Raw genomic sequence first — 72,089 nt, forward strand, 5'->3', positions numbered from 1 at the left:
ATAACCAATTCATGTACACTTCTGAAAGGAATCTTGTGAACAATGGGACACATCAGAAGAAAGGAGTTCTTGAGATTGATACTCTGAATGCCATATTGGCTCAGAACAAGATGTTGACTCAGCAAGTCAATTTGATTTCCCAAAGTCTGTCTGGAATGCAAGCTGCACCAGGCAGTACTAAGGGCGCTTCATCTGAAGAAGAAGCGTATGATCCTGAGAACCCTTCAATGGAAGAGGTGAATTACATGGGAGAACCCTATGGAAACACCCATAATTCTTCATGGAGAAATCACCCAAATTTCTCATGGAAGGATCAACAGAGACCTCAACAAGGTTTCAACAACAATAATGGTGGAAGAAACAGGTTTAGCAATAGCAAACCTTTTCCATCATCTTCTCAGCAACAGACAGAGAATTCTAAGCAGAGCCACTCTGACTTAGCAACCATGGTCTCTGATCTAATCAAAACCACTCAAAGTTTCATGACTGAAACAAGGTCCTCTATTAGAAACTTGGAGGCACAAGTGGGACAGCTGAGCAAGAAAATTACTAAACTCCCTCCTAGTACTCTTCCAAGCAATACAGAAGAAAATCCAAAAGGAGAGTGCAAAGCCATCAACATGGCCGAATTTGGAGAGGAGGGAGAGGCAGTGAACGCCACTAAGGAAGACCTCAATGGACGTCCACTAGCCTCCAATGAGTTCCCTAATGAGGAACCATGGGAATCTGAGGCTCACATTGAGTCCATAGAGATTCCAATGGATTTACTTCTGCCATTCATGAGCTCTGATGAGTATTCTTCCTCTGAAGAGGATGAGTATGTCACTGAAGAGCAAGTTGCTAAATACCTTGGAGCAGTCATGAAGCTAAATGACAAGTTATTTGGCAATGAGACTTGGGAGGATGAACCTCCTTTGCTCACCAAAGAACTGGATGACTTGTCTAGGCAGAAATTACCTCAAAAGAGACAAGATCCTGGGAAGTTTTCAATACCTTGCACCATAGGCACCATGACCTTCAAGAAGGCTCTGTGTGACTTAGGGTCAAGTGTAAACCTCATGCCTCTCTCTGTAATGGAGAAGCTAGGGATCTTTGAGGTACAAGCTGCAAGAATCTCACTGGAGATGGCAGACAATTCAAGAAAACAAGCTTATGGACTTGTAGAGGATGTTTTGGTGAAGATTGAAGACCATTACATCCCTGCTGATTTCATAGTCCTAGAGACTGGGAAGTGCATGGATGAATCCATCATCCTTGGCAGACCCTTCCTAGCCACAGCAAAGGCTGTGATTGATGTGGACAGAGGAGAATTGATCATTCAAGTGAATGAAGAATCCTTTGTGTTTAAGGCTCAAGGATATCCATCTGTCACCATGGAGAGGAAGCATGAAGAGCTTCTCTCAAAACAGAGTCAAACAGAGCCTCCACAGTCAAACTCTAAGTTTGGTGTTGGGAGGCCACAACCAAACTCTAAGTTTGGTGTTGAACCCCCACATTCAAACTCTAAGTTTGGTGTTGGGAGGTTCCAACATTGCTCTGAGTATCTGTGAGGCTCCATGAGAGCCCTCTGTCAAGCTACTGACATTAAAGAAGCGCTTGTTGGGAGGCAACCCAATGTTATATTTAATCCATTTTCCTTTGTTATTTTATGTTTTCTGTAGGTTGATGATCATGAGAAGTCACAAATTCAATTGAAAAAGTAAGAACAGAAAGAAAAATAGAAAGAAAAATAGCACACCCTGGAGGAAAACTTGCTGGCGTTTAAACGCCAGTGAGGCTAGCAGATGGGCGTTTAACGCCCAGTCTGGCACCATTCTGGGTGTTTAACGCCAGAAAGGGGCACCAGACTGGCGTTAAACGCCAGAAAAGGGCAAGAGGCTGGCGTTAAACGCCAGAAATGGGCACCAGCCCGGCGTTTAATGCCAGAAATGGCACATAGTGCATTTTTTTGCACGCCACTTGGTGCAGGGTTGAATTTTCCTTGACACCTCAGGATCTGTGGACCCCACAGGATCCCCACCTACCCCACCACCCTCCCTCTTCTTCACCCATTCACCAATCACCTCAACCACTCTTCCCCAAAAACCCTTCACCTATCAAATCCCTTCTTTCTCTTCACCACTCACATCCATCCTTCATAAAACCCCACCTACCTCCCCATTCAAATTCAAACCACTTTCCCTCCCAAACCCACCCATAATGGCCGAACCCTACCCCTCCCTTCACCCCTATATAAACCCATCTTCACTCCTTCATTTTCACACACACTAAACACTACTTCTCCCCCCTTTTGGCCGAACCACAAAGCCATCTCCTCTATTTCTTCTTCTTCTACTCTCTTCTTTCTTCTTTTGCTCGAGGACGAGCAAACCTTTTAAGTTTGGTGTGGTAAAAGCATTGCTTTTTGTTTTTCCATAACCATTTATGGCATCCAAGGCCGGAGAAACCTCTAGAAAGAGGAAAGGGAAGGCAAAAGCTTCCACCTCCGAGTCATGGGAGATGGAGAGATTCATCTCAAGGGTGCATCAAGACCACTTCTATGAAGTTGTGGTCTTGAAGAAAGTGATCCCCGAGGTCCCTTTCAAACTCAAAAAAGGGTCAACTTTGATCAAAGGTTGGACCAAGTCCTCATAGACATTTGTGAAGAGGGCGCTCAATGGAAGAGAGATTCAAGAGGGAAGCCAGTTCAACTAAGAAGGCATGACCACAAGCCCATCACTAAGAAAAGGATGGAGCAAACAAGAGACCCCACTCATCATGAAATCCCTGAGATGCCTCAAGGGATGCACTTTCCTCCACAAAACTATTGGGAGCAAATCAACACCTCCCTAGGAGAATTGAGTTCCAACATGGGACAACTAAGGGTGGAGCACCAAGAACATTCCATCCTCCTCCATGAAATTAGAGAAGATCAAAGAATCATGAGAGAGGAGCAACAAAGACAAGGAAGAGACATTGAGGAGCTCAAGCACTCCATAAGATCTTCAAGAGGAAGAACAAGCCGCCATCACTAAGGTGGACCCGTTCTTTAATCTCCTTGTTCTTTATTTTTCTGTTTTTTCGAAAAATCATGCTTATGTTTATCCATGTTTGTGTCTTGTGATCATTAGTGTCTTAGTATCTATGCCTTAAAGTTAAGAATGTCCTATGAATCCATCACCTTTCTTAAAAAAATGTTCTTAATTGAAAAAGAGAAGAATTTCATGAATTTCAGATTTTATAACAGATTAATTATTTTGATGTGGTGGCAATACTTTTGTTTTCTGAATGTATGTTTGAACAGTGCATATGTCTTTTGAATTTGTGGTTCATGAATGTTAAAGTTGTTGGCTCTTGAAAGAATGATGAAAAAGGAGACATGTTACTGAGGATCTGAAAAATCATAAAAATGATTCTTGAAGCAAGAAAAAGCAGTGAATACAAAAAAAAAAGAGAAAAGAAGAAGCGAAAAAAAAACGAAAAAAAAGGGAGAAAGAAAGAAAAAGAAAGAAATAAAGTTGTGATCTAAGGCAAAAAGAGTGTGCTTAAGAACCCTGGACACCTCTAATTGGGGACTCTAGCAAAGCTGAGTCACAATCTGAAAGGGTTCACCCAATTATGTGTCTGTGGCATGTATGTATCCGGTGGTAATACTGGAAGACAGAGTGCTTTGGGCCACGGCCAAGACTCATAAAGTAGTTGTGTTCAAGAATCATCATACTTAACTAGGAGAATCAATAACACTATCTGGATTCTGAGTTCCTAAAGAAGCCAATCATTCTGAATTTCAAAGGATAGAGTGAGATGCCAAAACTATTTAGAGGCAAAAAGCTAAAGCCCCGCTCGCTCATCTGATTGATACTGATCTTCATAGATGTTTTTGGAATTCATTGCATATTCTCTTCTTTTTATCTTATTTGATTTTCAGTTGCTTAGGGACAAGCAACAATTTAAGTTTGGTGTTGTGATGAGCGGATAATTTGTACGCTTTTTGGCATTATTTTTAGTATGTTTTTAGTAGATTTTAGTTAGTTTTTAGTATATTTTTATTAGTTTTTAGTTAAAATTCACTTTTCTGGACTTTACTATGAGTTTGTGTGTTTTTCTGTGATTTCAGGTATTTTCTGGCTGAAATTGAGGGACCTGAGCAAAAATCTGATTCAGAGACTGAAAAGGACTGCAGATGCTGTTGGATTCTGACCTCCCTGCACTCGAAGTGGATTTTCTGGAGCTACAAAAGCCCATTTGGCGCGCTCTCAACGGCGTTGGAAAGTAGACATCCTGGGCTTTCCAGCAATATATGATAGTCCATACTTTGCCCAAGATTTGATGGCTCAAACCGGCGTTCAAAGTCACCTTCAGAATTTCCAGCGTTAAACGCCGGAACTGGCACCAAAGTGGGAGTTAAACGCCCAAACTGGCACCAAAGCTGGCGTTTAACTCCAAGAAGAGTCTCTACACGAAAATGCTTCAATGCTCAGTCCAAGCACACACCAAGTGGGCCCGGAAGTGGATTTTTATGTCATTTACTCATCTGTGTAATTCTTAAGCTACTAGTTCCCTATAAATGGGACCTCTTACTATTGTATTTAAATCTTTTGATCTTTACATCTTTTGATCATGTTTTTATGATTGAACCCTCTTTGGGAGGCTGGCCTCACGGCCATGCCTAGACCTTGTTCTTATGTATTTTCAACGGTGGAGTTTCTACACACCATAGATTAAGGTGTGGAGCTCTGTTGTACCTCGAGTGTTAATGCAATTACTATTGTTCTTCTATTCAATTCAGTTTGTTCTTATTCCAAGATATCACTTGTTCTTCAACTTGATGAATGTGATGATCTGTGACACTCATCATCATTCTCACCTATGAACGTGTGACTGACAACCACCTCCGTTCTACCTTAGATTGGGTGAATATCTCTTGGATTCCTGATACACGATGCATGGTTGATCGCCTGACAACCGAGCGCTTGCCTGACAACCGAGCCAGCCATTCCGTGAGATCAGAGTCTTCGTGGTATAAGCTAGAATTGATGGCGGCATTCAAGAGAATTTGGAAGGTCTAAACCTTGTCTGCGGTATTCTGAGTAGGATTCAATGATTGAATGACTGTGACGTGCTTCAAACTCGCGATTGTGGGGCGTTAGTGACAGACACAAAAGAATCACTGGATTCTATTCCGACATGATCGAGAACCGACAGCTGGATAGCCGTGCCGTGACAGGGTGCGTTGAACATTTCCACTGAGAGGATGGGAGGTAGCCACTGACAACGGTGAAACCCTTGCATACAGCTTGCCATGGAAAGGAGTAAGAAGGATTGGATGAAGACAGTAGGAAAGCAGAGAGACAAAAGGGACAAAGCATCTCCATTCGCTTATCTGAAGTTCTTACCAATGAATTACATAAGTATCTCTATCTTTATCTTTATGTTTTATTCATATATCACCCATAACCATTTGAGTCTGCCTGACTGAGATTTACAAGGTGACCATAGCTTGCTTCATACCAACAATCTCCGTGGGATCGACCCTTACTCGCGTAAGGTTTATTACTTGGACGACCCAGTGCACTTGCTGGTTAGTTGTGCGAAGTTGTGTTTATGCCATGGTATTGAGCACCAAGTCTTTGGGGCCATTACTAGGGATTATTTGAGTTGTGAAAAGTAGTGATCACAATTTCGTGCACCAAGTTTTTGGCGCCGTTGCCGGGGATTGTTTCGAGTATGGACAACTGACGGTTCATCTTGTTGCTTAGATTAGGTATTTTTCAGAGTTCTTAAGAATGAATTCTAGTGTTTCAAGGTGATGTTCTTATCATCACCAAAGCTGATTGATTATCATCAATTTAGTTCTTGAATGCAATGTCCTACTGAAGCTTGGCTATTCATGTCTAATTCCTTTAGACTGAAGCTTTAGACTACATTGCATGATTCCTGGAATTCTCATTAAGAATTTTGATACCTTTATTTTCTTCTTCCACTTAATTTTCGAAAAAAAAATTACAAAATCATAAAAACCAAAAATATTTTATGTTTCTTGTTTGAGTCTAGTGTCTCATTTTAAGTTTGGTGTCTTGCATGCTTTGTTTATTTGATCTTGGTTCTAGTTTCAAGCCAATAATACAGGGAACTGAAGATTCAATACATGCAACAGAGGAATTATACAGAAAAAGCTGGGCGTTCAAAACGCCCAGTGAAAAAGGAAAAACTGGCGTTTAAACGCCAGCCAGGGTGCCTGGCTGGGCGTTTAACGCCCAAAAGGGTAGAGCATTGGGCGTTAAACGCCAGAATGTGCACCATTCTGGGCGTTTAACGCCAGGATGGCACAAGAGGGAAGATTTTGTTTTTAATGCAAATTTTTTTCAAGTTTTCAAAGTTTTTCAAAATCAAATCTTTTTCAAATCATATCTTTTCAATCAAATCTTTTTCAAAATCAATTTCTTTCTTTTTTTTACATACTTACTAACAATTAATGATTTGATTGAACATTTCAAGTATGTTACCTTTTCTGTTGAGAAAGGTTTAATGTTTGAATCATATCTTTTCTTGTTAGGCAAGTCATTAATTTTTAAAATCAAATCTTTTTAAATTGTTTTCAAATCAAATCTTTTCAATCATATCTTTTTAATCACATCTTTTTCAAAATAGTTTTCAATCATATCTTTTTGATTTCTAATTTCAAAATCTTTTTCAAAAATCACTTGATTTCTTTTCCACTCTTAGTTTTCGAAAATCAATTAAAGTTTTTCAAAATGTTTTTAAAATATTTTACCTAATTTTCGAAAAATCTCTTCCCCTCTTCTCACATCCTTCTATTTATGGAGTACCACTCCTCCTCAATGCACAATTCGAACTCAATCTCACTAAGTTCGAATTCTTCTACCTCTTCCTTCTATTTTTCTGTCCCTCTGACACCTCAAGGAATCTCTATACTGTGACATAGAGGATTCCATACTTTCTTGTTCTCTTCTCTTTCATATGAGCAGGAGCAAAGACAAAAGCATTCTTGTTGAGGCTGACCCTGAACCTGAAAGGACTTTGAAGTGAAAGCTAAGAGAAGCTAAGGCACAACTCTCTGTAGAGGACCTAACAGAAATCTTCAAAGAAGAAGAACTCATGGCAGCTGAAAACAACAACAATGCCAACAATGCAAGGAAGGTGCTGGGTGACTTTACTACACCTACTCCCGACTTCTATGGGAGAAGCATCTCTATCCCTGCCATTGGAGCAAACAACTTTGAGCTTAAGCCTCAATTAGTTTCTCTAATGCAACAGAATTGCAAGTTCCATGGACTTCCATTGGAAGATCCTCATCAGTTTTTAGCTGAATTCTTGCAAATCTGTGACACGGTCAAGACTAATGGGGTTGACCCTGAGGTCTACAGACTTATGCTATTCCCTTTTGCTGTAAGAGACAGAGCTAGAATATGGTTGGACTCAACCTAAAGAAAGCCTGAACTCTTGGGAAAAGCTAGTCAATGCCTTCTTGGCAAAATTCTTTCCACCTTAAAAATTGAGTAAGCTTAGAGTGGAAGTCCAAACCTTCAGACAGAAGGAAGGAGAATCCCTCTATGAAGCTTGGGAAAGATACAAACAATTAATCAGAAAGTGCCCTTCTGACATGCTTTCTGAATGGAGCATCATAGGTATTTTCTATGATGGTCTGTCTGAACTGTCCAAGATGTCTTTGGATAGCTCTGCTGGAGGATCTCTTCATCTGAAGAAGACGCCTACAGAAGCTCAAGAGCTCATTGAAATGGTTGTAAATAACCAATTCATGTACACTTTTGAAAGGAATCCTGTGAACAATGGGACACATCAGAAGAAAGGAGTTCATGAGATTGATACTCTGAATGCCATATTGGCTCAGAACAAGATGTTGACTCAGCAAGTCAATTTGATTTCCCAAAGTCTGTCTGGAATGCAAGCTGCACCAGGCAGTACTAAGGACACTTCATCTGAAGAAGAAGCTTATGATCCTGAGAACCCTTCAATGGAAGAGGTGAATTACATGGGAGAACCCTATGGAAACACCCATAATTCTTCATGGAGAAATCACCCAAATTTTTCATGGAAGGATCAACAGAGACCTCAACAAGGTTTCAACAACAATAATGGTGGAAGAAACAGGTTTAGCAATAGCAAACCTTTTCCATCATCTTCTCAGCAACAGACAGAGAATTCTAAGCAGAGCCACTCTGACTTAGCAACCATGGTCTCTGATCTAATCAAAACCACTCAAAGTTTCATGACTGAAACAAGGTCCTCCATTAGAAACTTGGAGGCACAAGTGGGACAGCTGAGCAAGAAAATTACTGAACTCCCTCCTAGTACTCTTCCAAGCAATACAGAAGAAAATCCAAAAGGAGAGTGCAAAGCCATCAACATGGCCGAATTTGGAGAGGAGGGAGAGGCAGTGAACGCCACTAAGGAAGACCTCAATGGACGTCCACTAGCCTCCAATGAGTTCCCTAATGAGGAACCATGGGAATCTGAGGCTCACATTGAGTCCATAGAGATTCCAATGGATTTACTTCTGCCATTCATGAGCTCTGATGAGTATTCTTCCTCTGAAGAGGATGAGTATGTCACTGAAGAGCAAGTTGCTAAATACCTTGGAGCAATCATGAAGCTAAATGACAAGTTATTTGGCAATGAGACTTGGGAGGATGAACCTCCTTTGCTCACCAAAGAACTGGATGACTTGTCTAGGCAGAAATTACCTCAAAAGAGACAAGATCCTGGGAAGTTTTCAATACCTTGGACCATAGGCACCATGACCTTCAAGAAGGCTCTGTGTGACTTAGGGTCAAGTGTAAACCTCATGCCTCTCTCTGTAATGGAGAAGCTAGGGATCTTTGAGGTACAAGCTGCAAGAATCTCACTGGAGATGGCAGACAATTCAAGAAAACAAGCTTATGGACTTGTAGAGGATGTTTTGGTGAAGATTGAAGACCATTACATCCCTGCTGATTTCATAGTCCTAGAGACTGGGAAGTGCATGGATGAATCCATCATCCTTGGCAGACCCTTCCTAGCCACAGCAAAGGCTGTGATTGATGTGGACAGAGGAGAATTGATCATTCAAGTGAATGAAGAATCCTTTGTGTTTAAGGCTCAAGGATATCCATCTGTCACCATGGAGAGGAAGCATAAAGAGCTTCTCTCAAAACAGAGTCAAACAGAGCCCCCACAGTCAAACTCTAAGTTTGGTGTTGGGAGGCCACAACCAAACTCTAAGTTTGGTGTTGAACCCCCACATTCAAACTCTAAGTTTGGTGTTGGGAGGTTCCAACATTGCTCTGAGTATCTGTGAGGCTCCATGAGAGCCCTCTGTCAAGCTACTGACATTAAAGAAGCGCTTGTTGGGAGGCAACCCAATGTTATATTTAATCCATTTTCCTTTGTTATTTTATGTTTTCTGTAGGTTGATGATCATGAGAAGTCACAAATTCAATTGAAAAAGCAAGAACAGAAAGAAAAACAGAAAGAAAAATAGCACACCCTGGAGGAAAACTTGCTGGCGTTTAAACGCCAGTGAGGCTAGCAGATGGGCGTTTAACGCCCAGTCTGGCACCATTCTGGGCGTTTAACGCCAGAAAGGGGCACCAGACTGGCGTTAAATGCCAGAAGAGGGCAAGAGGCTGGCGTTAAACGCCAGAAATGGGCACCAGCCCGGCGTTTAACGCCAGAAATGGCACATAGTGCATTTTTTTGCACGCCACTTGGTGCAGGGTTGAATTTTCCTTGACACCTCAGGATCTGTGGACCCCACAGGATCCCCACCTACCCCACCACCCTCCCTCTTCTTCACCCATTCACCAATCACCTCAACCACTCTTCCCCAAAAACCCTTCACCTATCAAATCCCATCTTTCTCTTCACCACTCACATCCATCCTTCATAAAACCCCACCTACCTCCCCATTCAAATTCAAACCACTTTCCCTCCCAAACGCACCCATAATGGCCGAACCCTACCCCTCCCTTCACCCCTATATAAACCCATCTTCACTCCTTCATTTTCACACACACTAAACACTACTTCTCCCCCCTTTTGGCCGAACCACAAAGCCATCTCCTCTATTTCTTCTTCTTCTACTCTCTTCTTTCTTCTTTTGCTCGAAGACGAGTAAACCTTTTAAGTTTGGTGTGGTAAAAGCATTGCTTTTTGTTTTTCCATAACCATTTATGGCATCCAAGGCCGGAGAAACCTCTAGAAAGAGAAAAGGGAAGGCAAAAGCTTCCACCTCCAAGTCATGGGAGATGGAGAGATTCATCTCAAGGGTGCATCAAGACCACTTCTATGAAGTTGTGGCCTTGAAGAAAGTGATCCCCGAGGTCCCTTTCAAACTCAAAAAAGGGTCAACTTTGATCAAAGGTTGGACCAAGTCCTCATAGACATTTGTGAAGAGGGCGCTCAATGGAAGAGAGATTCAAGAGGGAAGCCAGTTCAACTAAGAAGGCATGACCACAAGCCCATCACTAAGAAAAGGATGGAGCAAACAAGAGACTCCACTCATCATGAAATCCCTGAGATGCCTCAAGGGATGCACTTTCCTCCACAAAACTATTGGGAGCAAATCAACACCTCCCTAGGAGAATTGAGTTCCAACATGGGACAACTAAGGGTGGAGCACCAAGAACATTCCATCCTCCTCCATGAAATTAGAGAAGATCAAAGAATCATGAGAAAGGAGCAACAAAGACAAGGAAGAGACATTGAGGAGCTCAAGCACTCCATAAGATCTTCAAGAGGAAGAACAAGCCGCCATCACTAAGGTGGACCCGTTCTTTAATCTCCTTGTTCTTTATTTTTCTGTTTTTTTGAAAAATCATGCTTATGTTTATCCATGTTTGTGTCTTGTGATCATTAGTGTCTTATTATCTATGCCTTAAAGTTAAGAATGTCCTATGAATCCATCACCTTTCTTAAAAAAATGTTCTTAATTGAAAAAGAGAAGAATTGCATGAATTTCAGATTTTATAACAGATTAATTATTTTGATGTGGTGGCAATACTTTTGTTTTCTGAATGTATGCTTGAACAGTGCATATGTCTTTTGAATTTGTGGTTCATGAATGTTAAAGTTGTTGGCTCTTGAAAGAATGATGAAAAAGGAGACATGTTACTGAGGATCTGAAAAATCATAAAAATGATTCTTGAAGCAAGAAAAAGCAGTGAATATAAAAAAAAAAAGAGAAAAGAAGAAGCGAAAAAAAAACGAAAAAAAAAGGGAGAAAGAAAAAAAAGAAAGAAATAAAGTTGTGATCCAAGGCAAAAAGAGTGTGCTTAAGAACCCTGGACACCTCTAATTGGGGACTCTAGCAAAGCTGAGTCACAATCTGAAAGGGTTCACCCAATTATGTGTCTGTGGCATGTATGTATCCGGTGGTAATACTGGAAGACAGAGTGCTTTGGGCCACGGCCAAGACTCATAAAGTAGTTGTGTTCAAGAATCATCATACTTAACTAGGAGAATCAATAACACTATCTGGATTCTGAGTTCCTAAAGAAGCCAATCATTCTGAATTTCAAAGGATAGAGTGAGATGCCAAAACTATTCAGAGGCAAAAAGCTAAAGCCCCGCTCGCTCATCTGATTGATACTGATCTTCATAGATGTTTTTGGAATTCATTGCATATTCTCTTCTTTTTATCTTATTTAATTTTCAGTTGCTTAGGGACAAGCAACAATTTAAGTTTGGTGTTGTGATGAGCGGATAATTTGTACGCTTTTTGGCATTGTTTTTAGTATGTTTTTAGTATATTTTAGTTAGTTTTTAGTATATTTTTATTAGTTTTTAGTTAAAATTCACTTTTCTGGACTTTACTATGAGTTTGTGTGTTTTTCTGTGATTTCAGGTATTTTCTGGCTGAAATTGAGGGACCTGAGCAAAAATCTGATTCAGAGACTGAAAAGGACTGCAGATGCTGTTGGATTCTGACCTCCCTGCACTCGAAGTGGATTTTCTGGAGCTACAGAAGCCCATTTGGCGCGCTCTCAACGGCGTTGGAAAGTAGACATCCTGGGCTTTCCAGCAATATATGATAGTCCATACTTTGCCCAAGATTTGATGGTTCAAACTGGCGTTCAAAGTCACCTTCAGAATTCCCAGCGTTAAACGCCGGAACTGGCACCAAAGTGGGAGTTAAACGCCCAAACTGGCACCAAAGCTGGCGTTTAACTCCAAGAAGAGTCTCTACACGAAAATGCTTCAATGCTCAGCCCAAGCACACACCAAGTGGGCCCGGAAGTGGATTTTTATGTCATTTACTCATCTGTGTAATTCTTAAGCTACTAGTTCCCTATAAATAGGACCTCTTACTATTGTATTTAAATCTTTTGATCTTTACATCTTTTGATCATGTTTTTATGATTGAACCCTCTTTGGGAGGCTGGCCTCACGGCCATGCCTAGACCTTGTTCTTATGTATTTTCAACGGTGGAGTTTCTACACACCATAGATTAAGGTGTGGAGCTCTGCTGTACCTCGAGTGTTAATGCAATTACTATTGTTCTTCTATTCAATTCAGTTTGTTCTTATTCCAAGATATCACTTGTTCTTCAACTTGATGAATGTGATGATTCGTGACACTCATCATCATTCTCACCTATGAACGTGTGACTGACAACGACCTCCGTTCTACCTTAGATTGGGTGAATATCTCTTGGATTCCTGATACACGACGCATGGTTGATCGCCTGACAACCGAGCGCTCGCCTGACAACCGAGCCAGCCATTCCGTGAGATCAGAGTCTTCGTGGTATAAGCTAGAATTGATGGCGGCATTCAAGAGAATCTGGAAGGTCTAAACCTTGTCTGTGGTATTCTGAGTAAGATTCAATGATTGAATGACTGTGACGTGCTTCAAACTCGCGATTGTGGGGCGTTAGTGACAGACGGAAAAGAATCACTGGTGTTCTTGCCTGAGTCTCCCGATGTATAGCTCGTCTACCACTGAAGTCGGCGGACTCCCAATATGAAGCGAAGTACAAGTTTGTGACGAGTGATCGGCGGGGGAGGGTACCTGCAAAGGCACTCCGACGCTCAAGTTAGAATCGGATGAGTAATAAAATGTACTTTGTAGAAAGTGACGTACCTTTTTCTGGTATTTCGTCTGCCTTATATTAACGGGAAATATCGGCCGTTTTCCTTGGAGCACAACGTCTAGGAAGATGATTAATTGTAAATCTACCGTTATTGATCTGGGAGGCTTCATTGCTTATAATGAAACCATCGGTTATGATCGGGTTTTAAATGTAACCGAGCTATAACGTGTAACCGAGCTATAACGTATAACCGAGCTATAACGTATAACCGAGTTATAATGTGTAACCGATGTTTACTGGTCATATCACAGCCCCCAAGCTTGACCTGACTTTTAAAGAGATAGGTTGAGCTTTTATGAGTGAGTAATAGCTCGGTACACTTATGCCCCCAGGTCAACATAGCTCTCTTCAAAGTTAGTGGTGGGTAACTGAACAGATTTATGCGTGGTAATTATTACCCACGTTTCGATAAATGTAAAGTCTTTAGTTATTACTTTATTAATTTTTCTAGATAGATTCAACTTCCAAAGCTTTATTTGGACCGTTGGTTTTGTACTTCATTTAATGTTTTTGATTTTTATTATAAATTGAAAGGGCTTTTGACGGTTCAACCTTTTGGCTATTGTCATTTTCTTGGAAGTTTTATATTATCAGAAGCTTCTGAACACCATGAGTACCCAAGGTTAGTAGTGATATCTCATCTCTTCTCTTTATTCTCTTTTTTCTGTTTCTTGGGTTCACCAGATACTATGAGTGAAAAGAAGGGGAAATCTTTACCCCAGTTTAATAGTGTTGAACCGTATGACTGGGTTGATGATGACGTGAAAATAAGAGCTTCCTTGTTTGTTGATAGAGATAGTGTTAGTAAGGTTAGTGCAGTTAGGATAGTGAAACCTGGCTTCCGTGTGGAATTACTGCCATGCAACGGTTCCGATCGTGTTTTTCATAGGAGAGATGATTTTGAAAGCTTTTTTATGTACAGTTGTGTGTTAGAGGAATTGGGGGTTAAAATCCCCTTTAGCCAGTTCGAGTGTGATGTTCTGAATCAGTTAAACTGTGCGCCCTCTCAGATTCATCCTAATGGTTGGGCGTTTATAAGGTGTTTTCAAATTTTGATGGATTTTCTGGAGGTTGAACCAGATTTGGAGCTTTTCTTTTCGTTATTCCAAGCAAAAGGGGTATGGAAGGGGTTGTGGTGTTTCAGAAACATGAGTCGGTATTGATCGACGTTCATGATTTTCTTCCCGGCTATGGTGATCGTTGTTATGCTCTAAACGAGCATTAACCAATTGCGCAATTTGATCTTGCATTCTTCTATTTTCCTCCGCCATTTGTTGATTTGCTTGCTGAAGCTCGGTCACCATCCGCAGGAGCTCGGATGGGGTAGGCGGGGGAACATCAGCCATGGTTGTATCTTAAGGGTCTTTTTGGGGCCTTTTTGAGTAGAATTTCGAATTTATTCGGTCCCACGGTGGGCGCCAAATGTTCTTGCCTGAGTCTCCCGATGTATAGCTCGTCTACCACTGAAGTCGGCGGACTCCCAATATGAAGCGAAGTACAAGTCGGTGACGAGTGATCGGCGGGGGAGGGTACCTGCAAAGGCACTCCGACGCTCAAGTTAGAATCGGATGAGTAATAAAATGTACTTTGTAGAAAGTGACGTACCTTTTTCTGGTATTTCGGCTGCCTTATATTAACGGGAAATATCGGCCGTTTTCCTTGGAGCACAACGTCTAGGAAGATGATTAATTGTAAATCTACCGTTATTGATCTGGGAGGCTTCATTGCTTATAATGAAACCATCGGTTATGATCGGGTTTTAAATGTAACCGAGCTATAACGTGTAACCGAGCTATAACGTATAACCGAGCTATAACGTATAACCGAGTTATAATGTGTAACCGATGTTTACTGGTCATATCAACTATATTCTATTCCAACATGATCGAGAACCGACAGCTGGATAGCCGTGCCGTGACAGGGTGCGTTGAACATTTCCACTGAGAGGATGGGAGGTAGCCACTGACAACGGTGAAACCCTTGCATACAGCTTGCCATGGAAAGGAGTAAGAAGGATTGGATGAAGACAGTAGGAAAGCAGAGAGACAGAAGGGACAAAGCATCTCCATTCGCTTATCTGAAGTTCTTACCAATGAATTACATAAGTATCTCTATCTTTATCTTTATGTTTTATTCATATATCACCCATAACCATTTGAGTCTGCCTGACTGAGATTTACAAGGTGACCATAGCTTGCTTCATACCAACAATCTCCGTGGGATCGACCCTTACTCGCGTAAGGTTTATTACTTGGACGACCCAGTGCACTTGCTGGTTAGTTGTGCGTAGTTGTGTTTATGCCATGGTATTGAGCACCAAGTCTTTGGGGCCATTACTAGGGATTATTTGAGTTGTGAAAAGTAGTGATCACAATTTCGTGCACCAATAAACTCCAACCATCCCCTAGCTACTGGCTTGAGGTCATGCCTTCTCAATTGAACCGGCTTCCCTCTTGAATCTCTCTTCCATTGAGCGCCTTCTTCACAATTGTCTATGAGGACTTGGTCCAACCTTTGATCAAAGTTGACCCTTCTAGTGTAAAGGTGTTCATCTCCTTGCATCATGGGCAAGTTGAATGCCAACCTTACATTTTTCGGACTAAAATCTAAGCATTTCCCCCGAACCATTGTAAGCCAATTCTTTGGGTTCGGGTTCACACTTTGATCATGGCTCTTGGTGATCCATGCATTGGCATAGAACTCTTGAACCATTAAAATTCCGACTTGTTGAATGGGGTTGGTAAGAACTTCCCAACCTCTTCTTCGGATCTCATGTCGGATCTCCGGATATTCACTCTTTTTGAGTTTGAAAGGGACCTCGGGGATCACCTTCTTCAAGGCCACAACTTCATAGAAGTGGTCTTGATGCACCCTTGAGATGAATCTCTCCATCTCCCATAACTCGGAGGTGGAAGCTTTTGCCTTCCCTTTCCTCTTTCTAGAGGTTTCTCCGGCCTTAGGTGCCATAAATGGTTATGGAAAAACAAAAAGCAATGCTTTAACCACACCAAACTTAAAAGGTTTGCTCGTCCTCGAGCAAAAGAAGAAAGAAGAGAGTAAAAGAAGAAGAAATAGAGGAGATGGAGATGGCTTTGTGGTTCGGCCAAAGGGGGAGGAGTAGTGTTTAGGGTGCGTGAAAATGAAGGAGTGAATATGGGTTTATATAGAGGTGGAGAGAGGGGTAGGGTTCGGCTATGGGAGGGTGGGTTTGGGAGGAAAAATGGTTTGAATTTGAATGGTGAGGTAGGTGGGGTTTTATGAAGGATGGATGTGAGTGGTGAAGAGAAATATGGGATTTGATAGGTGAGGGGTTTTTGGGGAAGAGTGGTTGAGGTGATTGGTGAATGGGTGAAGAAGAAGAGAGAGGGTGGTGGGGTAGGTGGGGATCCTGTGGGGTCCACAGATCCTGAGGTGTCAAGGAAAAGTCATACCTGCACCAAGTGGCGAGCAAAAATGCGCTTCATGCCAATTCTGGCATTAAACGCCGGGCTGGTGCCCATTTCTGGCGTTTAACGCCAACTTCTTGCCCTTTCCTGGCGTTTAACGCCAGTCTGGTGCCCCTTTCTAGCGTTAAACGCCCAGAATGGTGCCAGACTGGGCGTTAAACGCCCATTTGCTGCCCCTTACTGGCGTTTAAACGCCAGTAAGATCTTCCTCCAGGGTGTGCTATTTTTCTTCCTGTTTTTCATTCTGTTTTTGCTTTTTCAATTGATTTTGTGACTTCCCATGATCATCAACCTACAGAAAACATGAAATAACAAAGGAAAATTGATTAAATATAACATTGGGTTGCCTCCCAACAAGCACTTCTTTAATGTAAGTAGCTTGACATAGGGCTCTTATGGAGCCTCACAGATACTCAGAGCAATGTTGGAACCTCCCAACACCAAACTTAGAGTTTGAATGTGGGGGTTCAACACCAAACATAGAATTTGGTTGTGGCCTCCCAACACCAAACTTAGAGTTTAACTGTGGGGGCTCTGTTTGACTCTGTTCTGAGAGAAGCTCTTCATGCTTCCTCTCCATGGTGACAGAGGAATATCCTTGAGCATTAAACACAAAGGATTCTTCATTCACTTGAATGATCAATTCTCCTCTGTCCACATCAATCACAGCCTTTGCTGTGGCTAGGAAGGGTCTGCCAAGGATGATGGATTCATCCATGCACTTCCCAGTCTCTAAGACTATGAAATCAGCAGGGATGTAGTGGTCTTCAATCTTTACCAAAACATCCTCTACAAGTCCATAAGCTTGTTTTCTTGAATTGTCTGCCATCTCTAGTGAGATTCTTGCAGCTTGTACCTCAAAGATCCCTAGCTTCTCCATTACAGAGAGAGGCATGAGGTTTATACTTGACCCTAAGTCACACAGAGCCTTCTTGAAAGTCATGGTGCCTATGGTACAAGGTATTGAAAACTTTCCAGGATCTTGTCTCTTTTGAGGTAATTCCTGCCTAGACAAGTCATCCAGTTCTTTGGTGAGCAAAGGAGGTTCGTTCTCCCAAGTCTCATTACCAAATAACTTGTCATTTAGTTTTATGATTGCTCCAAGGTATTTAGCAACTTGCTCTTCAGTGACATACTCATCCTCTTCAGAGGAAGAATACTCATCAGAGCTCATGAATGGCAGAAGTAAATCTAATGGAATCTCTATGGTCTCAGTGTGAGCCTCAGATTCCCATGGTTCCTCATTAGAGAACTCATTGGAGGCCAGTGGACGTCCATTGAGGTCTTCCTCAGTGGCGTTCACTGCCTCTCCCTCCTCTCCAAATTCGGCCATGTTGATGGCCTTCCACTCTCCTTTTGGATTTTCTTCTGTATTGCTTGGAAGAGTACTAGGAGGGAATTCAGTAACTTTCTTACTCAGCTGACCCACTTGTGCCTCCAAATTCTTGATGGAGGACCTTGTTTCAGTCATGAAACTTTGAGTGGTTTTGATTTGATCAGAGACTATGGTTGCTAAGTCAGAGTGGTTCTGCTTAGAATTCTCTGTCTGTTGCTGAGAAGATGATGGAAAAGGCTTGCCATTGCTAAACCTGTTTCTTCCACCATTATTGTTGTTGAAACCTTGTTGAGGTTTGTATTGATCCTTCCATGAGAGATTTGGATGATTTCTCCATGAAGGATTATAGGTGTTTCCATAGGGTTCTCCCATGTAATTCACCTCTTCCATTGAAGGGTTCTCAGGATCATAAGCTTCTTCTTCAGATGAAGCATCCTTAGTACTGCCTTGTGCAGCTTGCATTCCAGACAGACTTTGAGAAATCATATTGACTTGTTGAGTCAATATTTTGTTCTAAGCCAATATGGCATTCAGAGTATCAATCTCAAGAACTCCTTTCTTCTGATTCGTCCCATTGCTCACAGGATTCCTTTCAGAAGTGTACATGAATTGGTTATTTGCAACCATTTCAATGAGTTCTTGAGCTTCTGCAGGCGTCTTCAGATGAAGAGATCCTCCAGCAGAACTATCCAATGACATCTTGGACAGTTCAGACAGACCATCATAGAAAATACCTATGATGCTCCATTCAGAAAGCATGTCAGAGGGTGGTGGACGAAATTGTATCTCTTTATAGAATATGATAATAGAATATGGTCCAAGATCAACTTCGTTCAACTGACCAGCAAGTGTACTGGGTCGTCCAAGTAATACCTTACGTGAGTAAGGGTCGAATCCACAGAGATTATTGGTTTGAAGCAATCAATGTTATTTTATTAATCTTAGTTAGGATGTCAACAAGGATTATTTGGATTAAAAGTGAAATTACTAGATTTCATTATAAAAATAAAAGAGGGAACAATGTTACTTTGAATTGCAGTACTGGGGAATATGTTGGAGTTTTGGAGATGCTTTGTCCTTTGACTTCAACTCTTCCTTGGAATCCTCTTCTCACACGCAGGTTCCTTCCATGGCAAGCTCTATGTAGGGTGTCACCGTTGTCAGTGGCTACTTCCCATCCTCGCAGTGAAAGCTATGCACGCACTCTGTCACAGTACGGCCAATCACCGGTTGGTTCCCGCTCCTACTGGAATAGAATCCCTCTTTTGCGTCTGTCACTAACGCCCAGCAGGTTAAAGTTTGAAGCACGTCACAGTCATTCAATCCCGGAATCCTACTCGGAATACCACAGACAAGGTTTAGACTTTCCGGATTCTCATGAATGCCGCCATCAATCCGGCTTATACCACGAAGATTCTGTTGGGGAACCTAAGAGATATTCATTCAATCTGATGTAGAACGGAGGTGGTTGTCAGGCACACGTTCATGGGTTGAGGAAGGTGATGAGTGTCACGGATCATCACCTTCTCCACAGTTAGGCGCGAATAAACATCTTAGATAAGAACAAGCGTGTTTGAATGGAAAACAAAGGAATTGTATTAAATCATCGAGACGCTGCAGAGCTCCTCACCCCAACAATGGAGTTTAGAGACTCATGCCGTCACAAAGTATGTAATTCAGATCTGAAAATGTCATGAGGTACCAGATAAGTCTGTAAAAGTTGTTTAAATAGTAAACTAGTAACCTAGGTTTACAGAAATTGAATAAACTGAGATAATTGGTGCAGAAATCCACTTCTGGGGCCCACTTGGTGTGTGCTGGGGCTGAGACTAATGCTTTCCACGTGTGGAGGCCTTTCTTGGCGTCAAACTCCAGGTTTTGACGTGTTTTGGGCGTTCAACTCCGGATCATGACGTTTTTCTGGCGTTTAACTCCAGACAGCAGCGTGTACTTGGCGTTCAACGCCAAGTTACGTCGTCAATCTTCGCGCAAAGTATGGACTATTATATATTGCTGGAAAGCCCTGGATGTCTACTTTCCAACGCCGTTGAGAGCGCGCCAATTGGACTCCTGTAGCTCCAGAAAATCCATTTCGAGTGCAGGGAGGTCAGGATCCAACAGCATCAGCAGTCCTTTTTCAGCCTAAGTCAGATTTTTGCTCAACTCCCTCAATTTCAGCCAGAAAATACCTGAAATCACAGAAAAATACACACACTCATAGTAAAGTCCAGAAATATGATTTTTGCCTAAAAACTAATATTATTTTACTAAAAACTAACTGAAACATGCTAAAATCTACATGAAATTACCCCCAAAAAGCGTACAAAAATATCACAACACCAAACTTAAACTGTTGCTTGTCCTCAAGCAACTAGATGAATAAAATAGGTTCTAACAGAAATTAAGAAGTAATATATATTTTAGAGTTTTAAATGAAGCTCAGATTCTTATTAGATGAGCGGGGCTTGTAGCTTTTTGTCTCTGAACAGTTTTGGCATCTCCCTGTATCTTTAGAATTTCAGAATAATTGGCATCCTTAGGAACTCAGAATTCAGATAGTATTATTGACTCTCCTAGTATAGTATGTTGATTCTTGAACACAGCTACTTATGAGTCTTGGCCGTGGCCCTAAGCACTTTGTCTTCCAGTATTACCACGGATACATAAATGCCACAGACACATAACTGGGTGAACCTTTTCAGATTGTGACTCAGCTTTGCTAGAGTCCCCAGTCAGTGGTGTCCAGAGCTCTTAAGCACACTCTTTTGCTTTGGATCACGACTTTAACCACTCAGTCTCAAGCTTTTCACTCGGACCTTCATGACACAAGCACATGGTTAGGGACAGCTTGATTTAGCCGCTTAGGCCTGGATTTTAATTTCCTTAGGCCCTCCTATCCATTGATGCTCAAAGCCTTGGATCCCTTTTTACCCTTGCCTTTTGGTTTTAAGGGCTATTGGCTTTTTCTACTGCTCCTTCTCTTTTTTTTTTTTCTCTTTTTTTTTTCTATTTTTTTTTTCGCCATTTTTTTTTTCGCAAGCTTTCTTTTTCACTGCTTTTTCTTGCTTCAAGAATCAATTTCATGATTTTTCAGATCATCCATAATATTTTTCGTGTTCCTCATCCTTTCAGGAGCCAATATTCATCAAATTCAAAGTACAATTTATGCACTGTTTAAGCATTCATTCAGAGAACAACAAGTATTGCCACCACATATAATTAATTATAGTCTTTATTACTAAGAACTCAAAAAATATAAATTACTTCTTTATTCTAATCAAAATTTACTACTTTATTCATGCCTGATGATGATGAGAAAAATAAATTATAGCTTAATTGGAAATAAAATCAAAATAGATATGCTAAGTACTACTACTCCTATATAACTTCTAAGGTAAAATCTTATAATAATACTATCACAGAGTTAAAGCTGGAATTAGAACTTAACAACCTGTATTTTGGGAAGTGGATGTTCCTTTAGTCTGTGGGATGCCTTCAAGAATTAATTTCTGATGCTTCAGCTCCCTTAAGTTCACATCCTTGCTCTTCCTGTTCTCTTAGGTGCCATGATCTTAATGAGTTTTAGCTCAGTGATCATGGCAAATCACACCAAACTTAGAGGTTTGCTTGTCCTCAAGCAAAAGAAAGGAAAGGAGAGGAGAAGAAGGAAAGGCATTTTCACATAAAGATAAGATGAGTTAAAAGATATGAGAAGAAATTAAAAATATTTGAAAAAGAATTGGATTAGAAAAAGATATAATTTAAAAAAAGAAAAGATATGAATCAAAATTTAAAAGATAGAATTGAATTTTAATTTTGAAAAGGATTTTTAAAAAGGAGTTAAAGATGTGTTGGAAACAAATTTGAAAAGATGATGGATTGAATTGGAAAGCCATTTATTCTTTTGGGTTAAGATAAATCTAAAAAAATTTGCAATCATTGGATTTTAGAAATTAGGATAAACTTTTTGGAATTGAAAGTGATAATTTAAAATATGTTTATGCAAGAAATCATGAATTGAAACATAAAAATTTTGAAAAATTGCAAAGAAAAACGAAATTGTACCTCCTCCCACCATCCTGGCGTTAAACGCCCACATGGTGCATGGTTTGGGCGTTTAACGCCCACATGTTGCTTCTCCTGGGCGTTCAACGCCCATGTGATGCTTCTTCCTGGCGTTGAACGCCAGGAGGTCCTTCTTTACTGGGCGTTTTTCTAAACGCCCAGAATGCTAGCAGATTGGCGTTAAACGCCCAGAAGGTGCATCTTTCTGGCGTTTAACGCCCAGAAGATGCTTCTTCTTGGCGTTTAACGCCCAGAAGGCTACCCTTACTGGCGTTGAACGCCCAGTGGGTGCTTCTTTTGGGTGTTTAACGCCCAAGTATTTCTTACTGGCTTTTTCATGCCAGTGAGCTTCCAAATTTCCCTGTAACTCTGTGACTTCAACCAATTGCTATTTCACCTTTTGAAGATACTTGGACTCAAACCTGTAAAGAAAAATCAATACGAATAAAATTAAATTTTGTGATTGGCTGGGTTGCCTCCCAGCAAGCGCTTCTTTAATGTCTTTTAGCTGGACTGAGTTTTAATCAAGTCTCAGTTTTGAGCATTCTTGCTCAAAATTGCCTTCAAGATAATGTTTGACTCTTTGTCCATTAACAATGAACTTTTTGTTAGAGTCATTATCCTGAAGCTCTATGTATCCATATGGTGACACGTTTGTAATGACATATGGGCCTCTCCACCGGGATTTTAATTTCCCAGGGAATAATTTGAGCCTAGAATTGAATAGCGGAACTTTTTGCCCCGGATCAAAGACTCTGGATGACAATTTCTTATCATGCCATCTTTTCGCTTTCTCTTTGTAAATCTTTGCATTTTCGAAAGCATTGAGTCTAATTTCCTCTAGCTCTGATTCGAGACTCTCAGCCATATTGACCTCTCTTACCAGAGAGTCAATTATATCAACACTCATGCAGTCATTTGGGGTGTCTGGATGTTGCATGGCTTTAACAACATTCAGCTTGAACTCTTCCTCATTGACTCTCAAGGTTACTTCCCCTTTTTGGACATCAATGAGGGTTCGGCCAGTTGCTAGGAAAGGTCTTCCTAGAATGAGAGTTGCATTCTTGTGCTCCTCCATTTCCAGCACCACAAAGTCAGTAGGAAAGGCAAATGGCCCAACCTTGACTATCATGTCCTCAATCACGCCTGATGGGTATTTAATGGAGCCATCAGCAAGTTGAAGACATATCCTGGTTGGTCTGATTTCTTCAGTTAAACCAAGCTTTCTAATAGTAGATGCAGGCATTAGGTTGATACTTGCTCCAAGATCACATAAAGCTTGCTTGGTGCAAGTGCCCTCTAATGTGCATGGTATCATAAAGCTCCCAGGATCTTTAAGCTTCTCAGGTAAGCTTTTCAGAATGACTGCACTGCATTCTTCAGTGAGGTAAACTTTTTCAGTTTCCCTCCAATCCTTCTTATGACTTAAGATCTCTTTCATGAACTTAGCATAAGAGGGTATTTGCTCAAGTGCTTCTGCAAACGGAATCTTTATTTCAAGAGTCCTGAGGTAGTCTGCAAAGCGGGCAAATTGCTTATCCTGTTCCGCTTGGCGGAGTTTTTGAGGATAAGGCATTTTGGCTTTGTATTCCTCAACCTTAGTTGCTGCAGGTTTATTACCTACAGAAGTGGGTTGGGAAGCCTTTTTAGAAGGGTTGTTATCAGCACTTGTATGTAACTGATTCCCCACTGGTATTTGAATGCCAGTGGTGGGAGCTGGAGTGGCGTTAGACGCCCCCTCCTTGTTTGTTACTGGCGTTTGAACGCCAGCTTTGTCCCTTTCTGGGCTCGGACCGTCTTTAGGAGGGTTCTGAGTATCCACTTGTTCATTTCTTGGTTTCCTGCTGCTTTGAAGTGAGGTATTTAATGTTTTCCCACTTCTTAATTGAACTGCTTGACATTCTTCTGTTATTTGTCTTGACAGTTGTTTTTCTGTCTGCTTTAATTGTACTTCCATGTTCCTGTTAGCCATTCTTGTTTCCTGTAATATTTCCTTGAATTCGGCTAGCTGTTGAGTTAGAAAGTCCAATTGCTGATTGAATTCATTAGCCTGATCCACTGGACTGAGTTCTGCAGTTACTGTTTTAGTTTCTTCTTTCATGAAAGATTCATTGCTTAAGTACAGATGTTGATTTCTGGCAACTGTATCAATAAGCTCTTGAGCTCTTCAATTGTTTTTCTCATATGTATAGATCCACCAGCTGAGTGGTCTAGAGAAATCTGAGCTTTTCTGTAAGCCCATAGTAGAAGATGTCTAATTGCACCCATTCTGAAAACATTTCAGAGGGGCATTTCTTAGCAACTCTCTGTATCTCTCCAGGCATCATAAAGAGATTCATTATCTCCTTGTTTGAAGCCTTGGATGCTTAGCCTTAGCTGTGTCATCCGTTTGGGAGGGAAATAGTGATTCAGAAATTTTTCTGACAGCTGTTTCCATGTTTTTATGCTGTTCTTAGGCTGGTTATTTAACCACCTCTTAGCTTGATCTTTTACAGCAAATGGAAACAGTAACAGTCTGTAGACATCCTGATCTACTTTCTTATCATGTACTGTATCAGCAATTTGCAGAAATTGTGCCAGAAACTCTGTAGGTTCTTCATGTGGAAGACCGGAATACTGGCAGTTTTGCTGCACCATGATAATGAGCTGAGGATTCAGCTCAAAGCTACTAACTCCAATGGAAGGTATACAAATACTACTCCCATATGAAGCAGTAGTGGGGTTAGCATATGACCCCAAAGTCCTCTTGGACTGTTCATTCATATTGTCTTGTCCATTCATACTTACTTCCATAATGGGATACAAGAGATAATTTATATGTTGATATTATTTATTTTCTAGTAGTGGAATAAATAAAAATGGAATATATAAAAAAAAATATTTTGAAAATATTTTGTGAAAAATTTTTTTCGAAAAATTTGAAATTGAAATTTGAATTTTATAAAAAAAAATTTCGAAAAAGTAGTTTTAAAATTGGTTAGAAAAAAAAATTTTTTTTTTGAATTTTGAATTTTATGATGAAAGAGAAAAACACACAAAAGACACAAGACTTAAAATTTTTAGATCTAATGCTCCTTATTTTTCGAAAATTTTTGGAGGGAAAACACCAAGGAACACCAAACTTAAAAATTTTAAGATCAAGACACAAGAAAAACTCAAGAACACTTTGAAGATTCGCAAGAACACCAAGAACACAAGAAAGAACACCAAACTTAAAATTTTTAGACAACTTCAATAAAATTTTCGAAAATTATATTAAAATTAACAAGAAAACACCAAACTTAAAGTTTGGCACAAAATTAAATCAAGAAAAATTATTTTTGAAAAAGATTTTAAAAAGAAGATGCCCAATTGCCAAGAACATAAGCCAACGCTCTAGCCAACTGATTTAAAAATGTAACTATTTTAAAGATGTGTTATTTTTATGGATAAAAGTATAATTTTTAAAAGTTAATGTTTTGAAAAAGCACAAGAAAACAAGAAAAAGACACAAAACAAGAAAAATTCAAGATCAAACAAGAAAAATAAACAAGAACAACTTGAAGATTAAGGAAAAATAAAGAACACTAACACGAAAATTTAAAGAGAAATATGAAAAATGCAATTGACACCAAACTTAGAACAAGACACTAAACTCACGAAAATTAGCAATTAATTAAAAGAAAAATAATAAATTTTGAAAAGAAATTTTGAAAAGAAACTATCCTATCAATATTGATTTAATGACTCTATAAAAAATAAGAACAAAAATAAAAATAAATTATTCCTAATCTAAGAAATAAAATAAGCCTTCAATTGTCCAAACTCAATAATCCCCGGCAACGGCGCCAAAAACTTGGTGGACGAAATTGTATCTCTTTATAGAATATGATAATAGAATATGGTCCAAGATCAACTTCGTTCAACTGACCAGCAAGTGTACTGGGTCGTCCAAGTAATACCTTACGTGAGTAAGGGTCGAATCCACAGAGATTATTGGTTTGAAGCAATCAATGTTATTTATTAATCTTAGTTAGGATGTCAACAAGGATTATTTGGATTAAAAGTGAAATTACTAGATTTCATTATAAAAATAAAAGAGGGAACAATGTTACTTTGAATTGCAGTACTGGGGAATATGTTGGAGTTTTGGAGATGCTTTGTCCTTTGACTTCAACTCTTCCTTGGAATCCTCTTCTCACACGCAGGTTCCTTCCATGGCAAGCTCTATGTAGGGTGTCACCGTTGTCAGTGGCTACTTCCCATCCTCGCAGTGAAAGCTATGCACGCACTCTGTCACAGTACGGCCAATCACCGGTTGGTTCCCGCTCCTACTGGAATAGAATCCCTCTTTTGCGTCTGTCACTAACGCCCAGCAGGTTAAAGTTTGAAGCACGTCACAGTCATTCAATCCCGGAATCCTACTCGGAATACCACAGACAAGGTTTAGACTTTCCGGATTCTCATGAATGCCGCCATCAATCCGGCTTATACCACGAAGATTCTGTTGGGGAACCTAAGAGATATTCATTCAATCTGATGTAGAACGGAGGTGGTTGTCAGGCACACGTTCATGGGTTGAGGAAGGTGATGAGTGTCACGGATCATCACCTTCTCCATAGTTAGGCGCGAATAAACATCTTAGATAAGAACAAGCGTGTTTGAATGGAAAACAAAGGAATTGTATTAAATCATCGAGACGCTGCAGAGCTCCTCACCCCCAACAATGGAGTTTAGAGACTCATGCCGTCACAAAGTATGTAATTCAGATCTGAAAATGTCATGAGGTACCAGATAAGTCTGTAAAAGTTGTTTAAATAGTAAACTAGTAACCTAGGTTTACAGAAATTGAATAAACTGAGATAATTGGTGCAGAAATCCACTTCTGGGGCCCACTTGGTGTGTGCTGGGGCTGAGACTAATGCTTTCCACGTGTGGAGGCCTTTCTTGGCGTCAAACTCCAGGTTTTGACGTGTTTTGGGCGTTCAACTCCGGATCATGACGTTTTTCTGGCGTTTAACTCCAGACAGCAGCGTGTACTTGGCGTTCAACGCCAAGTTACGTCGTCAATCTTCGCGCAAAGTATGGACTATTATATATTGCTGGAAAGCCCTGGATGTCTACTTTCCAACGCCGTTGAGAGCGCGCCAATTGGACTCCTGTAGCTCCAGAAAATCCATTTCGAGTGCAGGGAGGTCAGGATCCAACAGCATCAGCAGTCCTTTTTCAGCCTAAGTCAGATTTTTGCTCAACTCCCTCAATTTCAGCCAGAAAATACCTGAAATCACAGAAAAATACACACACTCATAGTAAAGTCCAGAAATATGATTTTGCCTAAAAACTAATATTATTTTACTAAAAACTAACTGAAACATGCTAAAATCTACATGAAATTACCCCCAAAAAGCGTACAAAATATCCGCTCATCAGAGGGACACTTTCTGATCAATTGTTTGTTTCTTTCCCAAGCTTCATAGAGGGATTCTCCTTCCTTCTGTCTGAAGTTTTGGACTTCCACTCTAAGCTTACTCAATTTTTGAGGTGTAAAGAACTTTGCCAAGAAGGCATTGACTAGCTTTTCCCAAGAGTTCAGGCTTTCTTTAGGTTGTGAGTCCAACCATATCCTAGCTCTGTCTCTTACAACAAAAGGGAATAGCATAAGTCTGTAAACTTCAAGGTCAACCCCATTAGTCTTGATAGTGTCACAGATTTGCAAGAATTTAGCTAAAAATTGATGAGGATCTTCCAATGGAAGTCCATGAAACTTGCAATTCTGTTGCATTAGAGAAACTAATTGAGGCTTAAGCTCAAAGTTGTTTGCTCCAATGGCAGGGATAGAGATGCTTCTCCCATAGAAGTTGGGAGTAGGTGCAGTAAAGTCACCCAGCACCTTCCTTGCATTGTTGGCATTGTTGTTGTTTTCGGCTGCCATGGGTTCTTCTTCTTTGAAGATTTCTGTTAGGTCCTCTACAGAGAGTTGTGCCTTATCTTCTCTTAGCTTTCGCTTCAAGGTCCTTTCAGGTTCAGGGTCAGCCTCAACAAGAATGCTTTTGTCTTTGCTCCTGCTCATATGAAAGAGAATAGAACAAGAAAATATGGAATCCTCTATGTCACAGCATAGAGATTCCTTGAGGTGTCAGAGGAAAAGAAAAACAGAAGGAGGAGGTAGAAGAATTCGAACTTATCAAGAAAGATGGAGTTCGAATTGTGCATTGAGGAGAAGTGTTAGTCCATAAATAGAAGGATGTGAAAAGAGGGGAAGAAATTTTCGAAAATAAATTAAAAAGATTTTAAAAACATTTTGAAAAATACTAATTGATTTTCGAAAACTAAGAGTGGAAAAGAAATCAAGTGATTTTTGAAAAAGATTTTGAAATTAGAAATAAAAAAGATATGATTAAAAACTATTTTGAAAAAGATGTGAGAAAAAGATATGATTGAAAAGTTATGGTTTTAAAAAGATGTGATTGAGAAGATATGATTTGAAAAACAATTAAAAAAAATTTGATTTTAAAAATTAATGACTTGCCTAACAAGAAAGATATGATTCAGACATTAAACCTTTCTCAACAGAAAAGGCAACATACTTGAAATGTTGAATCAAATCATTAATTGTTAGCAAGTATCTTTGAAAATGGAAAGAAATTGATTTTGAAAAAGATTTGATTGAAAACATTTGATTTGAAAAAAAAATTTGATTTTGAAAAGATTTTGAAAACTTGAAAAAAATTTGATTTGAAAACAAAATCTTCCCTCTTGTGCCATCCTGGCGTTAAACGCCCGGAATGGTATCCATTCTGGCGTTTAACGCCCAAAACTTTACCCTTTTGGGCGTTGAACACCCAGCCAGGCACCCTGGCTGGCGTTTAAACGCCAGTTTGTCTTTCTCACTGGGCGTTTTGAACGTCCAGCTTTTTCTGTATAATTCCTCTGCTGTATATTCTGAATCTTCAATTCTCTGTATTATTGACTTGAAAAGGCACAAAAAAAATTTTGGATTTTTAATAATGAGGAATAATCAAAATACAACTAAAATCAAATAACAATGCATGCAAGACACCAAACTTAGCAGTTTGTATATCATTGACACCAACAAAATGAGAATGCATATGAAAAACAACAAAACACTCAAGACAAGAGAATTTAAAGATCAGAACAAGGAAATCATCAAGAACAACTTGAAGATTAATGAAGACACATGCATGAATTCAAAAAATGCAAGAAGAACAGAAACATGCAATTGACACCAAACTTAAAATGAGACACTAGACTCAACAAGAAGCATGAGAATATTTTTGGTTTTTTTTTATTTTGTAATTTTTTTAGATTTTTCGAAAATTAAGTGGAAAAGAAAATAAAGATATCAAAATTCTTAATGAGAATTCCAGGAATCATGCAATGTTAGTCTAAAGCTTCAGTCTAAAGGAATTAGACATGGCTAGCCAAGCTTCAGCAGGACATTGCATTCAAGAGCTAAATTGATGAGAATCAATCAGTTTTAGTGATGATAAGAACATCACCTTGAAACACTAGAATTCATTCTTAAGAACTCTGAAGAAAAATGCCTAATCTAAGCAACAAGATGAACTGTCAGTTGTCCATACTCGAAACAATCCCCGGCAACGGCGCCAAAAACTTGGTGCACGAAATTGTGATCACTACTTTTCACAACTCAAATAATCCCCGATAATGAATCCAAAAACTTGGTACTCAATACCATGGTATAAATATAATTTCACAACTTCGCATAACTAACCAGCAAGTGCACTGGGTCATCCAAGTAATAAACCTTACGCGAGTAAGGGTCGATCCCACGGAGATTGTTGGTATGAAGCAAGCTATGGTCACCTTGTAAATCTTAGTCAGGCAGATTCAAATGGTTATGGATGATATATGAATAAAGCATAAAACAAGGATAGAGATACTTATATAATTCATTGGTGAGAACTTCAGATAAGCGAATGGAGATGCTTTGTCCCTTCCGTCTCTCTGCTTTCCTACTGTCTTCATCCAATCCTTCTTACTCCTTTCCATGGCAAGCTGTATGTTGGGCATCACCGTTGTCAGTGGCTACAGTCCCGTCCTCTCAGTGAAAATGTTCAACGTACCCTGTCACGGCACGGCTAATCATCTGTCAGTTCTCAATCAGGTTGGAATAGAATCCATTGATTCTTTTGCGTCTGTCACTAACGCCTAGCCTTCAGGAGTTTGAAGCTCGTCACAGTCATTCAATCATTGAATCCTACTCAGAATACCACAGACAAGGTTTAGACCTTTCGGATTCTCTTGAATGCCGCCATCAATTCTAGCTTATACCACGAAGATTCCGATTAAGGGATCCAAGAGATATCCACTCAATCTAAGGTAGAACGGAGGTGGTTGTCAGGCACACGTTCATAGGTGAGAATGATGATGAGTGTCACGGATCATCACATTCATCAAGTTGAAGAACAAGTGATATCTTAGAACAAGAATAAGCTGAATTGAATAGAAGAACAATAGTAATTGCATTAATACTCGAGGTACAGCAGAGCTCCACACCTTAATCTATGGTGTGTAGAAACTCCACCGTTGAAAATACATAAGAACAAGGTCTAGGCATGGCCGTGAGGCCAGCCCCCAAAACATGATCAAAAGATTCAAAGATCTAAAGATGATCTAAGATCCAAAGATGAAAATACAATAGTGAAAGGTCCTATTTGTAGAGAACTAGTAGCCTAGGGTTTACAGAGATGAGTAAATGACATAAGAATCCACTTCCGGGCCCACTTGGTGTGTGCTTGGGCTGAGCATTGAAGCTTTCATGTGTAGAGACTTTTCTTGGAGTTAAACGCCAACTTTTGTGCCAGTTTGGGCGTTTAACTCCCATTCTTGTGCCAGTTCCGGCGTTTAATACCGGGCAGTTTTGAGCTGATTTGGAACGCCAGTTTGGGCCATCAAATCTCGGGCAAAGTATAGACTATTATATATTGCTGGAAAGCCAGGATGTCTATTTTCCAACGCTGTTGAGAGCGCGCCAATTGGGCTTCTGTAGCTCCAGAAAATCCACTTCGAGTGCAGGGAGGTCAGAATCCAACAGCATCTGCAGTCCTTTTCAGCATCTGAATCAGATTTTTGCTCAGGTCCCTCAATTTCAGCCAGAAAATACCTGAAATCACAAAAAAACACACAAACTCATAGTAAAGTCTAGAAAAGTGAATTTTAACTAAAAATTAATAAAAATATACTAAAAACTAACTAAAACATACTAAAAACATACTAAAAATAATGCCAAAAAGCGTATAAATTATCCGCTCATCAAGAGGTCAATATGACTGAGAGTCTCGAATCAAAGCTAGAGGACATCTTTAAAGATGTTCAGCTTGACTTGGAGGAATCAGAGAGAATAATAAAACCTCTGAAAATCCCTCAGGAAGAGGAGAAACCTCCCAAACCCGAGCTCAAACCATTACCACCATCCCTGAAATATGCATTTCTGGGAGAAGGTGATACCTTTCCTGTAATCATAATCTCTATATTAGAGCCACAGGAAGAGGAAGCACTAATTCAAGTGCTAAGGACACACAAGACAGCTCTTGGGTGGTCCATCAGTGATCTTAAGGGCATTAGCCCAGCCAGATGCATGCACAAGATCCTATTGGAGGGTGACGCCAAGCCAGTGGTCCAACCACAAAGGTGGCTGAATCCAGTCATGAAGGAAGTGGTGCAGAAGGAGGTCACTAAACTACTAGAGGCTGGGATTATTTATCCTATTTCTGACAGCCCCTGGGTAAGCCCTGTCCAAGTCGCCCTAAGAAGGGAGGAATGACAGTGGTTCATAATGAAAAAAATGAACTGGTTCCTACAAGAACAGTTACAGGATGGCGTATGTGTATTGATTATAGAAGGCTCAATACAGCTACCAGAAAGGATCATTTTCCTTTACCATTCATAGACCAAATGCTAGAAAGACTAGCAGGTCATGAATACTACTGCTTCCTGGATGGATATTCAGGTTATAATCAAATTGCAGTAGATCCCCAGGATCAAGAGAAAACGGCATTCACATGCCCATCTGGAGTGTTTGCATACAGAAGGATGCCATTTGGCCTGTGCAATGCACCGGCAACCTTTCAAAGGTGCATGCTCTCAATTTTCTCTGATATGGTGGAAAATTTTCTGGAAGTCTTTATGGATGACTTTTTAGTATTTGGAGACTCATTCAGCTCCTGTCTTGACCATCTAGCACTTGTTCTAAAGAGATGCCAAGAGACCAACCTAGTTTTAAACTGGGAGAAATGTCACTTTATGGTGACTGAAGAAATTGTCCTTGGGCACAAAATCTCGAACAAGGGAATAGAGGTGGATCAAGCTAAGGTAGAGGTAATTGAAAAATTACCACCACCAGCCAATGTTAAGGCAATCAGAAGCTTTCTGGGGCATGCAGGATTCTATAGGAGGTTTATAAAGGATTTTTCAAAAATTGCCAAACCTCTAAGTAATCTGCTAGCTGCTGACATACCATTTATCTTTGATAAGGAGTGTCTGCAGGCGTTTGAGACTCTGAAAGCTAAGCTGGTCACAGCACCAGTCATCTCTGCACCAAACTGGACATTACCATTTGAATTGATGTGTGACGCCAGTGATCATGCCATTGGTGCAGTGTTGGGACAGAGGCATGACAAGCTCATGCACGTCATTTACTATGCTATCCGTGTTTTAAATGACGCACAGAAGAACTACACAACCACAGAAAAAGAATTACTTGCAGTGGTTTTTGCCATTGACAAGTTCAGATCCTATTTAGTGGGATCAAAAGTGATTGTGTACACTGATCATGCTGCTCTTAAATATCTACTCACAAAGCAGGATTCAAAACCCAGACTCATCAGATGGGTGTTGCTTCTGCAAGAGTTTGATATAGAAATAAGAGACAGAAAAGGGACAGAGAACCAAGTAGCAGATCACCTGTCCCGAATAGAACCAGTAGAAGGGGCGTCCCTCCCTCTTACTGAGATCTCTGAGACCTTTCCGGATGAGCAACTCTTTGCCATCCAGGAAGTGCCGTAGTTTGCAGACATTGCAAGCTACAAGGCAGTGAGATTCATACCCAAAGAGTACAGTAGGCAGCAATCAAAGAAGTTGATCACGGATGCAAAGTACTATCTTTGGGATGAATCATATCTCTTCAAGAGATGTGCAGACGGAGTAATCCGTAGATGTGTGCCTAAAGAAGAAGCACAGAAGATTCTCTGGCACTGCCATGGATCACAATATGGAGGACATTTTGGAAGTGAGCGAACAGCCACAAGAGTCCTCCAATGTAGCTTCTACTGGCCTACTCTCTATAAAGATTCCCGAGTGTTTGTACTTAATTGTGACAGTTTCCAAAGATCTGGCAATCTGCCTCACAATTATGCCATGCCTCAACAAGGGATCTTGGAGATTGAGTTGTTTGATGTATGGGGTATTGACTTCATGGGACCTTTCCCACCATCATACTCAAACACTTATATTCTAGTGGTAGTGGATTATGTATCCAAATGAGTGGAAGCTATTGCAACACCCACTAATGACACTAAGACAGTGTTAAAATTCCTCCAGAAACACATCTTCAGTAGATTTGGCACCCCTAGAGTACTAATCAGTGATGGGGGCACTCATTTCTGCAATAAACAGCTCTATTCTGCTTTGGTTCGTTATAGAGTTAGCCACAGGGTGGCCACTCCATATCACCCACAGACTAATGGGCAAGCTGAAGTCTCAAATAGAGAACTCAAAAGAATCCTGTAACGGACTGTAATTAACCGTAGAAGGGATTGGGCAAGTAGCTTGGATGATGCTCTGTGGGCATACAGAACAGCATTCAAGACCCCTATAGGGACCTCTCCATACCAGCTTGTGTATGGAAAGGCATGTCACTTGCCAGTGGAACTAGAACATAAGGCATACTGGGCAACCAGATTCCTGAACCTTGATGCCAAGTTAGCTGGAGAAAAACGATTGCTTCAGTTAAATGAGCTAGAGGAATTTAGACTCGATGCTTTCGAGAATGCAAAAATATACAAAGAGAAAGCAAAAAGATGGCATGATAAGAAATTGTCATCCAAAGTCTTTGAGCCAGGGCAGAAAGTTTTGCTATTCAATTCTAGACTCAAATTATTCACCGAGAAATTGAAGTCCCGGTGGAGAGGTCCATATGTGATTACAAGTGTATCACCATATGGATACGTAGAGCTTCAGGATAATGACTCTAACAAAAAGTTCATTGTTAATGGACAGAGAGTTAAACATTATCTTGAAGGCAATTTTGAGCAAGAATGCTCAAAACTGAGACTTGATTAGAGCTCGGTAATAGTCCAGCTAAGGACAATAAAGAAGCGCTTGCTGGGAGGCAACCCAGCCATTCACAAAATTTAATTTTATTTGTTTTTGCTAATTAATTTTTACAGGTATATGTCAAAGTATCTTCAAAAGGATAAAATAGAAATTGATTGAATTCACAGAGTTACAAGGGAATTTGGAAGCTCACTGGCGTGAAAAAGCCAGTAAGAAACGTTTTGGGCGTTGAACGCCCAAAAGAAGCATCGACTGGGCGTTCAACGCCAGTAAGGATAGCCATATGGGCGTTGAACGCCAGAAAGGAGCATCTTCTGGGCGTTGAACGCCAGAAAGAAGCTCCTTCTGGGCGTTTAACGCCAGAATTATAGCATCCTGGGTGTTTAGAAAAACGCCCAGTGACAAAGGACTTCCTGGCGTTCAATGCCAGAAAGAAGCAACAGCTGGGCGTTGAACGCCCAGGAGAAGCAGCAATTGGGCGTTAAACGCCCAAAACATGCAGCAGTTGGGCGTTTAACGCCAAAATGGTGGGGAGGAGGTAAAATTCATTTTTCTTCACAAATTTTCTAATTTTTATGTTTCAATTCATGATTTCTTGCATAAACATGTTTCAAAATATCATCCTTCAATTCCAAAAATTTTAATCCTAATTTCTAAAAACCCTAATTTCTAAAATCCCTTTTTAAAAAATATCAAATGTATCTTAATTCATAAACACAAATCTTTTTCTAATCCAAATCTTTTTCAAATCTTTTTCAACTCATCATATCTTTTGGATTTCGAAATTGCCTCTCCCTCTATTCCTCTCCTTTCCTTTCTTTTGCTTGAGGACAAGCAAACCTCTAAGTTTGGTGTGATTTACCATGATCACTGAGCTAAAACTCATCAAGATCATGGCATCTAAGGGAACAGGAAGAGCAAGGATGTGAACTGAAGGAACTAAAGTGTCAGAAGCTATTCCTTGAAGGACCAAGCACCCCACAGACTAGAGGAACATCCACTTCCCAAAATACAGATTGTTAAGTTCTAATTTTAAGCTTTAACTCTGTGATAGTATTATTATAGAAATTTACCTTAGAAGTTATATAGGAGTAGTAGTAATTAGCATGTCTATTTTGGTTTTATTTTCAATTAAGTTATAATTTATTTTTTTCTCATCATCATCAAACATGAATAAAATAGTAGATTTTTAGAATAAAGAGGTAATTTAATTTTTTTCGAGTTCTTAATAAGGAAAATTCTAATTATTTATATGTGGTGGCAATACTTTTTGTCTTCTGAATGAATGCTTGAACAGTGCATATTTTTTATATTGAATTTTATGAATGTTAAAATTGTTGGCTCCTGAAAGAATGATGAACAAGAGAAATGTTATTGATGATGTAAAAAATTATCAAATTGATTCTTGAAGCAAGAAAAAGCAGTGAAAAAAAAAGAAGAAAAAGAAGAAAAAAGAGAGAAAGAAAAAGTAAGCAGAAAAAGCCAATAGCCCTTAAAACCAAAAGGCAAGGGTAAAAAGGATCCAAGGCTTTGAGCATTAATGGATAGGAGGGCCCAAGGAAATAAATCCAGGCTTAAGCAGCTAAATCAAGCTGTCCCTAACCATGTGCTTGTGGCATGCAGGTCCAAGTAAAAAGCTTGAGACTGAGTGGTTAAAGTCATGATCCAAAGCAAAAAGAGTGTGCTTAAGAGCTCTGGAAAACAAAGTGCTTAGGGCCACGCCCAAGACTCATAAAGTAACTGTGTCAAGAATCAACATACTACACTAGGAGAATCAAAAATACTATCTGAATTCTGAGTTTCTATGGATGCCAATCATTCTGAATTTCAAAGGATAAAGGGAGATGCCAAAACTGTTCAGAAACAAAAAGCTACTAGCCCCGCTCATCTAAATTAGAATCTGAGCTTCACTTAAAACTCGGAGATTTTATTACTCCTTAAATTCTTTTTATCCTATTTTGTTCATCTAGTTGATTGAGGACAAGCAACAGTTTAAGTTTGGTGTTGTGATGAGCGGATATTTTATACGCTTTTTGGGGGTAATTTCATGTAGATTTTAGCATATTTTAATTAGTTTTTAGTAGAATATTATTAGTTTTTAGGCAAAAATCATATTTCTGGACTTTACTATGAGTTTGTGTGTTTTTCTGTGATTTCAGGTATTTTCTGGCTGAAATTGAGGGAGCCGAGCAAAAATCTGAGTTAGGCTGAAAAAGGACTGCTGATGCTGTTGGATCCTGACCTCCCTGCACTCAGAATGGATTTTTTAGAGGTACAGGAGTCCAATTGACGCGCTCTCAATTGGGTTGGAAATTAGACATCCAGAGCTTTCCAGCAATATATAATAGTCCATACTTTGCGCAAAGATAGATGACGTAAACTGGCGTTCAACGCCAGTTCCATGTTGCAGTTTGGCGTCCAGCGCCAGAAACAGGTTACAAGTTAGAGTTCAACGCCCAAAACACGTTACAACCTGGCGTTCAACTCCAGAAACAGCCTAAGCACATGAGAGGCTTAAATCTCAGCCCCAGCACACACCAAGTGGGCCCCAGAAATGGATTTCTGCACCAATTATCTTAGTTTACTCATTTTCTGTAAACCTAGGTTACTAGTTTACTATTTAAACAACTTTTAGAGACTTATTTTGTACCTCATGACATTTTTAGATCTGAATTTTATACACTTTGATGGCATGAGTCTCTAAACTCCATTGTTGGGGGTGAGGAGCTCTGCAGCGTCTCAATGAATTAATGCAATTGTTTCTGTTTCTCCTTTCAAACATGCGTGTTCCTATCTAAGATGTTCATTCGCGCTTAATTATGGAGAAGGTGATGATCCGTGACACTTATCACCTTTCTCAATCCATGAACGTGTGCCTGACAAACACCTCCATTCTACATCAGATTGAATGAGTATCTCTTAGCTTCCTTAATCAGAATCTTCGTGGTATAAGCTAGATTGATGGCGGTATTTATGAGAATCCGGAAAGTCTAAACCTTGTCTGTGGTATTCCGAGTAGGATTCCAGGATTAAATGACTGTGATGAGTTTCAAACTCCTGAAGGCTGGGCGTTAGTGACAGACGCAAAAGAATCATTGGATTCTATTCCAACCTGATTGAGAACCGACAGATGATTAGCCGTGCTGTGACAGAGCATTTGGACCATTCTCACTGAGAGGATGGGAAGTAGCCATTGACAATGGTGATTCCCTACATACAGCTTGCCATGGAAGGAGCCTTGCATTTATGAAAGTGAGTAAGCATTATGTTGCAGGAATTTAGAGGACAAAGCATCTCCAAAAACCCCAACATATTCTCCATTACTGCACAACAAGTAACTATTTCACACTCTTTTATTTTTCTAATAATTACAACTAATAATTTTAATTAATATCCTGACTAAGAATAATAAAATAAACATAGCTTGCTTCAAACCAATAATCTCCGTGGGATCGACCCTTACTCACGTAAGGTATTACTTGGACGACCCAGTGCACTTACTGGTTAGTTGTGCGAAGCTGTGTTAAATAGTCCATTAATATTGGCTACACAATTTCGTGCACCACACTTCAAGTTCAAAAACATGTTGCTATTACTGTCCTTAATAGCAATGAAAAAAAAGCTTATTATAAAGTTTAGGAAAGGTCAAACAGACTTAGTCTTATGTTTATGCAGATGAGCATAGCAAACAGCATCAAGTCAGCTCTTCCCAAGTCTGATAATGCTAAAGAATTTATGAATCTTGTGGAAGGGCGCTCCCAAACTACTAATAAGTCTCTTGCTGATAAGGCTTGGTATGAAAATAAAGTTAATAAGCTTAATTATGCTTATGTATGTATTGAATCAAACTTAGTTGAAGTTCCTCGTAACACATGGTGGATTGATTTTGGAGGTACGACTCATGTTTCTAAATTGATGCAGTGATTCCTTACAACCCGAACCATAAGACCAAATGAAAAGTTTGTCTATATGGGAAATAAAGATAAAGCTCCAGTAGAAGCTGTTGGGACTTATCCGTTGATTTTCAACACTGGACATCATTTAGATTTGCTAGATACTTTTTATGTACCAAGTATTTCTAGGAATTTAGTTTCTTTATCTAAACTTAATGTTGCCATACTCTTTTAATTTCGGTAATAGTTGTTTTAGTTTGTTTAAGCACAACTATATGATTAGATCTGGCATAATTTCTGATAGTTTATATAAATTTAATCTTGATGATTTATATGTGATAAACCACTATTTTATGGTTTATATTGTATTTAATTGAGTGGTTTTATCAAGCTTTTCACCCACTTATTCATAAGATTTGCATGATTTTCCAATTCTTTCCTAGTTTAGTTCTATGATTGCAAACATGCTTCTTTGGTCTTAATTTAGCTAATCTTAATCCTCTCTTATTACCATTTGATGCCTTGATCTGTGTGTTAAGTGTTTCAGACTTCATAGGGCAGGAATGGCTTAGAAGAATAAAGAGGAAGCGTGCAAAAATGGAAGGAACACAAGGAATTGAGGAGATGACCAGCGAGAAGTCACGCGGTCGCATGGCTCACGCGACCGCGCAAAATGGAAGAAATCAGAGTGACGCGTTCGCATGCCTGATGCGACGGCGCGGATTGGAAGCAGCACGAACAACGCAAAAGTGTGGACGATGCGCTCGCGTGATACGAGAAATGCTAAGTGACGCGAACGCGTGGACGACGCGGACGCGTGACGTGCGCGATCTGCAGAATTAGAAAAGTCGCTGGCAGAGATTTTGGGCCGCATTTCAACCCAGTTTTCGGCCCAGAAACACAAATTAAAGTCAGGGAACTTGCAGAGACTCGAGAGGCTTTCATAATTCAATTTTAGGTTTTAGATGTAGTTTTTAGAGAGAGAGGTTCTCTCCTCTCTCTTAGGATTAGGATTAGAATTTTTAGAAATTAGGAATTTTTATTATTTCAACTCCCAATTTTTAATTCTTCATCAGGTTCAATATTCCTTTTACTTTATATTTCTCTTTTATTTTCAGATACTTTAATGCTTTTATTTGTGTTTGATTGATGTTGCCCAATTGGCCGATGATATTGTCCATGTTAGAATTGACATTTTTATTTAATATAGTTTGAGGTATTTCAGATTTATATGTTATGGATGCTTTGGCTTTATCCAATTTATTTTCATTCAAGTAGATTTTATTCCCTTTTGGCTTTGGTTGATTAATTGGTAACTCTTGAGTTATCAAACTCATTGTTGAGTGAAAATTGGAATTCTTCAAGAATTAATTCGAGATCCAATAATTCTAACTTTTCCCAAGGAAAGACTGGAATTTGAAGATTTGAATTAATTCATCCACTTAACTTACCTTCATAGTTATAGATTAACAAAGTGGGAGAAAAATCCAATTCTCATCACAATTGATAAGGATAACTAGGATAGGACTTCTAATTTCTCATACCTTGCCAATAGTTTATTTTACAGTCATTTATTTATTTTATTCGTCATTTATCATAATTACTCCTCATTCTTAAAACCCCCAATTTACAAACTCATAACCAATAATAAGAACATACCTCCCTGCAATTCCTTGAGAAGACGACCTGAGGTTTAAATATTTCGATTATCAATTTATTTAGGTGTTTGTTACTTGTGACAACCAAAACGTTTGTAAGAAAGGTTGATTGCTTGGTTTAGTAACTATACTTACAATGAGAGTTTACTATAACTTCTAAACCATCAATCTTCAGTTTTTTCAATATGATGAATCACTTATGACTTTGCATTATAAAGTTGGCACTAAACGTGGTTTATGTAGTGAATGAACATTCTTCTTACTTGTGGCATAAACGTTTAGGTCACATTTCTAAAAAAAGAATGGATAGGTTGATAAAGAATGACATTCTTCTAAATTTAGATTTCACTTATCTCAATATTTGTGTAGATTGTATTAAAGGAAACAAACTCAAAACACACAAAGAAAGGAGCCACAAGAAGTACCCAACTTCTTGAAATTATACACACTGACATATGTGGATCCTTTAATGTAAACTCTTTCAATAAAGAAAAATATTTTATTACCTTTATTGATGATTATTCACGTTATGGTTATGTCTATCTACTTTATGATAAATCTCAAGCAGTTAATGCTTTAGAAATTTATATAAATGAAGTAGAAAGACAGTTGGACTAAAAGGTGAAATCTTTAGATCTGATAGAGGTGGTGAATATTATGGAAGATACGACAAAAAGGGGAAAAACTCAGGTCCATTTGCTAAATTCCTTGAAAAACATGGTATATGTGCTCAATACGCTATGCCAGGTACACCTCAACAAAATGGTGTATCAAAAAGGCAAAATCGTACTTTAATAGAAATGGTTAGGACAATGATGAGTAATGCATCTTTACATATATCATTGTAGATGTATACTTTAAAAATTGCTATGTATTTGTTAAATAGGGTTCCTAGTAAGTCAGTTCCTAAAACTCCTTTTGGGTTATGGACTGCGAGAAAACCTAGTTTAAGACATCTACATGTTTGGGGATGTCAAGCAGAAATAAGAGCTTATAATCCGCAAGAAAAGAAAATGGATGCGAGAACAATCAGTGGATATTTCATTGGTTATCCGAAAAAATCAAAGGGGTATAGATTTTATTGTCCTACTCATAGTACAAGAATAATTAAAACTGGCAATGCACGATTCATTGAGAATGATGAGACCAATGGGAGTACAGTTTCACAAAATGTGGAGATTAAAGAAGTAAGAATTCAAGTTTCTTCAACTTATACTTTTACTTCTAGAGTTGTTATTCCAAATGCTATTGAGCCTAATCACAATCAACAAGAACAATAAATTATTGATCCTGTTGTTGTTGGACTAAATAACAATCAAGAGGAACAAGAACTTATTAATTCCATGGTTAACGAGGATCCAATAATAGAACAACCACAAGAAATGGCATTAAGAAGGTCTTAAAAAGAAAGAAGATCTGCTAGTTCTGATGACTATGTGGTGTATTTACAAGAATCAGAAAATGACTTGAGTGTTGCCAATGATCCAATTTCATTCTCACAAGCCATTAATGGTGATAATACTGATAAGTGGTTTGAGGCCATGAAAGATGAGCTTAAATCAATGGAACAAAATAAAGTATGAGACCTTGTAGAATTACCTAAATGATGTAAGAGAATTGGGTGTAAATGGGTCTTTAAGACTAAGCATGATTCTCATGGCAACCTTGAATGTTACAAGGCTCGTCTTGTTGCCAAAGATTTTACTCAAAAGGATGGCGTTGATTACAAAGAGACTTTCTTACCAGTTTTTAGAAAAGACACTTTAAGGATTATCTTGGCTTTGGTGGCTCATTATGACTTAGAGTTATATCAAATGGATGTAAAAACTACCTTTCTTAATGGGGATTTAGAGGAAGATATTTACATGGATCAACCAACAGGGTTTTCGGTTGAAGGAAAAGAATAAATGGTGTGTAAACTTAAATAATTACTATATGGACTTAAACAAGCATCCCGCCAATGGTTTATCAAATTTAATGATACCATTCTGTCTTATAGATTTAAGAAAAATACCGTTGATTGGTGTATATACTTGAAGGTCAATGGGAGTAAATTCATTGTTTTAGTTCTATATGTTGATGATATTTTGCTTGCATCTAATGATGTTGGTCTATTAAGCGAGACTAAGAAATATCTCTTTAATAACTTTGAAATGAAAGATATGGGTGAGGCAAGTTATGTGATTGGAATAGAAATATTCTGAGATAGATAACAATAACTATTAGGATTGTCTCAGAAATCATATATTAATAAAGTATTAGAGAGATTCAAAATGGCACAATAGTCAGCATCACCCGTTCCAATTCAAAAAGAAGACAAGTTTAGTCTCATGCAATGTCCAAAGAATAATTTGGAACAGAAACAGATGGAAGGAATTCCATATGCATCTGTTATTAGGAGTTTGATGTATGCTTAAACTTGCACAAGGCCAGATATCAGCTTTACAGTTGGTATGCTTGGTAGATACCAAAGTAACCCAGGATTGGATCATTGGAAAGCTGCAAAGAAAGTTTTAAGGTATTTGCAAGGGACGAAGGAACACATGCTTACTTATAGGAGATATAATCACCTTAAAATGATTGGATATTCAGATTTACATTTTGTCGGTTGCGTAGATACAAGAAAATCTATTTTTGGTTATTTGTATCTCTTAGCTGGAGGAGCAATATCATGGAAGAGTGCGAAACAGTTAGTAATTGCTACTTTTACAATAGAAGCTGAATTTGTGGCGTGCTTTGAGGCCATGGTTCAGGCTAAGTGGTTGTGGAACTTCTTTTCAGGGCTTGAAATTGTTGACAGTATTGCTAGGCCGCAGAAAATTTATTGTGATAACTCTATAGCAGTTTTCTTTTCTAAAAACGACAAGCATTTCAAAGGTGCTAAGCATACGGAATTAAAATACTTTACCATTAAAAAAGAAGTTTAGAAACAAAGAGTGTCAACAAAGCACATTAGCACCAATATTATGGTTGCTGATCCTTTGACCAAAGGTTTATCGCCCAAAACATTTATTTGTCATGTTGAAAGGATGGGTATTATGAGTTTATAGGATTAATGTATGTTTAATAAAGTTCGTGTTGTATGAATATTGACATTTTAAGCTCAAATGAATTAATGTTTCTGTATTACTTGATTTTCAATTTGTTGTATACATAATAGATTAGAATAATCAGGTATTGTCTTGCAATGAAGACATTATTGTTGGACTAATTATATTATTGATGAGCGGATAATTTATACGCTTTTTGGCATTGTTTTTAGCTAGTTTTTAGTAAGTTCAAGCTAATTTTAGGGATGTTTTCATTAGTTTTTGTGTTAAATTCACATTTCTGGACTTTACTATGAGTTTTTGTGTTTTTCTGTGATTTCAGGTAATTTCTGGCTGAAATTGAGGGACTTGAGCAAAACTCTGAAAAAGGCTGACAAAAAGGACTGCTGATGCTGTTGGAATCTGACCTCTCTGCACTCGAAATGGATTTTCTGGAGCTACAGAACTCCAAATGGCGCACTCTCAACGGCGTTGGAAAGTAGACATCCAGGGCTTTCCAGCAATATATAATAGTCCATACTTTATTCGGAAATTGACGACGTAACTTGGCATTGAACGCCAAGTTCATGCTGCTGTCTGGAGTTAAACGCCAGAAAAACGTCATGATCCGGAGTTGAACGCCCAAAACACGTCATAACTCGGAGTTCAACTCCAAGAGAAGCCTCAGCTCGTGGATTGATCAAGCTCAGCCCAAGCATACACCAAGTGGGCCCCGGAAGTGGATTTATGCATCAAATACTTACTCATGTAAACCCTAGGAGCTAGTTTATTATAAATAGAACATTTAACTATTGTATTAGATGTCTTTTGACCACGTTTCATCTTTGGTCTCAGCTTTGTTTTATTCTTCATCCTAAGAGGCTATTGATCACGTTTTAGGGGGGCTGGCCATTCGGCCATGCCTGAACCTTTTACTTATGTATTTTCAACGGTGGAGTTTCTGCACACCATAGATTAAGGGTGTGGAGCTCTGCTGTACCTCAAGTATTAATGCAATTCTATTTTCTTTCATTCAATTCTCTCTTATTCTTATTCCAAGATATTCATTCGCACCCAAGAACATGATGAATGTGATGATTATGTGACGCTCATCATCATTCTCACCTATGAACGCGTGTGATTGACAACCACTTCCGTTCTACATGCAACAGAGCTTGAATGTGTATCTCTTAGATTCCCCAACAGAATCTTCGTGGTATAAGCTAGATAGATGGCGGCATTCATGAGTATCCGGAAAGTCTCACCTTGTCTGTGGTATTCCGAGTAGGATCCTGGGAGTCCGGAAAGTCTAACCTTGTCTGTGGTATTCCGAGTAGGATTCCGGTAATGAATGACTGTGACGTGCTTCAGACTTGCAAGTGCTGGGCGTGATGACAAATGCAAAAGAATCAAGGGATTCTATTCCAGTAGGCGCGGGAACCAACCAGTGATTAGCCGTGCTGTGACAGAGCGCGTGAGCGTAGTTTTCACTGCGAGGATGGGATGTAGCCTTCGGCCAGGTGATGCCTCCAGATGATTAGCCATGCGAGTGACAGCCGCAGAGGACCATTTTCCCGAGAGGATTAAAAGTAGCCATCGTCGAACGGTGAACCCCTATACACAGCTTGCCATGGAAAGGAATAAGAAGGATTGAGTTGAAGCAGTAGGAGAGCAGGCGTCCTTGAGCCATACAGTATCTCCATATGCTTATCTGAAATTCCCACCAATGAATCTGCATAAGTATTTCTATCCCTTTTTATTTTCTATATTTGATTTTCTAAATTCCATAATTTTAATCTGCCTAACTGAGATTTACAAGGTGACCATAGCTTGCTTCATACCAACAATCTCTGTGGGATCGACCCTTACTCGCGTAAGGTTTATTACTTGGACGACCCAGTACACTTGCTGGTTAGTTGAACGGAGTTGTGTTCACTCGTGCCAATTTCAAATTCTATAATTTTACAATGAGTACAACTTAAAGAATATGGATCACAATTTCGTCCACCAAGTTTTTGGCGCCGTTGCCGGGGATTGTTCGAGTATGGACAACTGACGGTTCATCTTGTTGCTCAGATTAGGTAATTTTCTTTTCAAAAATCTTTTTCAAAATTTTTCTTTTATTTTTCGTTTTTCTAAACTTTATTTTCGAAAAAATTAATAAAAATTAATAAAAATTCAAAAAAATTCATAAAATCATAAAAATAAAAAAATTATTTTGTGTTTCTTGTTTGAGTCTTGAGTCAATTTTTAAGTTTGGTGTCAATTGCATGCTTTAAAAATTTTTCTTGCATTTTTTCGAAAATCCCATGCATTCATGGTGTTCTTCATGATCTTCAAGTTATTCTTGACAAGTCTTCTTGTTTGATCTTGATGTTTTCTTGCTTTGTGTTGTTTGTTGTTTTTCATATGCATTTTTCATTTGTTAGAGTCTATGCATTAAAGATTTCTAAGTTTGGTGTCTTGCATGTTTTCTTTGCATTAAAAATTTTTCAAAAATATGTTCTTAATGTTCATCATGATCTTCAAAGTGTTCTTGGTGTTCATCTTGACATTCATAGTGTTCTTGCATGCATCATGTGTTTTGATCCAAAATTTTCATGTTTTGGGTCATTTTTATGTTTTCTCTCTCATCATTAAAAATTCAAAAAAATTTAAAAAAATATCTTTTCCTTAATTTTCTCCAAATTTTCGAAATTTTGGGTTGACTTGGTCAAAAAATTTTAAAAATTAGTTGTTTCTTACAAGTCAAGTCAAATTTTCAATTTTAAAAATCTTATCTTTTCAAAATCTTTTTCAAAAAATCACATCTTTTTCATTTTTTTATAATTTTCGAAATTTTTTTTTTAAATATTTTTCAAAATCTTTTTCTTATCTTTTACATCATATTTTCGAAAATATAATCAATAATTAATGTTTTGATTCAAAAATTTGAAGTTTGTTACTTTCTTGCTAAGAAAGGTTCAATCTTTAAGTTCTAGAATCTTATCTTGTAGTTTCTTGTTAGTGAAGTAAATAATTTCAAATTTTTAAATTAAATCTTTTTTATCTCTTATCTTATCTTTTTCAAAAAAAAAAAAAAAAAATTTTATCTTTTTATCTTATCTTTTTTTGATTTCAAAATATCTTATCTAAACTTCTTATCTTCTTATCTTTTCAAATTTGATTTCAAATCTTTTTCAATCAACTAACTAACTTGTTGTTTGTTTCTTATCTTTTTCAAAACCACCTAACTACTTTTTCCTCTCTAATTTTTGAAAATATCTCACCTCTTTTTCAAAAATTCTTTTTGTTTTAAATTTTAATTTTAATCTTATCTTATCTTTAATTTTCAAAAATTACTAACTCCTTTTCAAAAATATTTTCGAAAAATCCTTCTCTCATCTTCTTCTATTTATTTATTTATTTACTAACACTTCTCTTCATCTCTTATCACCTCCCCTATTCTTACTCTTTATACAGACTATTCATCCCTCTCCTTCCATTATCCCCTTTCTTCTTCTACTAATAATAAGGATCCTCTTTACTATGACATAGAGGATTCCTCTTCCTTTTCTTTTCCTCCTCTCTTTCATATGAGCAGGAACAAGGAAAAAGACATTCTTGTTGAAGCTGATCCAGAACCTGAAAAGACTCTGAAGAGGAAACTAAGAGAAACTGAATTACAACAATTCAGAGACATAGAAGAGCTCAAGGACATTAATGGTCCTTCAAGAAGGCGCCACCCTCACTAAAGGTGGATTCATTCCTTGTTCTTTATTTCTTTCTGTTTTCGGTTTTTAATGTTGTGTTTATCTATGTTTTGTATCTTTACTTCATGATCATTAGTATGTAACCATGCCTTAAAGCTATGAATAAAATCCATTAATCCTTCACCTCTCTTAAATGAAAAATGTTTTAATTCAAAAGAACAAGAAGTACATGAATTTCGAATTTATCCTTGAATTTAATTTAATTATATTGATGTGGTGACAATACTTTTGTTTTCTGAATGAATGCTTGAACAGTGCATATGTCTTTTGATCTTGTTGTTTATGAATGTTAAAACTGTTGGCTCTTGAAAGAATGATGAACAAATAGAAATGTTATTAATGATCTGAAAAATCATGAAATTGATTCTTGAAGCAAGAAAAAGCAGTGAATGGCGAAAAAAAAAAGAAAAAAAAGAAGGAGCAGTAGAAAAAGCCACGAGCCCTTAAAACCAAAAGGCAAGGGTAAAAAGGATCCAAGACTTTGAGCATCAATGGATAGGAGGGCCCAAGGAAATAAAATCCAGGCCTAAGCGGCTAAATCAAGCTGTCCCTAACCATGTGCTTGTGTCATGAAGGTCCAAGTGAAAAAGCTTGAGACTGAGTGGTTAAAGTCGTGATCCAAAGCAAAAGAGTGTGCTTAAGAGCTCTGGACACCACTAACTGGGGACTCTAGCAAATCTGAGTCACAATCTGAAAAGGTTCACCCAGTTATGTGTCTGTGGCATTTATGTATCCGGTGGTAATACTGGAAAACAAAGTGCTTAGGGCCACGGCCAAGACTCATAAGTAGCTGTGTTCAAGAATCAACATGCTTAACTAGGAAAGTCAATAACACTATCCGAAATTCTAAGTTCCTAGAGAAGCCAATCATTCTAAACTTCAAAGGAAAAGTGAGATGCCAAAACTGTTCAGAAGCAAAAAGCTACAAGTCCCGCTCATCTAATTATAATTAATATTCATTGATATTTTGAAATTTATAGTACATTCTCTTCTTTTTATCCTAATTGATTTTCAGTTGCTTGGGGACAAGCAACAATTTAAGTTTGGTGTTGTGATGAGCGGATAATTTATACGCTTTTTGGCATTGTTTTTAGCTAGTTTTTAGTAAGTTCAAGCTACTTTTAGGGATGTTTTCATTAGTTTTTGTGTTAAATTCACGTTTCTGGACTTTACTATGAGTTTATGTGTTTTTCTGTGATTTCAGGTAATTTCTGGCTGAAATTGAGGGACTTGAGCAAAACTCTGAAAAAGGCTGACAAAAAGGACTGCTGATGCTGTTGGAATCTGACCTCTCTGCACTCGAAATGGATTTTCTGGAGCTACAGAACTCCAAATGGCGCACTCTCAACGGCGTTGGAAAGTAGACATCCAGGGCTTTCCAGCAATATATAATAGTCCATACTTTATTCGGAAATTGACGACGTAACTTGGCATTGAACGCCAAGTTCATGCTGCTGTCTGGAGTTAAACGCCAGAAAAACGTCATGATCCGGAGTTGAACGCCCAAAACACGTCATAACTCGGAGTTCAACTCCAAGAGAAGCCTCAGCTCGTGGATTGATCAAGCTCAGCCCAAGCATACACCAAGTGGGCCCCGGAAGTGGATTTATGCATCAAATACTTACTCATGTAAACCCTAGGAGCTAGTTTATTATAAATAGAACATTTAACTATTGTATTAGATGTCTTTTGACCACGTTTCATCTTTGGTCTCAGCTTTGTTTTATTCTTCATCCTAAGAGGCTATTGATCACGTTTTAGGGGGGCTGGCCATTCGGCCATGCCTGAACCTTTTACTTATGTATTTTCAACGGTGGAGTTTCTGCACACCATAGATTAAGGGTGTGGAGCTCTGCTGTACCTCAAGTATTAATGCAATTCTATTTTCTTTCATTCAATTCTCTCTTATTCTTATTCCAAGATATTCATTCGCACCCAAGAACATGATGAATGTGATGATTATGTGACGCTCATCATCATTCTCACCTATGAACGCGTGTGATTGACAACCACTTCCGTTCTACATGCAACAGAGCTTGAATGTGTATCTCTTAGATTCCCCAACAGAATCTTCGTGGTATAAGCTAGATAGATGGCGGCATTCATGAGTATCCGGAAAGTCTCACCTTGTCTGTGGTATTCCGAGTAGGATCCTGGGAGTCCGGAAAGTCTAACCTTGTCTGTGGTATTCCGAGTAGGATTCCGGTAATGAATGACTGTGACGTGCTTCAGACTTGCAAGTGCTGGGCGTGATGACAAATGCAAAAGAATCAAGGGATTCTATTCCAGTAGGCGCGGGAACCAACCAGTGATTAGCCGTGCTGTGACAGAGCGCGTGAGCGTAGTTTTCACTGCGAGGATGGGATGTAGCCTTCGGCCAGGTGATGCCTCCAGATGATTAGCCATGCGAGTGACAGCCGCAGAGGACCATTTTCCCGAGAGGATTAAAAGTAGCCATCGTCGAACGGTGAACCCCTATACACAGCTTGCCATGGAAAGGAATAAGAAGGATTGAGTTGAAGCAGTAGGAGAGCAGGCGTCCTTGAGCCATACAGTATCTCCATATGCTTATCTGAAATTCCCACCAATGAATCTGCATAAGTATTTCTATCCCTTTTTATTTTCTATATTTGATTTTCTAAATTCCATAATTTTAATCTGCCTAACTGAGATTTACAAGGTGACCATAGCTTGCTTCATACCAACAATCTCTGTGGGATCGACCCTTACTCGCGTAAGGTTTATTACTTGGACGACCCAGTACACTTGCTGGTTAGTTGAACGGAGTTGTGTTCACTCGTGCCAATTTCAAATTCTATAATTTTACAATGAGTACAACTTAAAGAATATGGATCACAATTTCGTCCACCAAGTTTTTGGCGCCGTTGCCGGGGATTGTTCGAGTATGGACAACTGACGGTTCATCTTGTTGCTCAGATTAGGTAATTTTCTTTTCAAAAATCTTTTTCAAAATTTTTCTTTTATTTTTCGTTTTTCTAAACTTTATTTTCGAAAAAATTAATAAAAATTAATAAAAATTCAAAAAAATTCATAAAATCATAAAAATAAAAAAATTATTTTGTGTTTCTTGTTTGAGTCTTGAGTCAATTTTTAAGTTTGGTGTCAATTGCATGCTTTAAAAATTTTTCTTGCATTTTTTCGAAAATCCCATGCATTCATGGTGTTCTTCATGATCTTCAAGTTATTCTTGACAAGTCTTCTTGTTTGATCTTGATGTTTTCTTGCTTTGTGTTGTTTGTTGTTTTTCATATGCATTTTTCATTTGTTAGAGTCTATGCATTAAAGATTTCTAAGTTTGGTGTCTTGCATGTTTTCTTTGCATTAAAAATTTTTCAAAAATATGTTCTTAATGTTCATCATGATCTTCAAAGTGTTCTTGGTGTTCATCTTGACATTCATAGTGTTCTTGCATGCATCATGTGTTTTGATCCAAAATTTTCATGTTTTGGGTCATTTTTATGTTTTTCTCTCTCATCATTAAAAATTCAAAAAAATTTAAAAAAATATCTTTTCCTTAATTTTCTCCAAATTTTCGAAATTTTGGGTTGACTTGGTCAAAAAATTTTAAAAATTAGTTGTTTCTTACAAGTCAAGTCAAATTTTCAATTTTAAAAATCTTATCTTTTCAAAATCTTTTTCAAAAAATCACATCTTTTTCATTTTTTTATAATTTTCGAAATTTTTTTTTAAAATATTTTTCAAAATCTTTTTCTTATCTTTTACATCATATTTTCGAAAATATAATCAATAATTAATGTTTTGATTCAAAAATTTGAAGTTTGTTACTTTCTTGCTAAGAAAGGTTCAATCTTTAAGTTCTAGAATCTTATCTTGTAGTTTCTTGTTAGTGAAGTAAATAATTTCAAATTTTTAAATTAAATCTTTTTTATCTCTTATCTTATCTTTTTCAAAAAAAAAAATAAAAAAAATTTTATCTTTTTATCTTATCTTTTTTTGATTTCAAAATATCTTATCTAAACTTCTTATCTTCTTATCTTTTCAAATTTGATTTCAAATCTTTTTCAATCAACTAACTAACTTGTTGTTTGTTTCTTATCTTTTTCAAAACCACCTAACTACTTTTTCCTCTCTAATTTTTGAAAATATCTCACCTCTTTTTCAAAAATTCTTTTTGTTTTAAATTTTAATTTTAATCTTATCTTATCTTTAATTTTCAAAAATTACTAACTCCTTTTCAAAAATATTTTCGAAAAATCCTTCTCTCATCTTCTTCTATTTATTTATTTATTTACTAACACTTCTCTTCATCTCTTATCACCTCCCCTATTCTTACTCTTTATACAGACTATTCATCCCTCTCCTTCCATTATCCCTTTCTTCTTCTACTAATAATAAGGATCCTCTTTACTATGACATAGAGGATTCCTCTTCCTTTTCTTTTCCTCCTCTCTTTCATATGAGCAGGAACAAGGAAAAAGACATTCTTGTTGAAGCTGATCCAGAACCTGAAAAGACTCTGAAGAGGAAACTAAGAGAAACTGAATTACAACAATTCAGAGACATAGAAGAGCTCAAGGACATTAATGGTCCTTCAAGAAGGCGCCACCCTCACTAAAGGTGGATTCATTCCTTGTTCTTTATTTCTTTCTGTTTTCGGTTTTTAATGTTGTGTTTATCTATGTTTTGTATCTTTACTTCATGATCATTAGTATGTAACCATGCCTTAAAGCTATGAATAAAATCCATTAATCCTTCACCTCTCTTAAATGAAAAATGTTTTAATTCAAAAGAACAAGAAGTACATGAATTTCGAATTTATCCTTGAATTTAATTTAATTATATTGATGTGGTGACAATACTTTTGTTTTCTGAATGAATGCTTGAACAGTGCATATGTCTTTTGATCTTGTTGTTTATGAATGTTAAAACTGTTGGCTCTTGAAAGAATGATGAACAAATAGAAATGTTATTAATGATCTGAAAAATCATGAAATTGATTCTTGAAGCAAGAAAAAGCAGTGAATGGCGAAAAAAAAAAAAAAAAAAAGAAGGAGCAGTAGAAAAAGCCACGAGCCCTTAAAACCAAAAGGCAAGGGTAAAAAGGATCCAAGACTTTGAGCATCAATGGATAGGAGGGCCCAAGGAAATAAAATCCAGGCCTAAGCGGCTAAATCAAGCTGTCCCTAACCATGTGCTTGTGTCATGAAGGTCCAAGTGAAAAAGCTTGAGACTGAGTGGTTAAAGTCGTGATCCAAAGCAAAAGAGTGTGCTTAAGAGCTCTGGACACCACTAACTGGGGACTCTAGCAAATCTGAGTCACAATCTGAAAAGGTTCACCCAGTTATGTGTCTGTGGCATTTATGTATCCGGTGGTAATACTGGAAAACAAAGTGCTTAGGGCCACGGCCAAGACTCATAAGTAGCTGTGTTCAAGAATCAACATGCTTAACTAGGAAAGTCAATAACACTATCCGAAATTCTAAGTTCCTAGAGAAGCCAATCATTCTAAACTTCAAAGGAAAAGTGAGATGCCAAAACTGTTCAGAAGCAAAAAGCTACAAGTCCCGCTCATCTAATTATAATTAATATTCATTGATATTTTGAAATTTATAGTACATTCTCTTCTTTTTATCCTAATTGATTTTCAGTTGCTTGGGGACAAGCAACAATTTAAGTTTGGTGTTGTGATGAGCGGATAATTTATACGCTTTTTGGCATTGTTTTTAGCTAGTTTTTAGTAAGTTCAAGCTACTTTTAGGGATGTTTTCATTAGTTTTTGTGTTAAATTCACGTTTCTGGACTTTACTATGAGTTTATGTATTTTTCTGTGATTTCAGGTAATTTCTGGCTGAAATTGAGGGACTTGAGCAAAACTCTGAAAAAGGCTGACAAAAAGGACTGCTGATGCTGTTGGAATCTGACCTCTCTGCACTCGAAATGGATTTTCTGGAGCTACAGAACTCCAAATGGCGCACTCTCAACGGCGTTGGAAAGTAGACATCCAGGGCTTTCCAGCAATATATAATAGTCCATACTTTATTCGGAAATTGACGACGTAACTTGGCATTGAACGCCAAGTTCATGCTGCTGTCTGGAGTTAAACGCCAGAAAAACGTCATGATCCGGAGTTGAACGCCCAAAACACGTCATAACTCGGAGTTCAACTCCAAGAGAAGCCTCAGCTCGTGGATTGATCAAGCTCAGCCCAAGCATACACCAAGTGGGCCCCGGAAGTGGATTTATGCATCAAATACTTACTCATGTAAACCCTAGGAGCTAGTTTATTATAAATAGAACATTTAACTATTGTATTAGATGTCTTTTGACCACGTTTCATCTTTGGTCTCAGCTTTGTTTTATTCTTCATCCTAAGAGGCTATTGATCACGTTTTAGGGGGGCTGGCCATTCGGCCATGCCTGAACCTTTTACTTATGTATTTTCAACGGTGGAGTTTCTGCACACCATAGATTAAGGGTGTGGAGCTCTGCTGTACCTCAAGTATTAATGCAATTCTATTTTCTTTCATTCAATTCTCTCTTATTCTTATTCCAAGATATTCATTCGCACCCAAGAACATGATGAATGTGATGATTATGTGACGCTCATCATCATTCTCACCTATGAACGCGTGTGATTGACAACCACTTCCGTTCTACATGCAACAGAGCTTGAATGTGTATCTCTTAGATTCCCCAACAGAATCTTCGTGGTATAAGCTAGATAGATGGCGGCATTCATGAGTATCCGGAAAGTCTCACCTTGTCTGTGGTATTCCGAGTAGGATCCTGGGAGTCCGGAAAGTCTAACCTTGTCTGTGGTATTCCGAGTAGGATTCCGGTAATGAATGACTGTGACGTGCTTCAGACTTGCAAGTGCTGGGCGTGATGACAAATGCAAAAGAATCAAGGGATTCTATTCCAGTAGGCGCGGGAACCAACCAGTGATTAGCCGTGCTGTGACAGAGCGCGTGAGCGTAGTTTTCACTGCGAGGATGGGATGTAGCCTTCGGCCAGGTGATGCCTCCAGATGATTAGCCATGCGAGTGACAGCCGCAGAGGACCATTTTCCCGAGAGGATTAAAAGTAGCCATCGTCGAACGGTGAACCCCTATACACAGCTTGCCATGGAAAGGAATAAGAAGGATTGAGTTGAAGCAGTAGGAGAGCAGGCGTCCTTGAGCCATACAGTATCTCCATATGCTTATCTGAAATTCCCACCAATGAATCTGCATAAGTATTTCTATCCCTTTTTATTTTCTATATTTGATTTTCTAAATTCCATAATTTTAATCTGCCTAACTGAGATTTACAAGGTGACCATAGCTTGCTTCATACCAACAATCTCTGTGGGATCGACCCTTACTCGCGTAAGGTTTATTACTTGGACGACCCAGTACACTTGCTGGTTAGTTGAACGGAGTTGTGTTCACTCGTGCCAATTTCAAATTCCATAATTTTACAATGAGTACAACTTAAAGAATATGGATCACAATTTCGTCCACCAATTATATACTTCCTAATTATGGCTCATGTTAAAAATGTGGCTAACCTTGTAGTACATAGAAAGGACTATGTCGATTAGGTGACGTACAACTGCTATGACTCATGTTAGTTTTATTCTTATCATGATAAATTAAGCTATGCAAGTAATTGCTTAGAAATGTGCATTATGATAAATATTTTCTTAAACCATCAATTGAAATAACGACACATGAGCCAAGTAGGAGAATGTAAGAAATTATATTATTATATGATGTCTCATGTGTATGATGTGTCTTATTTTATTGGTGTAAGAACTGAAATTTTTCACGTAAAACTGTTTTAATAAAATAATAATCTAATTACCAAAAATAGGTTCAAAAATATAAAAAAAATCTTTTTAAAATATAAAGGTGAAATTTAATTTTAATGAATTTTTCTGAATTGAAAAATATATCTTTTGCGAAATTTTTTTATAAAAATGCGTACTGGTGCTTAAGCCGGCAGTACCGGCTCTAGTCTGTTCGGTACCGCGTATTTTAGAAAATGAAATTTTGAAAATTGAATTTATTATTTTGAAAAGACAAAAATAATTTAGAATCGAAAACCCGGCGCTAATCTTAAAGGTTTTAGTCTAAAGTGGGCCAAACGGGCTAAAAATGCTAACGGGTTGGATCGGACCCAAACCGGATCCAAAGTCAACATATATAAGGCCATTTAATGAGCATTCAACTCATTTCTCCCCCAAGAAAGAGTGAGGGTTTGAGCATGAGAGAAGAAGAGAGGGTACTATTCACCTTCTTCTTCATTTGGCCATATCCTGAGCTCTGGAGCTCTGATTGACGAGCCGTTTGTGGCCAGGCAAAGCTCTTGTTGAACCCGTCATTTCTAACAAAATTTTTGTTGGTAAAAAAATCTTTCTCTAGCTCCATTTTTCTGCCCTATCCTAAAACTCGAAAATGCTTTGGATTTTTGAGTTTCTTTGTGTTTTGTTTGTTTAAGGGTGATATAACATTAGAATATTGTTCGGTTTTGTCCCTAATCTCATTGGATAAGGTAATGCTTCGATAAATCCTTGTGTTTAGTTATTTTTATGAACCTTAAGTTTGATGTGATATGTTGTAGGATGTTAGATTGAGTTTTGGGGTTTGTTGGAGTGATGCTTGGTGGTTTTGGAGCTTGGTGGCTTTGCTTGGTGTTTTGAGTTGCGTGGAAATCTGCCAAGGTATGATTTCGGTTTTTTTTATGTAATATGTAATGTTTTTGGACACTTAGGCTAGTGGACCTTAGGATAGGATTGAATTGGTTGTTGAAAATTGTGGATTGATGATGTATGATGATTTTGATGAATGTGATGATTTTGATGATATTATGATGTTATTGTTGATGAATGATGTTGAGGATTGATATTGGTGTTGAATGATGTAACTTATGAGGATTGTAGATGTCATAGGATGGATGAGGTTTATGAATGGTTAAATTGTGCAAATTGGTTAATATTGATATTTTTTATTTGGAAGTTGTGAATTGTGTTGGAATTGTGGTGGGAAGAGTTGGAAGCGAATGAGTGTAATAGGTGTTGAAATTAATGGAAATTCTATGCGATGGTGAATTGATATAGGAGGTAGTGTTTTATGATGTTTGGATATGTTTTGAGTTGTTTTGGTTTTGGAAGTTTTGGAAAAACTAGAGAATTGTCATTTTTGGTAAAAACTAGTTTTTGATAAACTTTGATGGATCATAACTTGAGTCTCTGTTTTTGAAATTGATTGAAAATTGTCTTAAATTAAAGTTCATTTAAAAATCTTTAAATTTTTATAAAGTTTGATGAAAATAGATTTTGGGAGAGGAAGTTATGAACGTTTAAAATTTAGTGTTTAAAACTGATTTCTGTAACTTTATAGAATTTTGCGATTCTGAGATGGCACCCTATACGCGAGCATACCATTCTGTTTGGCACCTATGCGTACGTGAACTCTTGTATGCATATGCGAGATGGGCAAAATTTTAAGTATGCGTACGCATGCATGTGCCTACGTATGCATACACCCTATTTTGCTAAAAAATATTTTTTCTTTACTTTTCAAGGGTTCTCTAACTTTCCAAACTTCTTTATCCATGGTTTAAGATTGCTAACTAGAAATTAGGCCTTAAGATTAATAGATATGGGTTAGTGAATTTTATTGGTAATTTTTCTGTATGAGTTTAGAAGACGGAGACTTAGGTTCTGGAATGTTGTGAACAAAATTAGTATATGTTGAGTTGTGAAGTATGTCTTGGGGAAAATTTGAGAAAGGAGAATGATTATGATGAAAATGAAAATTTGATGATGGTTATGATGAGACTGGAACTTGAGAACCTGGAAAAGGATGATGAATCTGTTGGATTATATAAGAGTGTGCGCGCCTATATCCCTGGCGTGGCAGTTTTTCTACTGCAAGAGTGTGCAAGGCCTATATCCCTAGCGTGACAGTTTTTCTGTTGCAAGAGTGTACTAGGCACTATATCCTTGAAATGATTTATGGTGAGACAGTGGTTGTTGTTTCCTTCTCTGTTGCATGAGTGTGCAGTGCCTATATCCCTAGCATAGCAGACTCCCTGCTGCATGAGTGTGCGGAGCCTATATCCCAGCGTGACAGATTTCTCTGCTGCATGAGTGTGCAGAGCCTATATCCCTAGCGTGGTAGGAAGGCTACATCCAGAAGGATGTGTCGAGTTGGCATTTATAAACCCAGAAGTGATATAACGAGCCAAATAAGATAGACATTCGTCATATGCATCTTTTATATGCTTGCTTGCATTGATTACTTGAGTTATGCCTATTTGAATAACATGCCTAAATGCTAGTTGAATCACCTGCTGTATATGTATATTACTTGTGTTTTACTTGTTTGCATTACTTGTGTTTTCTGCTGTGATTGAGGAGGCTCGGTAGGCGGTGGTGATAGGATCGCATAGAGGTTAGGTTGGCGAAGACTGTAGGATACAGCGGTGTGATTAGTATTGGATAGAAATCCCCTAAGTTTAGATAACCCTGTTTACGGTTTATGGTTTAAGTTATTTATTTTGTTAAGCTTGAATGTCTGTTTTCGATGTGAAATTCTAGGATTGCCTTTGGCATTCCGGACCTTACATCTTATATATTGGGCACTATTACCATACTGAGAACCTCGGTGAGTTTGAGGATGGTGATAGATCGGAGGATCTTTTGTTGTCCCTGTATTTTGATTATTTGTTGTAGTATTTTCTCTCATATTTCTTTTTAGACTTTATGGCTTTAGAGGCTTAAATTGAGAGATAAGTTGTATAAGCTGTTTTAAATTTTTAAAACTCTTTTGTATTTCAGTTTGATTAGCCGGCTAAACTCTGCAGGCTGTGACTAATCCTCTTTTCGGTACATCTTACTTATATATATACATCTTGTTTAATTTAATTATTTCCTTGTGTATCCTGAAGCTAGCTAAATGGTTCTACATATATATACAAGCACGGACCTAGGCACATCAGTGAGGGGGCACTTGCGCCCACTGTGTTTTCAATTTTTTTGTTAAAAAAATAGTTATACATGATGTGATTCCACTTCAAATTTTAAATGACCCCATTAAAAATAAATTAAATTCAATTAGCCAAAGTTTTAAATTTACTTTTTTATTTTTCTATCATTTTGACTATTATTTAACCTAATCAAATTTAGTTCTTATGTCGTCACTTTTTTATTCCATTAAACCCTCCTCTTATTTTTATATTTTCAACTTTTTTTTTCTATTTCTTGTCTAGTGGTCATCCTCTCTTCATCAAAAGGTAAATTTCAAATTCTCTATATTTTTTATATAGCTCTCCATGACTCTATATATGTATTTTTCAATTTCATTTTTTCTCTTTTGATATTTTCAATTGAAAATTTTAATTCAAACAATTATAGTTTAGGTATTAATCTAATGTTTTATTCTTTTCATGACTTTATATATTTTATTTTATTCTCAATTTATTCATCCTTATTACTTTTTTTTTTTTACTTTTGTTCTATTATATATACCTATATTGCATATAAAATTTTAAAATAACTTGATTAATTTAATAATTTAAAATAATTTTTTTATTTTTAGAAATAATAATAAAAAAAATATTTTAATTACAATACATAATTAAATAGATGCATAAAATTTTTCATCTAACATTATATCAAAATTAAATAAAAAAATATATAACAAATTTAATTATTTTAAAAAGAAAGAAAAAAATTATAAACTAAGTTTCTATTATTTTATATAAACATACTTTTCATATACCGATTTAATTTTTTTTAGTATTTATATATAATTCTAATTTCAAATTATAAATACCAGTGTATCGTTAGGTGCTAATGTGCCAATTGATTCAATTTTTTATTATTAAATGTGTATAAAAAAATTAGTTTGGATAACAAATTATCTATAATTTAATTAAAATATTTTAAGTTCAAGTTTTAGAAATAAAAAGTTATTTTTTCATAAATTATATATAATGAATAGTATTTTAAGAATAAAAGTGTTTACTAATTCTTTTTTATTTTTATATCTTTATATAATTAATAAAGTTTAATAAAATTTATTTTAGTATATATATTTTTGCCCCCACTTCTAAAATTTTCTTGGTCCGTCACTGAATATATATATATTATGTCTTGTTCTGTCCGTGCCTAAGTGTTTTAGTTTTCGTGTGTGAACGTTTCGCGTATTGTAATTCCACTTTATTCGACTTTGAGCGTTATTCCTTCATCGGGCTTCTAGTGTTACTATATATATATATATATATATATATATATATATATATATATATATATATATATATAAGGCTCATATAATATTATATGAGCCTTAGAACTACCGTGACACCTTGTTATCTTTCACTTTACGACGCGAGGTAAGGCTTAGTTTAATGGGGCGTTACAATTGGTTTAATAAAATATTTAATTAAAAATAATAAATAAAGGAAATTACATAATTATTTTGAAATGTAACCAACTTTATGGTTGTTGGTTTTTATGAAAAAGAAATCAGAATTCAGTTCTCTTTTCCTACCTATGAAATCTTTCTTCTTCAATCACCATCAATAAGAAGAAAGAATTAAGAAGGCAAAGGAATAGACAAAGTGAATTTTTCATAATATTACAAGTGTAATAATCCGTGTCTTGCACATGATAAAATTAAAATTATAATTTTAAATTATTCTATTAAAATTAATTTGAATTGTAATAATTTAATTAATAAATAAATAATATGATATGCATTGGTTGTGTTTTTTTAAAAATAGTATTAAATGTATTAACTCAAACGTAGCTATTAAGTGTATAAAAATTATGTTTGAATTATAAATTCTCTAAATGAAATTATCCCGTTTAAAATATTTAAATTATGATTTCAATCATAAATTACAATTATGATTTAAAATTTTTTTTTGATATAATATTACATTTTTTTCTCCACTTTACTATTAATATATTGATACTGCAAGTCTAAGTTATAGTATTTTACTAAATCTTGACTGAAAAAGAAAATAGTTACGTGTTTCTATCATTAAATTCATTTAATACACCATGTGTTAACACTAATGGTATTTTTTAAAAAAATATATTGATAAAAATAGATATAATATAATTACAAATATAACATAAGTAAATAAAATATATAAATAAGTGTGAAACCAATATGTTTACCAATGTCTTTGTTAAATTTTATAAATTAGAGAATAAATGATATATTTGGTTGCTTGGTGATCACATAGATAATCAAGTAATTGGATTATAAATTGATCTCATAGTATACATCTTTTTTTTCGAATGAAAGCGGGAATTAAGAGAGTAAGTAGTAATACATAAAGAAAAAAAATTTGCACCACAACACATAATTATTACCAAAAGAAATATTCATATTAAAATTTTACATACTGCAAATCATGAAAATCAATCACAATGTACTGGTCACTTCTCTCTATTTTTGACCATGATATAAGTTTTTCTTTTCTAGTCAAGAATCCAATAACATCTAATTGAATAAAAAAATTGAATTAAAAGTACTAAATTAAGGACAAATGAGTGAATAATATAAGAAATTATAACTTCGTATGTGTATAAAATAAAGAGAATTTACTGATTTATTTTATGTTAAACGATAAAACTAACAACAGTATATTAATAAAAGAATATACATTTAAAAAAAGTCATAATACAATTTCAAATATTTTCATAAATAAACTGTTAAAATTTTTGTTATTAATAAAATGATGCTATTATACAATATTTTGGCAAAACTTAAAATCAAAAGAAAAATAATTTTGTGTGTGTTAATATAAAAAATTAATTACGTACCAAATAAGTAGAATCGTTCATATGTTTGTTTTAATATATTAGCATGGGCAAGCAAATTAAAATGATTATCTGGAATTTTACTATCATCGACCGTATGTACTATACGTGACTCCATCTTAAAAGATATTTTGCACCTGTGTACAGTTAGAAGTAGGGGTGGCAAACAGGTCTAAACCCGCCGGGCTGGCCCGCGTAACCCGCCAAAAAAGGCGGGTTGGGCTGAAAAATTGAGACCGCCAAATAGCAAAAGCCTGCCTAACCCGCACCGCTTAAACCGCGGGCTTTGGCGGGTTTTGGCGGGTTTCCCCGCCAGGCTAAGGTTTTTTTAGTGAGGGGTATTTTTACAATTTTTTTGCCAAAACCTAACTTCTCCTAACCTAACTTACAAGAGTATGAAGATAAAAATTGAGTGTTTTGAATTATGTTTATGTTATTTTGGAGACAATATTTATAATTATGTTTTGGATTATGTTTATTTTGCTTTGGAGAGAATATTTATACTTATATTTTGAATAAAAATTTGGTTTATAATTATATTTATTAGATATTATAATTACAAAGACTTTAATGTTTGTGAATATAAAAAAATATAATTTTTTATTCCATTAGAAATTATAAATTTATTAATATGGTTGTTAAATTATATATATTACTTAGTAGTTAATAGTAAAAAAAAAAAAAGAAGAGCTTTGGCCAGCCCGCAGTTAGGCGGGGCGGGCTAGGATTCTAGGACCGCCTCACTAGACGGGGAAGGGCGGGCCAGCCCGCCAAAAGGCGGGCTTCTGGCGGGGCGGGAGCAAGGCGGGCTTCCCTGCTTGCCACCCCTAGTTAGAAGATATATTTCACTTGATTTCTTAATTTCAAAATTTGAGAAGACATAGACCTTCCTTTCTACCAATTCATTCTCAAATATTTTTGTCAAATAATTCTTGATTGAACAATGAATTTTATCGTATTGCAAAATAAATTAAATATAAAAGTTATTAGCATTTACAAAACTATTAAAAAGAATTGTCTTTGACTTGTGAAATGGTGTACTTATAAAATTAACTTAAAATATGAACTATAAATATTTATAAGAATTTAATTTTGATGCATTGACAGTGTAAAGTAGTTTTACATGTGCATCCAATCACGTAATGACACATCAATAAAAATAAATACCTTTCACATTGACTGCGTGAATAGTCATCCAAAAGAACGGATGTGATTGCACGACTGTGTAAAACGCTTTACACTGTCAGTGCATCAAAATTAAACTCTATTTATAAATTGAACTTAGCATTACTTGAAAAAATTTAGTAAATGAATCAACTAATCTTATCATCTATTAGAACTATCTCTATATAAACCGTCTTGTTCTTGTCAAACTTGAATGGAATTTTCTATAATTTTATAATTCTTGTCTTTATTTTTCATATTTTCTCTTCGTATAATCTACTATAGGTGATACTATTGATAGGATCGTAGTCAATAGTCATTAGATATGGAAAAAAATAGAATAAAAACTATGTGAAAATTATAAATTTTTTAAATGATAAACATGAAAAAAAAATATACTATTGCTTATTATATATACTAATAATATGTTAATAATTTTAAAAATTTACTAATAATACTAACCATTTAAAGATAATTTTACTATAGTTATAATAAATTTAGTTTTTATTCTAAATAAATAAAATAAATAATATATTTGAAAACTAAAGAAAAAAAGATTAACGATAATTATGTTTAGAATGTTCTCATATTTTTTTCATATTTTTTGCTTGTCATTTTTTCACTGCAATGTTAGATTAAAAAAACTCTAAATTTAAAATATAATAATAAAAAAATAATAAACTAATATATATATATATATATATATATATATATATATATTATAGAGAGTCAATACATAAAGATATGTTATCGTAATAAAATATCACACTATGAATAATTATATTTGTCAAGTAAATTTATTTATACTCTATATCTCATATATTATTTTATGTAAAATTAAAATCTACTCTTCTAATTTAATATTTTATATATATTTGCTTCTGACATTGTCTAAAATTAAATTGGGATTATGTCTAAAGTCTTAACATGGTAAACGGAATATAATTAATATCTAATATTTTAATAATTAAATACCTAAAATAAGTTAATAAATAATAATAATTAATACCTAAAATATCATATATATATATATATATATATATATATATATATATATATATATGATATTGTCTAAAATTAAATTGAAATTATGTTCAAAGTTTTAATACCGTAATTGAGGTATAATTAATATCTAAAATTTTAATAAGTAAATACCTAAAATATTGAAAAGTAATTTTAAAAAAATGTGAGAAATAAAAATAAAAAATTAATAAATAATATTAGTGTTTAAATAAAAGAATTGATAAAGAATAATAATTATAAATAAAAATAGTATTTTTATTTTGGAATAAAAATACATGAAAAATTGTTTAATAATCCTTGCCATGTACATGATAATAAATTGTTCAATAATTCGTACTATACACGTGATAAGGTTGAAATTATAATTTTAAATTATTTTATTGAAATTAATTTGAATTGTAGTAATTTAATTAATAAAAAAGTATCATATTATGCGTTTATTTTTTCTTAATTTAGTGTTATGTGTATCAACTCTAATTTAGTTATTAATCGTTTTTGTTAATTTACTTTTTTTCTAAATGTATGATTTAAAATAAATATTATAAATATTAATAATTAAACAAATTATTATATTATAATTATTTACGTTTTATTTCCAAAATTGAAAATATATTATTTTTTTTATTTATTGATTTTTTATTTATACTATCAGTATATATTAATCGATTAGTTAATGATTTTTTATTCGTAGGATATATTTATTTATTTTGTTTAAATAATTTTAAATCTTTTCTTATTTAAGTATACATATATATTAAGTCGCATATATTAAGAATTTTTTGATTTTTTCATTATAAATATTTTTTTAACCTGCAATCATTTAATAATTTTTTTATTCTATTAATACCATCATACGCATAATAATATTCATAAATCATACTAATTTTCGTATTTATTTATATGTATATATATCAATGATTTAATTAATAATTTTTTATTTTTAGAATATATTTATTTCGTTAAATAATTCTAAATACTTCTTTATGTAGTTTATATATATTAATTGTATGTAAATATATTTAAATCGCATATATTAATTATTTTTTGATCATGATTAATTTTTTTTGAGCCTACAATCATTCAATAATTTTTTTATTCTTTATTATTAATGTCATTGTATGTGTAATTTTCATAAATTATAATAATTTTTTTATTTATCTATACATATATATTAATTGTACATATAAAAATTTAAGTCGCATATATTAATTATTTTTTGTTATGATTTATATATATATATATGATTATTTTTTATTCTACAATCCAGTAATAATTTTTTATATTTTATATCCATTCTCCAATCTCTTTTTATATGCATAATTAACAATTTTTTTAAAATTGTGATATTTTAATTTTTTTTTCTTTCACGTATTTTTTTATATATTAGCAAGAAAGCAAAACCACGTATTGTGATTATTTTTTCTTTTTCACGCCTTAATCTTAATTAATCAATTTTGTATCTACGCAATATAATTAAATTTTTAATCATTTTAATTTATTGATGAATTACATTTCTCTTAATAATTGTATCACTAATCCGAAATACAAAAAAAGGTGATACATATATCCAAAAAAGAAAACAAACTTAAAAATAAAAAAAATTCATATTAAAAAGTTTAAAAATAACGTATCCAAAAAGAATGGTCATAATATATAAATTGAGACAATAATTTAAATTTCTCTAAAACTAATTTAATTAATTACTAATATTAGAACTAAATTATTTAAATAATATTTAATCTATTCTAATCCTTAGATACGTATAAATTAGAATCATTCTCGTAACAACCAATCGAAATAACATCATAAGATCAAACACTTAGAATTCGTACAAATTCAGACTATTTTCTTGTTAAAATTGTCAAATTAAATTGACTTTTATTCTCCTTAATGGCATTACATTAATGCACCAGAAGACGGTAGTTTCTGAAAAAAATCACAATATGTTATAAAATTATTTTTAATACAAAAAGCTTAAGAGACGAAAATTTAAATATAGTACCAATCTTTGAATTGCATCTTTAAGGTTAGCACGAATTTTTCAAAACTGAACTTAAATTGAGGAAATTCAATATCATTATAAGCTCCACTTCGAATATTTTCAGACAAATATAGAAAACGTGGAGAGAATGTGACTTGAACTTGACCTACAAAACTCCTTAGAAACAATTATCCAATCAAAGAAGAATAACATATTAGAAAAAAAAATGCTTTGATTCTTAGATTTAGACTCACTAACCACAAAGAAACACTATATATAGCCTTTAGTAGTATAAAATAATTATAGAAATTAATTATTGCAATATCAATTTACTACTACGAACGTTAGTATCATATTTATAGCAATTAGAATTATAAATTTATGTTTAAATTTATATAATTATATTTAAGATTTTTTTTAATTAGTATAATTATGCATTATTCATTAAATGTTAATTGTGATATAATTCTAATAAAGATATTTTTTAAAATAAATTTAGAAGAGAGAATAGTACTTTTATTTTGAAAAGAAAATAAATTGATGAGGAATTGACACCTTACTTTTATTAGTTGGGAAAAAATCCAATTTTAGTACATTAAGTAGATTATTTTATATAATTATAATAAAGATATTTTCTTAAATTAGTATAATCATGCATTATTCATTAAATGCTAATTGTAATATAATTATAATAAAGATATTTTTCTAAAAATAATTTTAGAAGAGAGAATAGTTCTTTCATTACATGAGAATAGTACTTTCTAAAAATAAAGATATTTTCCTAAATTACTATAATTATGCATTATTACTTAAATACTAATTATAGTATAATTATAATAAAGATATTTTTATAAAATAAATTTAGAAGAGAAAATAGTGCACTCATTTTGACAGAAAAATAGATTCATGAGAAATCGACACCTCACTTTCATTAATTGGGGGAAAACCCAATTTTAATATATTAATTAGATTAGATAGATAGAATTTTAATAATAATACACGGGTAATTGAAATAGTTTATATACGAATTTTTCAAGTTATTACTATTATTATTCTCCTTCCTATTATTATTATTATTATTATTATTATTATTATTATTATTATTATTATTATTATTATTATTATTGAAATTACCCGATTAATAATTATTATTATTGTAAGTATTATTGTAGTTATTTCAATCTATTATTATTATTATTGTAATTATTATTTTTGAATAACGAATAAGAATTAGAATTACATCAATATTTTTAAAATTAATATAATTAAAATAACTAAAAATATTTAAAATCAATCTGCGTTACTAATATCATAAGATTTGATCATTTTATGACTAGAATCAAATATTCTTATCATGATTATCATGATTGGTGCCATTATCATATCATTATTATTATTATTATTATTATTATTATTATTATTATTGTAATTATTATTATTATTATTATTATTATTATTATTATTATTATTATTAAAATGATTAAAAGTATTTTTAATTGATAATTGATAAGTAGTTTAATAATGCATTAAATATTAATTTGATATAATTATAATGAAGATATGTTCTTAAATTAATATAATTATATATTATTCATTAAATATTAATTATAATACAATTATAATAAAGATATTTTTATAAAATAATTTAGAATAAAAAAATTGCATTCATTTTGGAGAGAAAACAGAGTTACGAGGGATCGACACGTCACCTTTATTAGTTGGGGAAAAATTCAATTTTAGTATATTAAATAGATTATCATTGTGAATCAAGATTAGTAACTCTTCTCATTTTATTTGTGATAGTCATAAATTTTAAAATATTTCGTGTGAATGATAATTTTATAATGTATATTAGAAGGGAAAGTATAAGGAGCCAATGAAATATTTATACAATGTGTACAATGGAGATTTATGGAGTATTAGAGATATAATCATTAGTGTTACATTTTTTCATCATCTGAAGCTTTTGGGATGAGTGGTATCATGACATGGTATTAAAGCGCTAGATCCGAAAGGTCAAGAGTTCGATCCTTGGTGAACTCAAAAATTAAACTAATTTTTCGAGAAGATGTTTATTATCCTTTGTATTCGGATGGTTATTCTAAATAGTATAGAGGATGTTCATTTCATAACTCAATAGCCATTGTATACATTGTACAAATAATCCATTGTCTCCCTAGCGGGATCCATATTAGAAATTATATTAAGTCTAACATAAAAGTGGTGAAGCATCCATTCATAATGAGAAAAGGTAAAAGTGTTCGAACACTGTTGTTAAATTAAAAAAAAGTTCAGAAATAAATAAAATTTATTATTTTTTGTCAATATTTTTAGTTATCAACTCAATATTTTTAACTTATATTTTTAAATATTAACCGTTAGTAAAAAATAATAAATTTTATTGATTTTTTAAAATTATTTTTAAATATAAAAAAATTTATAAAAATTCTTTAACCATTCCAAAAATGATAAGTACAACATTGTGACCCGAAACAAATGCACATTTTATCAAGACTCAAGGTGCATTTTATCCCGTGGATTAATTTTGTTGGTTTAATCCAAGAAAAATTAAAAAATCAAAACCCTAAAAAACACCTTTTATGATTCGGATTCCCAAAACCTCCCTATTGACGCTTTTTTATTTTCAATATTGGGGAAAATCTGGGGTATTACAACGTTATGGGGCTGTATGGTGCTTCACCAAACTGTGACGGCTGGGATGAAGAAATCGGACGGACCGATTTCACCACGGAAATCGGACGGTCCGATTTAGGGGCTGGGAAGGAACACAAATCGGACGGTCCGATTTGTGCCCCCCAGCCAGGTGTCACGCATGCAGATGTGGTCCGCATCCCATTGAATGTATACTTCCGTGAATGAATGAACCCAACCCCTCCCTCATTCTTTCACTTTCAGCAACCCTCTCTTCCTCATCAATCCCTCTCTAACCCCACAGCCATGGCCCTCCACTTAAGATGCTGAGGAAAAAAAAAATTACAACAGTTTGTAACAATGCCTAGAAGAAGAAGAAGATTAAGAGATGTTAATCGTCCGGAGCTTCACATTGCAAATTATCTTGATCATCCTAATTATGTAAGTTTTTATTTTAAAAAATTTTATTTTAAGTAAAATAATAATTATTATTAAGTTAGAGATTAGTAAATTATTATGATGATAATGTTAGAAATTAGTGTAGTAGTAATGCCTGAGTACTGTAATTTGATTAGTTAAATTTTAGGAATTAGTAATGTTAGAGTATAATAATGCAGAGATTATAGAGTGTAATAAGATTATTTAAAAAAAAAAGAATTATGATACATTATAATAAAATAATAATAATGCTGTTATTAAAAATAGAATGATAATAATAATACTGTTATTAAAAATAGAGAGATAATAAATAAAATAATGAATATTAATGAATTTATTGGATTAATAATAATAATAATAATAATAATAATAATAATAATAATAATAATAATAATAATAAGTCATACTGTTTTATTAATCTAATTATTACTGTTTTATTATTACTGTTTTAATAATAATAATTTAATAATATGATTTAATGATTTAATGATAATCTGATTTAATAATCTGATTTCCTTATGTAAAGTTTTTATTTTTGAATAATCTGATTTAATGATAATAATAGTGATAATATTAGATTTTATTAGTAATATAACTTAACATGTATGTATGTATGATTTTATTATTAGGTGGTTAGAAATAGAAATTAAAATAGGAATTAATTATGTATGTACGTATGAATGATATGGTTAGTAAACCGGCCAACTGGGTTTTTTTTATGTATTTTAGTTAAAATAAAATGAAGAAATGAATGAATGTCTTATGTAAAGAATGAATGAATGAAATAAGAAGAAAAATAAGACCTGTACATATTAGATTGGAGTAGGTAGCTATTGATATATTAATTGTTGTTGTTATTATTAGTATTAGTAATTGAGTTTAATTAACTATTTTATTTATGATCGTTAATAATTAAATGTTAATTCAGTAAATTTAGTATGTTGTGTTATGAATTATAATAATAACAATAATAATAATAAAAACGCAGTTAATTCAGTAAAATTAGTAAAGTTAGTATGTTGTGGATTTGATCAATTTAATTAGTATGATTTGATAATGATAGTATGATTTGATTAAATTAATTAGTAAAATTAGTTTTTTGGTAATGATAGTATGATTTGATCAATTTAATTTGATAATTAATTAATATTACGTTTTTGTTTAGGGTTCTCGAATCTTGCAATGTGACCACTACATGCCGCCGGATCGGTACGATCCAATAGTGGAGAGGTATTTACGGGACACCGGCTTTTATCATGTTTCACAGATTGGAGTTGTCCAATGTCAGTCGGCATTGATTAATGCTCTGGTCGAGAGATGGCGCCCTGAGACACATACTTTTCACTTTCCAGTTGGTGAGTGTGCCGTGACACTAGAGGATGTGGCGCTAATTCTTGGCCTTCCGACAAATGGTTTGCCAGTTACGGGACCGACAATGAGCAGTTATGAGGCTTTAGAGGCCGAATGCTTGGATCAGTTTGGTATTGCACCAATGAAGAAAGACTGCAGGGGAAGTTTCATTAAGCTGGTTTGGTTTCGAGCATTGAAAAATCGATTAGTGTTGGTTGATGAGGTCCAGATTCATAGGTACGTGAAGTGCCATATAATGTTATTGTTTGGGACCGTTATGTTTGGAGATAAGTCCGCGGCAGGAGTGCACTGGAAGTTTCTGCCGTTACTCCGTAACTTTGGTGGGATCATACAGTTCAGTTGGGGATCGGCCTGCCTGGCACACCTGTATAGATCGTTGTGTAGAGCAACTCGTGTCGACTGCAAGGAGATTGATGGTCCACTGACACTGTTGCTTGCCTGGGCATGGATCCGCCTACCGTTCATTGCGCCGATTCCAGGCAATCCTCAAGTCTTTCCGATTGCAAATAGGTAAATTTAATTACTACACGCTTTGAAATAGAGTATTTTACCTTGTATTGATAAATGTAAGTTAACGAATCTCTTGGTGTCAGGTGGCAGAACTGGGAACGTGAGAATCGGCCATACAGATATCGTACCCTTGAGAACTATAGGAGAGATCTGGATCTTCTGCAAGAAGGACAGGTTTGCTGTATTAAATAAGTAGTTCTTTTCGTGTAATCATATTATTATTCAATGTGTAATCGTTGGTTACTTGTGTAATGTATGTAGTTTGTTTGGGAGCCTTATGCAATTGGAAGGACCGATCCGGACGTGATTCCTGCTGACATCCGTCAGCATGCAGCTATTTGGAGTGCCAGAGTTCCACTTATATCTTTTGAATGCATTGAGTGGCATGCATCTGATAGACTGAGGAGGCAATTTGGTTTGGCTCAGGGGGTTCCTGATCAGGAGGAAGACCTAGGTGAAGCACACGGCGAAATTCTGACAGGTCCGAAGAATCAAGATTGGTCTGGAACCCACTCATTCTGGGTTATGCATTGGATGAACCGGTATAGCCATGTTCTTGTTGAGCAAATTGTGCCGTCACATGATCAGGCATCCGTCTACTTGCAATGGTACCGAGGTAGATATGGTGACCACCTGCATCTGTCACAAATTGACCCAGAGAATCAGCACGGTGATCCTATGCATGATCAGGAGAATCAGGAGAATCAACAAGAACAACCACCGCAACCACCCCCGCCTCCCTCACAAACACAGGCACAAGAAGCGGCTGAGCAGTTTACTCCATACATGCCTGACACGCATTCTGCCGATTACTTAACTCCACCAGTATATCAGCAGTACTGGAGTGTCCCGCACCAAGATGCAGGTGAACAGGGTTTGTTTACACAGCTACTTGGTTTCATGGCTCCTGTGCCAAGTTACTCACATCCATCTTACGGATCCATTCTCCCCGATCAGATGGCCCAACCGAGTGGGATAGCTTCAGGTAGACGGTCATTGGATACGAGACCTCGACAGCTCACTTCCTCTGGTACCTCCGGAGGTAGATTTTCTGTTGACTCTAGTATGAGTGACGATGCCTGCAAGGGTATCACACAGAGCGGCTTTGAACGTCGTGTTCCGATGAATCTCATTTTAGAGAGCTACCAGCCAGGTGATGAGGCCAATGATGACTTTCTGGTTGACCATCCTAGTGGGGATGAGGTTGCAGATGAGGATGATGATGAGGATGCGGATGAGGATGCGGACGACGATGAGGATGAGGCGGATAGTGAGGATGATCATGATGGGGGTGATGGTCCGGATGAAGGTACAACGCCTACTGAAGGTAAAACAGTTTGTTGGATTATTAGGTTATTTATTATTTGAATTATTTGGTTAATTACTATGGATAATTTGAGTTGATGATTGAATTAGTGGTTTATTGAATTATTAGGTTATTTATTATTTGAATTATTTGGTTAATTATTATGGATAATTTGAGTTGATGATTGAATTAGTGGTTTATTGAATTATTTGGTTATTTATTATTTGAATTATTTGGTTAATTATTATGGATAATTTGAGTTGATAATTGAATTAATTGGTTAATTATTATTTCAATTATTTGGTTATTTATTATCTTGCTTGATTAGTTGGTTATTGAATGTTTTGACAGGTACAAGCACTAGCGACAAAGGAAAAGGATACAACCTTAGAACTGATCCCCCTCGTAGGAGCGCTAGTCGGTATACCCCATCCGTTTTTAAAAAGGTTGCGAAGAAATGCAAGAAATTAGTCAAAGATGTAAGATGGGCGACGAGAAAATGATGTCGGACCTACTTATGTACCAGTTGTTGGAGTTATTTATTTAGAATGTATTTGACTTATTTATGAATCATGTGTTGGACTTATTTACTTATAATGTATTTGACTTGTTTATGTATCATGTGTTGGACTTAGATACTTATGATGTATTTGACTTATTTATGTATTATGTGTTGGGCTTAATTATGGTTGAGAACAGGTTTGAGAAATATTTGGTCGGGACCCAAATAGGGTGGCGTGGTCCGAGAAAGAGAGGAGATGCTGCCGAAATTTCATAGAATTATAAGTATCACTCGAAGTAAATTTTTAAAAAGTCATAGAATAACGTAGTACAATAATGTCATATATGAAAGTCATACACTATATTAAAAGTTCAAATTCATGCACTAATTCGCACCCGGATTATTTTCACCACCACCTTGACGACATCTACTACGGCTGTGGCCCTCGGCCCCGCATTGCTTACATCTCCTAGGACGACGCAACATCCGAGTGTCCATCTCATTCAAGAAACGAGTCATCCTTGGCCGACCTTTGGATACCCGTCTAAGGAATGGATTACCAACGAATCGAGGTCCATGATAAACAGGCCATGTTGTTGGATTTCCGAGTGGCTTAAACCTAGCCCTGTATACTCGTCGAACCTGGTCCATCTTGTAAACATCATGTACATACAGTTGCCAATCCAGACGTTGGTTTGCACAACAAGCAAACACATGTCGACACGGAAGCCGGTCAACTTGGAACTCACCACAGTCACACCTTTGTTG

The 72,089-nt window shown here is 35.9% G+C and overlaps 1 protein-coding gene and 1 non-coding gene across 2 annotated transcripts in view; both read right to left on the reverse strand.

The window, feature by feature from the left end:
• Positions 1-7,501: 7,501 nt before the first annotated feature.
• Positions 7,502-7,609, reverse strand: LOC130977890 (small nucleolar RNA R71). The gene has a single exon (XR_009085562.1). It is a non-coding gene; the product is annotated as a small nucleolar RNA R71 (small nucleolar RNA).
• A 64,096-nt stretch (positions 7,610-71,705) lies between these two features.
• The window catches only part of LOC130974901 (uncharacterized), a 3,152-nt gene continuing 2,768 nt past the window's right edge, over positions 71,706-72,089 (reverse strand). Inside the window, exon 3 of the mRNA XM_057899740.1 lies at positions 71,706-72,089. This exon is cut by the window's right edge and continues 437 nt beyond it. Coding sequence (XP_057755723.1) covers positions 71,706-72,089 — 384 coding nt within the window.

This window comes from Arachis stenosperma, chromosome 4, assembly GCF_014773155.1.
Source record: "Arachis stenosperma cultivar V10309 chromosome 4, arast.V10309.gnm1.PFL2, whole genome shotgun sequence".
Taxonomy (NCBI): Eukaryota; Viridiplantae; Streptophyta; class Magnoliopsida; order Fabales; family Fabaceae; genus Arachis; species Arachis stenosperma.